At 40.7% G+C, this 72,089-nt stretch overlaps 2 protein-coding genes across 3 annotated transcripts in view; both read right to left on the bottom strand.

Moving 5' to 3' along the window:
• LOC141552150 (uncharacterized) overlaps window positions 1-12,062 on the bottom strand; it is a 16,654-nt gene extending 4,592 nt beyond the window's left edge. The window contains exons 1-4 of one of the 2 annotated variants that reach the window (XM_074284621.1): window positions 11,961-12,062; window positions 10,259-10,385; window positions 4,448-4,574; window positions 3,453-3,548 (exon numbers count right to left, since the gene is read on the bottom strand). In XM_074284621.1, the coding sequence (XP_074140722.1) occupies window positions 3,453-3,548; window positions 4,448-4,574; window positions 10,259-10,385; window positions 11,961-11,977 (367 nt within the window). In that variant the 5' untranslated portion in view covers window positions 11,978-12,062. The remainder of the gene's footprint in view (window positions 1-3,452; window positions 3,549-4,447; window positions 4,575-10,258; window positions 10,386-11,960) is intronic. The other variant, XM_074284622.1, reaches the window with a different exon arrangement.
• A 20,597-nt stretch (window positions 12,063-32,659) lies between these two features.
• LOC141552151 (uncharacterized) lies at window positions 32,660-54,155 on the bottom strand. Its single transcript, XM_074284623.1, has 5 exons — window positions 53,988-54,155; window positions 52,410-52,536; window positions 44,045-44,171; window positions 43,091-43,186; window positions 32,660-40,183 (listed from the first exon to the last, which is right to left on the bottom strand). The coding sequence occupies exons 2-5, from the start codon at window positions 52,440-52,442 to the stop codon at window positions 37,686-37,688; spliced, it is 2,754 nt and encodes a 917-aa protein (XP_074140724.1). The 5' UTR covers window positions 52,443-52,536; window positions 53,988-54,155; the 3' UTR covers window positions 32,660-37,685.
• Window positions 54,156-72,089: the final 17,934 nt, after the last annotated feature.

Below are 72,089 nucleotides of genomic sequence, written 5' to 3'. Positions count from 1 at the left end.
CACTAGAATTCACACCTTTGAATGGGCATGTTCTTCCTATAATATCTGACAAATTAACTCCACTCTCATTTTTCCCTTTCCAATTCATTATCAGCAATTTCAATCCTTTCTTCATAGACAGGTCATTGGCTGCATACTAAATACTCTGACAATAATTTCATGACAATCCTACCAGTAAGGGTAACCAATTTCCCTTGTGAGCATTTTCCTTTTTTTTTTTTTTTTTCTGTTACATGATTTGAGGTCACATTTAGAATGTTAACATGGTGCTTTTCCTTAACTGAGGGGGAAGTGATTTTCTTCTAACCCCCCTTTTTTTTTTTTTTTTTTTTTTTGAGATGTCTATTACTCATTTGGTTTAGAAAAAAATAATAATTAAATGCCCACTTCATATCTTTGTACCAAGCACAATTATAAGAAATGGAGGAAATTATTCCCATCTGAAAATGTGTCTAATATAGAAAATGAAGTTCATCATCTCGTAGTATGGAAGGGTAGGGCACGCTCCATTATTGCAACCCTTTCTCTTTTAGAAGTTCACAATCCCCTTGAAGGATTGAGACAATGATCCAAGGGATTTGACCTACAAGTTGGTTAGTGACACTTTAAGTGGTGAATTATTGTTGGATTTGATTATAAAGATAGTTGTCCTCTTAGACAACATGTATGTGCACATTTCCATCTCAAGAGCTCTCTTTCTGCAGTGATTTCAATCTATCATGATCAGAAATACACTGTTTTGGGGATTGTGCAGTGATTACATCAAACTCTGACCAGTTCTAAGTGCAACACATTCCTCTGCTTTCTTAACTTGACATGAAAATGTTTCCAACATTCCAGGAAGGTTGGACTTTTATGGACAAATGGCCATAGGAGTGCAAAGAACCTAGGGGACTGTCTCACAGTTGGCTAGAGTAATTCTCTGACTCCTGGGTTCCTTAGCAACCCCATCTAATCAAATCTCTAACAACCTGACCAAGATATTACCTGAGCTTTCATTCTCTCTTTTTTTAATTATTCTTTCTCTTTTATTTATTTTATTTTATTTTTAATAGGTATTTATTTACAAGATATATGCATGGGTAATTTTCCAGCATTGACAATTGCAAAACCTTTTGTTCGAACTTTTCACATTCTTTCCCCCACTCTTTCCCCCAGATGGCAGGTTGACCAATACATGTTAAATATGTTAAAGTATAAGTTAAATACAATATATGTATATATGTCCAAACAGTTGTTTTGCTGTACCAAAAAAAAAAAAAAAAAAAAAAATTGGACTTTGAAACAGTATACAATTAGCCTGTGAAGGAAACCAAAATGTAAGCAGAGAAAAATAGGGGTATAGGTAATTCTATACAGTGGTTCGTCTCCCAGAGTTTTTTTGATGGGTGTAGCTGGTTCAGTTCATTACTGCTCTATTGGAGCTGATTTAGTTCATCTCATTGTTGAAAAGGGCCACATCCTTCAGAACTGATCATCATATAGTATTGTTTTGTTTTGGTTTTTATTAATTTTATAATTATAAAAAATTTATAATAGATATTATTATAATAAATAAAATATAATTATAAAAAATTTATAATTATATCTTGTTTTTTTTTTGACAGTACATATGCATGGGTAATTTTTTACAACATTATCCCTTGCACTCACTTCTTTTCCGAATTTTCCCCTCCTTCTCTCCACCTCCCCCCCCCCCCCAGATGGCAGGCAGTTCCATACATGCTAAATGTGTTATAGTATAGCCTAGATCTGAGCTTTCATTCTTGAAGAGTGCTGTCAGGCTACTTGAAACCCGAGGTCAGGAGGAAGGGAAAGTAGAGATTATGAAAACATCATGAGAGACCATAAGCTTTCTATATTCTGCCCTTTTAAAGATTGTGAATGGGTCAGATTGGATAATCCCTATTCCCAGGCCCTGAAGCCTGGGATGAAGAAAGTTACATTAAGTTAGTGAAGTTACAAGAAATGATATGACCCACAGGAAGCAGATACTATCCAATGCAAATCTTGGGTCTTTTCCTCATTAACAGGCTGTGCTACTTCCTGCTGCTCAGGTCAAGCACATGGCAGGATTTGGAATACTTCTTGGTAATGTGGTGATTCTCCCTGCAGGGATTAAATAAATGCTTTCCTTTTCTACTTGAAGAAGTCTCTGACTAGTTAATTTGGAGGTCTTGCAGCCATGGCACATAGTTATGACTAAATAAATATTAAAAAACAACATAAAGCAATATTTATAATTGTCCCTCAAGTACATTTGTCAAATAATGACATATTTTTCATGCGCCATTAGAAATAGAAGCCTTTTTAATTGTAATCAGCAATTGCTTTTGACTGGTTAGAATTTAAAGAATGGGACCTTGTCCAGTTCTCATCTTATTTTTGACCTCATACATGTGTGAGCATTTTCCTCATATTTGGTTCAAAATCAGAATATAGTCAGGAGGACTTGAGTTCAAATCTGGTCTCTGACACTTAATACTTCCTAGCTGTGTGATCCTGGGCAAGTCACTTAACCCCAACTACAATAGAAATAAATAAATAATCAAATAAATAAATCAGAATGCACTTAGCAGTACAGTGGATAGAGCTTTGAATCAGGAAGACCTCAGTTTTAATCTCACCTCATAAATGGGCTAGTCAATTTATAGGACCCCTGTTTGTCTCAGTGTCTTATTCTGTAAAATAAGCATAAAAATCACACCTAATCCTAGGATTCTCATGAGGATAAAATGGTGCTTCCCTTTGGTTAAAATAAAAGATCACATTTTCTCTGGAAAGTGGAAGTCATGGGTATGGAAATCAGCGATGAAGATGGAGAAAAGTTTGTAATTTGATCCTCCATAGTGCATAACACACAGTAGATGCTGTAGAACTGCTATTCATTTGACTCCATTTTGACTATTCCCTCCCGAGTTGTTCTCTTCTTCATTAACCTTTATTATCTTCACTAATAAATGATTTAGTAAGGAACTAAATTTATGTAGCTCATGGTGGGTTTCTACATAATTGTTTGTATAGTGTCTTCCCTGCCAGTCTGTGGCTTCCAGGAGTGCAGGGGATGACCCTTGTATCTCTTGATGTTCCTAGTCCTTAACCCAAAGCCTAGCTTGCAGCAGGCAGGTAATTCTTTGCTGACTTGAAGAAGTTCTAGGAAATGGCTCACCTAGGAAAACCTAATCCCTTTTGGTCCTTTCAGTAGAATTCCCTTGCTCCAATTCTAAACGTTTTATAAGGTCATAAATGATCAGTGGAAGGAATCTACAGAGCTACTTATTTTGTAGATGGGGAAACCGAGGGTCAGTGACCCAGGAAGGCACTGTCTAAAAATATCTGAAAAAGAATTCCAAGACTGGTCTTTCTCCCCTAAACCTAGCAGTTATGTCTTAGTGCCTTCTAGAAGTCTCTTGTAACCACAACTCACATACACCTTCTTCCACCTCACTCACCTGGAGGGCAGCTCCTCAGGTCTTCTTGCTCTAGCATCCATGGTGCTTCCCTTTGGTTAAAATAAAAGATGACATCTTCTCTGGGAACTGGAAGTCCTGGATATGAAAATCAGTTATGGATGAAGATGGAGAAAAGTTTGTAATTTGCTTCTCCATTTTGAGATTCATCCCATCATGTTCACACATATGGGTCTGTACTTACCCACAAATGCTTATAAAGCAAGTAAACCCAATGAGATGTGTCACATTATCCTGTTGACCTATTTGTTCTGAAAAAGAGCCAAACTCTCCTCCCCCCTTTCTCTGGATACAAATAGAATCTTTCCTCATTTGTTCTTTATTGTTCATTTAGATGTTTAGAGTAGTCAAAGTAAGTTATCTGCAGGAAGTTTTTCTCAAACAATATTGTTGTTGCTGTATTTTAAAGAAATGACATGGCAAATAGTACTTGAAAAGAAATGCTTATTCCCTTCCACTTTTTTCCAACCAATTCTGCTGGAATTGCAGGGGAGATTGAAAAGAAATATCCTATACTAGAGATAATAAGGTGCTTTGGGCTACAAATTGATGACTGTTTAAAAGATGAATATTCCAAATACTAGAGCCATCCCATAGAGGAATGGGTTATAAAAAAAAAAAAAAAAAAAAAAAAAAGATGCCTGAGCAATTTTCAGAGCTTTGGAAGGCAAAATGTGCATCTACAAACAGGTTAAATTAGATCACCTCTGAGATTACTTCCAATGGTTGAGATTCTTCCATTCTGATTTGATGTTTGATTTGAAGCTGTTTAGATCTGGTAAGAGAGAACTTCAGGAGCAACAAAAGACATCCTCAAGCTCCTACCCAACAATGCAAAGACCAGCACTTTAACTTTTCTATTGATAACCTTCTCTCCCCACCCCCCCCAACACACCCATGCAAAAACCCTGCACACTGGGGATTGAAGATATTTCCTTTGATTGTAGACTTGGAATTATCAGAGGAAGTGCCCTTACCCAGGGAGAGCAGGTTCCTGGCATTCTCCAGCATAACCTCCTTGTACAACTCCTTCTGAGAATCGTCCAAGAGGCCCCACTCCTCCTGGGTGAAGTCCACAGCCACATCTTTGAATGTCACCACCTCCTAAACCATCAAAAGTCATAAGATGTAGAGCTGAAAAATACTTTAGAATTAAAATGTCCAGCCCTCTTCAATTTACAGAGGAAAACTGAAACACAGGGAACGGATTTGCCCAAAATTCATCTTAAGAGTTTTAAGCATTTTATAGGATCAGTTAGAAGAAAGCTGAGAAATGATGGAATTATTATTATGGAGAATGTATTATGATGAGAAGTGTCATAATGAAATGGCCTACTCAGGCCTCATAGCATGTTCCTTTAATAGAATCTTCCAAACTCTTTTCCTTGGTAACCATATTTCTCTCCCAAGTCTATTTCATATATTCCACTCCCTGTGGCTACTTCATCTCTGAATTTTAGCAATAACTTCTCCTAAATAAACTATTTTTTGCCAAAGGGAATGGCCACTGTGAATTTTTCACCTGTTTATGTTGAACTCGGAACTGATTTCCCTAACCTTGTTAAGGTCTATGTATAAGCCATACCTCACAGTTTATTTCCTTAATTCTATTATTTCACTTCTGAACAACTGAGGAATTTATTGCCTTTTTTACACTTTTGAGATTTCCAAGGAAACGACCACATGGATACTCAGGGAGGAGGGTAGAAATTTGAAAAAGGTGGAGTAAGGAAGGAGGCCTGACTTTGGATTCCACAGATGAATAGTCTTGTAAAAGACAAAGGACCATACCTAGAGGCATGGGGATTTAGGAGTTGTCACTCCAGGGAGGGAAGTAGCACTTAGAGAAGTAGGATAGCATGAGCATAATGCTGAGATTTCTAGAAAAAGCCTTGAAGTCAGAAGGATGAGTTCAAATATGATCTCAGATATTTAACAGTTCCTTAGTCATGTGACGCTGGACAAGTCACTTAATACAAATTGCTAGGGAGGAAGGGAGAAAGGATGGGAGGGAGGGAGGGAGTGAGGAGAGAAGGAAGGAAAGAAGAAAGGAAGGAAGGAAGGAAGGAATGGAGGGAAGAAAAGAAAAAGAAAAAAGAGAGATTTCTAGGAAAATATAGATTAAAAAAAACAAAAATACAACAACAGAGGATGAATATCTGGAGGGGATGATTCCTGCTAAGAAGCAGTGTTCACTCTGACACCTGCCCTGATACACAGTATTCTGAAAGAAAAGTGTCTTTGGGGTTGGCCTATGCCAGTAGGAGAAAGCACCTACAGCACAGAGCTCAGAATGGAAACCTGGGAGGCTTTGATTGTATGAAATGTACAGGGACAAAACACAGAGAGAGTGAGTAGAGGAGCTATGAAAGAGAAAACAAGAATCCAAGCAAAATAGAAAAAGAAAAGAGACAATGAGGTGTGGGAGAGAAATCTGTTAAAAGGGAAAGAAAAATGGTTGAAATTAGAAAACTAATCTAACAGGAATAGTCAAAGGGCAAGAGAGGAAGAGGAATCTACAAGAGAAATAAAAAGAATTAAGGAGGTGAAGAAATGTGGAATGGGATGAAAGCAGAAAAGATGACCACATATCTTCATAAAGTAGAGGTAAAAAGACTTATGGCATCTTCTTAATGGGATAAGAGAGGAATATGCATATTTCTTTACCACACATGGAACTTCTACAAAAATTCACTACTAGGATATAGAGATATTGCAGACAAATGTAGAAAGGCAGAAATAACCATTGTTTCCTTTCATCCCTTAGTGAAACAAGAAGGGAAACTGTTTTAGGGATCACCAACAAAAGATACAAATCTAAATGGAAATTTAACAGTATCATGTTAAATAATGGCTGAGTGAGACAACAGATTTTACAAAAGATAACTTTGCAAAAGAGAGTTAGAATGATTAATTAAATAATAAACCAGAATTTCCGGAATTCAGGCAAAGCAGTCTTTAGAGGAGAAACAAAGACTTACCATCACACATTAAAAATACAGAAAAAGAGAAGATTAATTGAATGTGAATTATAAAAATATTAGAAAAATAAATAGGCAAAAGGAAATGCAGAAGAACAGATATTGAAATTAGCAAGGAAAAAGATATACTGGAAGTAAAAAAATTAAAATGACAAAACTAAAATTGGCTTCTTTGAAATGACTAATAAAATAGAGAAAGCACTTAGCTAATCTGCTCAAAAGGAAAGCAGAAAAATTCAGTAAATAAAATAGCAAATGGCAAAAGTAATATCACAATAAAATTAGAAAAAATAAAAGGGATAATTAGAACATATACCATTTCATGCTAAAGAAACTGGGAAAGACAAGGAAAGAGAAATACTGCCAATGGCATGAAATATTCAAATTGTCAGAAGACTGGAAAATTCTATCCAATTTATAAAGAACAATTAGTGTGCACATTTTACAACTAATTCCCCCAAATAAGAAAATATCCTTTTAAGAGAATCCTTTGAAGAGTCTAACAGATCCAATACTGAAACCAAAAAAAGTCCAAACACAGAGAATACATTACAAATCAACAAATAAACTGTCTCCCCCCTCCAATTTTAAGCCTTATTCTTTCAAAACAGATATTTATCCAAGAAACCATTCTTTATGATCAAGTGGGAATGCTACTAGGGATGGAAGGATAGTTGGACATTGGGAAAACAATGAACACAATCTCATTCTAACCCAAAATATCCAAAGCCACACAGTCAATACAATAAAGAGTGTATAATAGTCCTTTGTGGGACCAGAATTCTTGGAAAAGTAAGAGCTAGAGTCGGACATGTTTATGACTGGAATAAGAATATTTGAGAACAACAACAACAACAACAAAAAAAAAAAAAAAAAAAGTTTTGTTAAAAAAAGATCAAGGAGCTCATAAAACCTTGCCCACACAGCAAACTGTGTACAAACAAGGAGTGAGTGGGGACCTCTGATGCCAGAACCTGACACATCTAGACAAAGGAAGGAGGGGCAAACACAACAGAGTTGAACACACAAATACAATTTACTCACAAGTGAAAAGGGGAGAGGGAGAAAAAGGAGAAGGGAAGTTAGAGGGAAGACAGATTAAGGGAGGGATTAGACCTAAGCAAAACAAATCCAAAGGCTGCACAAAATTATGTATTGCTCTTTTTGAGGGGGTAAAGGGAATCTGAGGGATTACCCATGAATATGAAATGCATGCATAAGGGCCATGAATCTAATGGAATACAAATCCTGAAGAACAATGTTGAAACATACTGCTCCCTACCACTTAAAGATGCAAGGCTCTGGTGCCCAAGAGAAATATGTTTTAGGACATAGGCAAGAAGATTTGGGTTTTGTTTTGTTTTTAATTTTTCAGACTGATTGAATGAAGTGTATTGGGTTTGCTTTTTATTTGTGTTTCCAATGGATATGGAACAGGTGAAAAAAAATGAGAAGATGGAACTTGGTGGATACAAATGCTTATATATATATACATACAGGAGAACACTCAATTAATTCCTGAGAACTCAAGATGACATATTGTCTACCCCTTGAGCTATAACATTACTTAGATGACCAAGAAGAAATTATATTTACCTTGCATTTGCACACATGAACATATAACCCCATATGTCTGCACATGTGGGCACATACCCACAATACACGTTTTTGTAAAGACACGTATCATCACGTGGCAACTCTGATCAATGCAATGATCACTGAATTCCTGAGGCCTCTTGATGACACCCTGCCTACTTCTTGATAGAGAAGTGACATTCAGAGCACACGTGGAGATAATATTCTTTCTACATGAACAATGAGAAATTTCCCTTAGCTGACTACATACATTTCTGTGAAAGGGGATTCGTTTTTCTGGCTTTCTCAATGGGAGAGCAAAGCATAAAGGAAAGGGACAGAAGGCTAATTTTTGTTTACAAAAAAAAAAAAAAAAAAAAACCCATAGAGCACCAATGCTGAAGTCAGGAGTAAAAGAATTCAAATCTGGTCTTAGACACTAAATATTTCCTAGCTGTGGGACCCTGGGCAAGTCACTTAACCTCAATCACCTCAGGACAAAAAAAAAAAAAAAAAAAAAGCCAAAATTTGTATTTAATAAAGTAAATCAATACCAGCCTGTCCCCACCCAATTTTCTGACTACTGAAGTAAAAGTAAAATGTGGATAAAAATTCCTCCCTTCCAGGGATTTTGTGAGGATCACAGGAGATATTGGTAAGGTGTTTAACTTGGGTCTGGCACTCAATAGGTCCCTCAAAATAATTGCCACTTTTCTTCTTTCAGGCAGTCTTGAAGTTAGGCTGACTACTCAGGAGAAGGCTAGAAAACGAAGCACCCTCCCCTGGAGGCTATCAGCTTTGGGGGAAGGGCCACCATCTCCTGGAGTTCTGTCTTTCCCATGCCTCATGGTGGGGTCAGTTCTGTTATTTACCCTGAAAGGTGACAAAGGTGCCCAGGAAAAGACTTACATAGTGGGCAATGGCTCCATGTGCCTCCCTTCCAGCTGTATTCTGAGGGCCTCTGGACAAATTAGTATGGCTGCCTGGAAACCTAAAGACCTAAAGATCTGCCATTGTGAATCCAGGGTCCTTCAGATATGATTTCCCAGGATGCCACATTGCCTCCCCCTGCTCTGCTGAACACAGGAGCTCCCACGTGGAGGCAAGAGGGGCCTTGTGTATTGAACCTAAGGAACTCTGTCCATATTGAATGCCCTTTCTAGGCTATACTCATTAATCTCCTTTGACCTGTAGATGAATAACAATGTCTGATGGTTGCTGAACATTTAAACTAAACATTGGCTAGAGTCAGTTCCCTCCATTTTACTCTTCCTGGAAACCCAGGGCCTGCTGCAGCCTATGGCACAGTCACAATTTTTAGGAACTGTCTCAGGTGTTATGGCACACTAATGTGGCTCTTTCAATGCTTCCTTTTCTCCCTGTTCTTCTCATCATTTCTACCAATTCCTGGCACTCTGCCTGGGAGAGCCCAAATTAAACCACCAGGAAACCCATTTGTATAGTACCAGGGCACACAGTCTTGGTGCCCAGGAACAACAGAGGCAAGGAGAATGCCAGCAGCCTCTTTTAGACAGGAGAGATTGGTCCTTGTGCCAGGGTGGGGCTTAGAAGCACCAGAGCAGCAGGATGGCCCCAGAGCTCTTTGCACCAGAACTGTTGGGGTTGTACCTAAAGTCTTTCTCAATGATTTTTGGCTAGACCAAGAACTGATCATGGAGAAGGATTCAGAGAGACCTGAACAGGGTCAGGGGACCCGAGGCAGAAGTACATGAGCAGCTCCAGGAGGACAGGCCCTGCTCTGATGAGCACACTGCCCAGGACATGAGCTGGGAAGACTCCCAGGCTGCTTCAAAAAGAGTCTGTGAAGGCTTTTCCAGGAGCTTCAGGGCCTGCAAGGAGAGCTTGGCCATAGCAAATCAAGAGGGGGAGGGACTTTGGGAGGTGGGAGGGGGGGGGATGTCGGTCCCAAAGAGAACAGACCTGATCCCAGTGGGATGGAGATTCACCATGAAGTGGTGGGCCCGGTCAGTGTTGTAATGGGAAGGGCACCAATTTAGGGGGGGTGAGGGGTGTGTCTCTGTGCCCAAGACACCAAGGGCCCAAGGAATCACCTGGAAACATAGAAGGGCAGGGCAGTGTGTTCCTACTGTGTTGCCCCATTCCCCTTTTTGTAAAGATATGACCCCCCCACAAGGTCCTGCTGGCTTCACAGCCCATCCTCTGTACTGATGGAAATGAGGGTGGGCTGGTCTGTGGACGGTCTGCACTCACCTGAGGAGGAGGTCTGAGGCTCCCAGGGCCCATTCCCTCTGGCTCCAGGCTCCCTGTGCAGGTAGCAAAGCAACCAAAGTGACTCCTTTTTGTCAAGTTTGTACCTCTAGTTCCTGTTGCTCTCACTCTGGAAGGACCCACAAAATAAAAAGTTCTTACTAAGAGAGGTTGCACCTAACAGTGGGAGAGCCTGTCCCTTTTCCTCTGCATGGAAAAGCCCAGCTTCCCCCCTCCATCTTCTTAGTCCCACACTGAGCGCCTTCATGTTCTTAGTCCCACACTGAGCGCCTTGGTGTTCTTAGTCTGGGCGACGGCTATTTGGGGCTCTCTCATTAAAACTCTTCTAATTTCACTCCACTTTGGGGGTCTGCCTTTGACCCTGTCCCTGATTGGGCCAGGCTCGGGTCCTCAGACGAAGAAGCTGGAGAGGGAGAAGCATCCCAGAGAGGAGAGGACTTTCCCCTCTTTCCCTATGTGGGAGGCCAGGCTGCAGGGATTCAGGGAGTGAGGTCCTCCAGGAGGTAGGAAGGCCCTGGGCCTGTCCTCAGGGGAGAGACTCTACCCTACAGAAGAATGCAGGGAGGGTCAGGATTGGAAAGGAAGCTGGGCTGAAGAGGAAGACTACTCCCCTCCCTTTTTTACTTCTTCTCTTCCCTCTCCTCTCCCAATCTTCCTACAGAGAGCCCAGAGGTACAAGGGGCTTTAAGACCCCAGACGGGAGGAGACCAGTCAGTGCCTCAGTGGCTCCTGAGTCAGCTCTCTCCCCCACACCTGGTCCTCTGCCCTCCCTGTGTCCCCTCTCCCCAACTACCCCACACATCATCCTTCAGAGGACAGACCGCTTGCTGTAGGAAGGAGGAGAGCCAGTGGACTGGGGCATGGGGTGGGCTCTGGCATGAAGCCAAAGATGACCCCTGGAAGCCTGAGCCCGAGGGACAAAATCCTGCCTGGGATTCAACTCTGAGAAGAAAGGGCTGGGGAAGTAGGATGTTTGGGGAGCAGGGGTAGGGTCTGGGAGGGAGGACAGACCTACATAGGTCATGGCAGGAGGTCAGGGCCATTTTGGTGAGAGAAGTGCTCGGGGGAAACAGCTGAGCCTGGGAAAACAGGAGGAATACCTAGGAGCTGCGGAGGACTGCTGGGACCCTCTCAGAGTTTAGGATTGGAGTCTCTAAAAGGAAAATGGAGACAGGGAGCCCCAAGATGGGGATCTGAAGGGGAACCAGCCAAAAAGCTAGAGGTTCAGAGAAGGGGGAACAGGAAAAGCTTTGGTAACTGTTTCAAGGTGAGGTCTTGGGGTAGGAAGGCAGGACTCTTGGATCCTTAAAGGGGGGTGGGTCTGAAGGCAAGACAGCTGAATTTCACACATGATTTTAGCCAAAAAGCTGAGAAACCAGGAAAGAGAATCTCTAATCATGAGGGGGACAGGGGGATGGGACCCCTGGGCCCTGATCAGAAGGCTGAAATCCGGACTCCTGGATTTCTCTGGGCAAAGTCTGAAGTCGGGAAACGTGTGAGCCAAATCTGGGAAGGGAGTGGGAGTCTGGAAAAGGTTTGGGGCGGGAGCTCCTGCATCAGGCAGGCTTGGTAGAGAGGTAGGCCTTGGTAGAGTCGCAGGACACTCACCAAGAGGTCAGGAAAGGAGACCCAAAGGCCAGGAAATATCAGGGGGAGAGGGGAGGGGCCGCTGCCTCAGACCTACCTGGGCCCTGCAATCATGGGTCTGGCTCCCAGAAGACAGAGGTTTCAGCTGCAGCAGAAGGCAGAGATCTCAGCTCAAAGGTTTCCTGCTTCCCAGCAGCTCTCACTCTGACGGGGTCTTCCTAGTCCCAAGAGCCCCGCCCTTTCCCTTCCCCAGGATAGATGGGCTCTTTCCTCCAATCACAGCCAGAACCGGACTTTAGGGCTCTCACAGTCTCTCCTACCTGAGCCCTGCCCTGCTCCTTTCAAACTCCTCCCCAGGACTCAAATTCCACCTGGCCACCACTCCCAGGCTGGTTATCTGGGAGAGCTCCTCCTCCCCACGGCCTCCCCCAGCTCCTTCCCTCTCAGACTCAGCCCCCATCCTCCAGAGCAGAGAGACCGCCCTGCTAAACCTGCCTCCCCAGACCGAGCCAAAGTGAGGGACCCCATTGCTTGTGCAGGCAGCAGCCAGGGGCTCTGGGGAAGCTGGGGATGCCCCATGCAGTTTGTCACTGTTAATCCGGATCGGATTGGACAGAGGTGGTAAATGGCTGGTCTTTAAGCTTCTACCAGGGCCCAGACCTTAAGGCAATGTGCCCTGAAACTCCATCATGAAAGCAAGAAGATGGGACTGCGAGAGGACAAATGAAAGGAACTGGATAAGAATGCCTCTATTCTGTTTTGAATGCGGTTTAGAGTAACATGGAGAGATGCAGGAAGTGAGCTTTCTCTGGAAGATAATTCCCAAAGGGACAGAACAGGATGGAGAGTGTTCAGCGCGTGCGTCTCACACTTTGAATCTCTAATGTTGTTTGGGATGTGCCGACTTCGATTTTGCTGCTATTGGGATGTTTGGGGAACCACTGCATGAGAAATACAAGAATTTTAAACATGGCTTCTAGATGGCGATACAATTGTATTCTTAGAAGTTTCCTTTTGGGATCTGGATACTATGAAACTAGGACTTCAACTGTAAGAGTGTATTCAAATGTTAAAACTTCTTACTTTTATTTGGATACATTTGGGAACTGCCCTCCAGTGAGTTTTATTCCATTCCAAACAGTCCAAACTACTTTCCAAATTATGAAATTATGAACTGTGAGAAATTGTCATTCCAATGTTCAAAAACTCTTCCACACGTAACTGGAGGAAATTTTGAGGAAAACCCCTCAATGATGCTGCCATGTTATTCCGGTCAAGTGGCATTAGTAATGGGTGTTATGATGGGGAAATTTCACTGGCATGTGTGTTTAAGAACATTAAAGCTTGACCAATCAATAATCCAGCCTGTGGCAGTCCCAATTTCTAAGAAACTGTCTCAAGGGCTGTGACACACGAATGTGGCTCTTTCAATGCTTCCTTTTCTCCCTGTTCTTCTCATGGTCTCTGGCAGTTCCTGGCCCTCTGCCTGGGGGAGCCCAAATTAAACCACCAGGAAACCAGTTTGCATAGCACCAGGGTACAGTCTTGGTGCCCAGGAACAACAGAGGCAAGGAGAATGCCAGCAGCCTCTTTGGAATGGTAGAGATCCTTGGAAGCACCAGAGCAACAGGATGTTTAAACGAGGGTTTAGACCTAGCGTCTTCTTAAATGCTTGTTGGCCTGGGCCAAGAAGGGGCCAAGGGGAGGGATTAGGGAGCTGTGCGAAGGCCTGTGGGACCTGAGGCAGAAGAACAGGAGCAGCCACAGGAAGACATTTACTGCTCTGATGAGCACACTGCCCAGGACAACAGCTGGGGAAAGCCTTTTAGGCTCTGGTCCCAGGTAGCTAAGACAAGAGGGTGGGAAGGGTTTTCCAGGAGCTTCAACAGCTACAAGGAGCATTTGGCCATAGGCAATCAAGAGGAGGGGAGAGATTTGGGGAGGTAGGGGGGCAATGGTGGGCCCGAGAGCAGATCCCATCCCAGTGGGACGGAGATTCCCCACAAAGTGGTGGACCCGGACAGTCTGTTGTAATCCAAAGGACACCAATGGGGGGGGGGGTGTCCAAGATACCAAGGGCCCAAGGAATCACTTGAAAACATAGAAGTGGGGGGGGGGGCAATATTGGTCCTACTGTGTTCCTTCTGATGCCTCTTTTTGTACAGAAATAACCCGTTCCCAAGGTCCTGTCAGCTTCACAGCCCATCGTCCATATGGACTGAAATGGCTGGGACCTGCTGATGTTGGTCAGGTCTGAGGATGGACTGCACTGGCCTGAGGAGGAGGTCCGAGGGCTCCCAGGGCCCATTCCCTCTGGCTCCAGGCTCTCTGTACAGGCAGCAAAGCAACCAAAGTGACTCCATTTTGTCAAATTTCTCCCTCTAGTCCCAGGCTTTCATCTCTGGGCCCTGCTGCTCCCACTCTTGAAGGACCTACAGAATAGCAACAACCAAAGCTTTTTTTAAGAGGGGTCACACCGAACCATGGGGGGCTTTAATTCTAGGTCTCTCAGAAAACCAAGGGAAAGCCAGGAGCCCACAGGAGAATTCCTCCCTTTACATGTGCGTGGAAAAGCCCAACTTCCCCCCTCCATCTTCTTAGTCCCAGGCTGAGTGCCTTAGTGTTCTTAGTCTGGGCGACAGCTATTTGGGGCTCTCACATTAAAACTCTTCTAATTTCACTCCACTTTGGGTGTCTGCCTTTGACCCAATCCCTGCTTGGGCCAGGCTCGGGTCCTCAGACGATGAAGCTGGAGAGGGAGAAGCATCCCAGAGGAGGAGAGGACTTTCCCCTCCTTCCCTATGTGGGAGGCCAGGCTACAGGGATTCAGCGAGTGAGGTACAAAGGCTCTGGGCCTGTCCTCAGGGGAGAGACTCTCTACCCTACAGAACAATGCAGGGAGAGTCAGGATTGGAAATGAAGGTGGGCTGAAGATTACTTCCCTCTTTAATACAGAGTCAAAGGTATATATAGAGAGAATGAGTCAACATGAGCCAGAGAGAGGGAGAGGGAGAGGGAGAGGGAGAGGGAGAGAGAGAGAAAGAGAGGGAGAGAGAGAGAGAGAGGGAGAGAGAGAGAGAGAGAGGAGAGAGAGAGAGAGAGAGAGAGAGAGAGAGAGAGAGAGAGAGAGAGAGAGAGAGAGAGAGAGAGAGAGAGAGAGAGAGAGAAATTGTGAAGAGAGATACAGAGACAGAAAGACAGGAACCAAATGGAGAGTAGAAGCTGGACAGTGAGAGAAAAAGAGTGAGAAAGATAGAAACAGAGAGTCAAGAAAAAGAGAGAGGGACAGAGACAGAGAAAAAGACAAACAGAGTAAGTCTGAGAGTGAGAAAGAGATAAAGAAAAGATACGATTTAAAGAGATTGCGTGAAAAAGAGACAGAGACAGACAGTAAGAGACAACAAAGAAGATCTAGTCAGAGAGAGGAAGTGGGAAGAAAAGAAAAAGAATGTCAGAAAGATGTAAAGAGACAGTGAGGGAGGGAAAAGGAATGAGAAAGAGAGAAGGAAACAGAGAGCGAGAGAGACAAAGAGAGAATCTCAAAGGTACATCTATAGAGAGGGAGAGAGAATGAGCCAGCATAAGCCAGAGGGAGGAGACAGTGAATGTGCCTGAAGGAGAAAGAGTCAATGAGTGAAATAGAGAGTGAGAAAGAGAAAAGGAAACTGCAAGAGAGAGAGATACAAAGAGAGACAGAATGACAGACAGACAGAAACACAGAGAGACAGACATAAAGCAATGCAGAGATTAAGTCAGAGAGTGAAAGATAGTGAGAAGGAGAGAAGGAAAAAGAACAAGTAAAAGAGATTGAGTGGAAAAAAGACAGGGAGAGCCAGAGCCAGGGAGAGTAAGACAGTGAAGCAGAGAGCGAGGAGAAAAAGGAAATGCCAGACTGAGAGAATTAGCCTGACAGTGAGACAGAGAGAGAATATTAAAAAAATAAAGAAGAAACAGAATCAGAGAAATAGTCAGTCAGAGAAATTAAGCAAAAGAGAAAGAATGAAAAAGAAAAACAGTCAAAGAAAGAGAAACAGACAGGAGAGAGAGAGAGAACAGTCACAGAACGCCAGGTATTGGGGAAAAGAGTGAGAAACACAAAAAGAAAACAGAAGCAGAAATCAATATTAAAAAGAAAGAAATTTTATTCCGCTTCTCCATGTGTGACTTAATTAGATGTATGTTTTAGCAATTTCATTTAGCTGCTCTTACAGATTGCTACCACTGGAGGGAGACAGTCACTTTTGGACATTCAGCACAATCCACAGACCTCTATCTTAAACTATCAAGGAGAAACCTGTGGTTTTACTTTTTTTTTTTTTTTTTTAATTTGATTTCTGGCATCAGAGATTGCGTCAGAGACAAGTTATTGTTGATGTGAAGGATTCTTTGAAAAAGAGAAAGAAATGACAGAGCTAGAGACAGAAAAAAACGGATGGAGAGAAAAATGAGAAAAGAGTCAGAGAGAAAGAGAAAGACAAATAGAAAAAAACCAAGAGAGAAAAGCCAGAGAGTGAGAGAGAGAAAAAATAAAGTAAAAGAGTCTGAGAAACAGATATAAACAGAAAAGGAGAGTAACAGATAAAAGGAAAACAAAGAGAAAGAGGAAAAGAGACAGTGAGGAGAATGAGAAAGGAAGAGAGAGAGTTGAAGACAGAGACAGACAGACAGACATAACCAGAAAGAAAGCAGGAGACAGAAGTTGAGAGAGTGAAAAAGAGAGAGACAAAAAAAAAAAAGATTAAAAGAGGTAGAGAGAAAAGAAACAGCTAGAAATAGAGGTAGGGCAAGACACTGCAAGCCAGAGAGAAAGTAAGGGGGAGGGGGGAGAGAGAAAGTACAACAGATGGAGAGATACCAAGACAGAAAGAAAAATACAGAGGGGAAGCCAGAGAGTGAGAGAGAAAGAGAAAGAATGATTAAAAAACATAAACAGAAAATAGCCAAAGAGGGACAGATCCAGAGCCAGAGGGAACAAGACAGAGCAAATAAGAGGAAGAAAAAAAGGAGAAACTGGAAGTACCAGTTGCAGAGAGAAAGCCAGGGAGTGATAGAGAATTTAAAAATGAAAAAGAAACAGAAAAAGTAAAAGAAGTGGAGAAAAAGAAAGAAAGAAAGAAAACAGAAACAGAGTATCAGAGAGAAAGACAAATGGAGAAAGTGATAGAGTAAGAACGAGAGAGAAACAGAATTAGAGAGAAAGAAAAAAGCAAATGTCAGGCAGGAACAGTGATTGAGAAAACCAGATAGAGCAAACATAGAGAAAGAGAGAATAGGAGAGAAAGTGCCAGAGGGAAAGAGAGAGACTGAGAGTGAGAGAAACAGGAAAACAAAACAAAACAAAACAAAACAAAACAAAAAACAAACAAACAAAAAAAAAAAACAAAGAGAGACAGAAAGAGAAAGACAGTGGCTGATACAAAGAGGGAGGGAGGAAGAGACAGAGAGAGACAGAGAGAAAGAAACAGAGAGGGAGGGAAAAGACAGAAGCAGACATGAGAAAGAAAGAGACAGATGAGAGAAAGACAAACAAAGAGTGATGGAAGCCAGATAATAAGAGAGTGAGAAAAAGAAATAAAAAGAGCAATTTAAAAAGGCAGAAAGAAAAAGGAAATACAGACAAACAGAGACAAAGATTTGGCCAGAGTAAGTAGGTCAGAAAGAACAGAGCAAGAGATTAGGAGACAAAGAAAATGCCAGAGAGAGAGGAAGAAAGCCAGTGTGAAAAAGAGAAAGTAATATAGAGAACCAGAAAAAAACTAATATAAACAGAAAAGGGGGGGGGAAGGAACAGAATAAGAAAGAGACAGACAGAGACAGTGAAAGAGAGAGAGACAGACAGACAGAGAGCCAGGAAAAGAGTCACAGAAACAGAAAAAGTGAGAGAGAGGATCAGAGTCAGAGAGAAATATGTACAGAGACAGGAGAGAGAGAGAGAGAGAGAGAGAGAGAGAGAGAGAGAGAGAGCAAAGACAAAGAGATAGATGTTAGATCATTACAGAGAGAGACAGAGACAGAGACAGACAGACAGACAGACAGACAGAACCAAAAAGAGAACTGGAGCCAGAGGCTGAGAGAGTGAAAAAGAGAGAAAACAAATGATTAATAGAGTGATAGAGAGAGAAAGAGGCAGAGAAAGAAACTGCAAGCCAGAGTGAGTCAGAGAGCAAAAAAAAAAAAAAAAGGAAAAAAGGAAATGCCAGATGGAGAGACAGAGACACAGATTCAGACACAAAGACACAGAGACATAGACAGAAAGCAAGACAGAAGAAAGACAGAGAAAGAGAACAACACAGAGAGCGAGAGTAATATAGAGAGCGAGAGTAAGAGCACAGAAAAAGCCAGAGTGAAAGAGTAAGAAAAAGGCAAGGAAAACTGGGTATTAATCTTAGCTCTACCACTTGATGTTTATGGATGTTCAGCAAGACATTTGAGGTTAAATGACATATGAGACCTTTCATCTTTAAAAGGAGTCCAGTGGACAAGGTGATGTCTAAGTCCCCTTCCAGCTGTAATTCCATGATTTGATATTAAGCAAATGCAGTTTGCCTGCAATTTTTATTTTGTGACTTTGGAGGTATATCAAAAGCCGTGTTCTATTTGCAGAGACATGTTTTAAAATGGAAATATTTTAAAATTTAATTGGCTATTTCTAAGGGGAGGGATATACTTTTATATATTTTACCCTTTAAAAATATCTCAGTTGGGTTATTCACCAAACACCAACTCGAACAGACACAGAAAAAACAAAGTTTCCATAGTCCTCAATTTCTTCCTCTGAAATAAAAGGTTTTACCTAAGAGGGCCCAAAACAGAAGCTCAGATCCAAGGTGGAGCCAAGTACTGATAGCAGTATCTGTGCCAGCAAAGGACGAGGAACAATAACAGCAGAGTGTTTGAAAAAATCATGATATATGAATGCAATGGAATCTTCTTATTTAGTGACAAATGATATGTACATGAGAGAAATATAAGAAAGACCTAGGGATATAGTTCTAAATATACATATATGGTGAAACATGCATATACATATCTAAATGTACATCATATGTACATTATACACATATAATGTATATGTATACATTACAACAATGGGAAACACACATATGGAAGTACCTAAATATATACATACATATTTGTATATATATATTTTTGTATATATATATATATATATATATACATAGGTGTGGCTGTATATATATAGGAATATACAATAGAATATATATGTACGAACACATACATCCATGTGGAAAATTTGTATGAACTCATTTAGAATGAAAAGGGGACCAAATGAACATTATGCACAGTGAATATAACAGAAAGGAAATCAAACATTGAGTCATCAGCCTCAGACACTAATTAGCCATGTGATCCTGGCAAGTCACTTAACCAAACCAAGCACTGAGTAATCAAAATCCAAAATTTCCTAGGAAAAAATGATAGAGCCCAACTATCTCCTCACTTAGGAGAAATAGGGATCCTATCTATATTTTCGGCATCAGAACACTACTTATACAACACTAATTACACTGTCAGATGCAGATATTATATCCAATGTTTTTGATTAACTGTATTTGTTTTCTATTAGAGAATTTAGCCTGGGGGAAAGATTGGAAGAGGAGAATATGATATAAAGACAAACAACTTCAGTAAATATATATATATTTAGAATAAATAACTGAAATTGGTAGGGTTATACTACATTGATCCTGTGGTCTCTTCTAGGCTCTTAAATTTCCAAGTTTTTACTTAAACAACAAATACAAACCCTCAGGGAATTTTATGTGCTATGGTGAATAGTGCGAAGTTCTCTGTCAGAACATTATATCAGAAATCTGAAAGAGGAATGCAGCAGACCAAATAGAGAATCATAAATACAGAGCCTGCCCCATGCTGCCTTCCTTCCTGTGGATGCTCTACAATTTATTCACATCTTGTGGTCACAGAGGTTGACACAAGTTTCAGATCTGGTATTGATGTAATATTATTTTGTGGCCCCCTGATTTGGGGGAAGGGGAAACTTTTGTTCTAAGTCAGTGATATTAGATTTTCTGCCTCAGGAAAATCCAACACCCAACCAGATTCTGACCCCTCCTTAGTCAGGCAGCTTCTGGTCTCAGAAACTCCCACAGATCAAACTCCTGAGACAATAGTGAATAAGATCCCTCCTCAATTCTTTGCTGAATGATAATCTCCTCAGTAATAATCTGATCAATCAAGAACCACTCCATCCTACCTATGAACCATAGAATTAGCACATCTTTGACATGAAGCTGACCAATTCTAAGTGCAACATATTCCTCTGGTTTCTCAACTAGACATGAAATTGGTTCCAACACTCCAGGAAGGTTGGACTTTCAAGGACAAATGACCACAGGAATGCAAAGACTCTCAGGGACTTGTCTCTCACTGGGCCAGAATAATTCTCTGACTCCTGGGTTCCCTAGGAACCCCATCTTATCAAACCTCTGATCACCTGAGCAAGATGTTTCCTGAGCTTTCATTCTTGCAGCAGAGCTGGCAGGCTACCTGAAACCCAGGGCCAGGAGAGAGGGACAGTAGAAATTATGAAATCATCATGCGACACTGTAATATTCTTCTCTAAAATGTAATGTTCTCTGGGATCAGGTTCTTGGGGGACTTCTGGGAGCAGCCTTCCTTTCAGTTTCTTAGAGGTCTTCTGTAGTCTTGGTTCTGACAGCTTGAGCTCTAGCTTCTGAATCTCCCCAACTGAATCCTGGTTGAGGCTCCTAGCTTATATATGCCCTCTTAAAGGTGTGAATCTTGTGGAACTATAGTAAGTAGTAAGTACATGTCCTGAACTAGGGAACTGTTAAGCACCCTGCTAAACAACCATTGTCTCTATCAATTACACTGACTTAGCACCTTGTTTCAAGTTCTGGTCCATAACATCTCCCACTTTCTTTTATGTTTAGAACATGACCTCCCTAACTTCTCAAGGAGCTGAGAACCCCAAAAAAGAGGTGATCACGCCTCTGACTTCTCAAAAAAGGGGTGAAAAAACCATAAAAGGAGGTGATCACACCCTCCCTGTCATCTCAGGAAGGGAGATGAAAACATCAAAGGAAATGGTAAATCAAATCTGATTAGTGGGTTTCTGAAAGGGCTCACTCTTAAAACAGGTATACATAAATCCATCAATATGGGAGGTATTACACATAATTATATAAATTACATAAGCACATAATAACAACACTGGCTAGTAGTGATGTAACAAATAACATGAATTGATAGGAGGATTTATACATATCCATAGGTCCTAGAAATAGTCTAAAAGGAATCCATTGCCCATTAGTTCATGTGCCAGGAATACAATAATTCCCACAAGGTTTGAAGTCCTGCAATAGCCTCACCTTGTATTAGGGAATGCAATGATTCCTGCAGATTTTCTTCTTAGGTCTTCTTCTTTGTTTCGAGGTTTTTCTCTTTTTCTATCTCTCTCCAGGTGCTCATTGTCACCCTTTGTTTCCTTCTTCATCAGTAGGAATACAAGCAAACCTTTTCTCCCAAGCAGTTAATCTATCTAGTCCCTTCTATTTATCACTTTCTAAATCTCTCATCACCTAATGATTACATTGGAGCTGCTCATTATGTTGGAACTGTTCACACTAGATACTGCCCTTCTGTTGGGTTAAAAAGCCTGAATTCTCCCCAATTGTAATCCCTTTCTGCCATCTGATTGCCTTTTGTGCCCACTGTGATACAGAGTCTTATAATCTCTTCCTTTTTTTTTTTTCCCCCTGAGGCTGGGGTTAAGTGACTTGCCCAGGGTCACACAGCTAGGAAGTGTTAAGTGTCTGAGACCACATTTGAACTCAGGTCCTCCTGAATTCAGGGCTAATGCTCTATCCACTGGGCCACCTAGCTGCCCGTAATCTCTTCCAAAAGAGCATCTTTGTGAGGTCCCATATAATTCTTCTGCAGACCTCACTGGCATTTTCCTTAGCCAGTTGTCTGATCATTATTTCTATAGCTGCTCCAATTGTTCTTGTTACAGCTGTTTGCAAACATCCCACAAAATCCGCAAAGGGTTCATTGGGACCTTGCTCTATTTTTGTGAAGGCTTCACCTGAATCTTTTCCTGGGGGGGGGGTACTCCAATCTTTTGTTGCAGCAGTAGCAATTTGTTCCTATGCTCCTATGGGGTAATTAATCTGTGCTGAATTCTCTGCATACTGGCCTTCACCTGCTAGTTGGTCAAAGATGATTTATATGTTAACTCCAGCTTGCTTATTGCATAGGCCTCGAATCCTAAATAATGCATGATACTCTGAAAGCCACAAGTTTTGTCCAGGTTCTAAGCATGACCTTGCTATGGATTTCCATTCACTGGGAGTTAAGATTTCATAAGCCAAACTATCTAATAACATCTTAATATAAGAAGATATAGGCCTATAAAAAGTGCAACCTTTTTTCAAATCTTTGATTTTTTGCAAATCAAAAGGAGTGCATGTTCTCCATTCTCCTTTGTTGATATGAAGAGTCAAGCCCTTCAATCACAGGATATATGTTTACTAAATCAGATATATCCTGTCCTTTTTTTTTTTTTTCTTAACTAATACCTTTTGTAATCTTATCATAGGCTGCTTCATAGATGGTGCTGATTGTGTCACTGCCTCTCCCCCTCCTCCTTCTCCCTCCACCCATGAAGAGTTAATTGAGGAGGGAGGGTCATGAGATGGGGAATGACCATCAGAATTGTACTTAACTCCTTTCTTGTCTAATTCTTCATCCTTTTCACCTAGGTGATTTGGCTTCTCCTCCTCCTGCTCTTTCTTCTATTTCCTTATTCTATAACTTATATAATTTCCTAAAGCCAGTTCTATATAAAGTGTATCTTTTGAAATTGAATCAGGTCGATTTTCATTGTACAATTGACATAGTTGCTTTCCTACTAATTTCCACTCCTCTAGATCCAATTCTTTTTCCTTAGAGAACCAAGGAGATATGTACTACACAGTTTCAAAAAGGTTAGTGATCTGCTCCCAAATTATAACCAAACCTTAGCTTTTCATAAGTCTGACAATGTTCTCTACACATTTTCCTTGAATTGGAAAAGAAGGCTGTTTTCTAAACATCTGTCCCATTTTAGCTCAAGTACTACTTTAGCCCTTTAACAAAGTTTCCTTCCCCAGAGATTCTACTAAAAAGCTATTAGAAATAATTCACAACTTTAACAAAGTTGCAGGATACAAAATAAATCTACATAAATCCTCAGCATTTTTATACACCATCAACAAAATCCAACAGCAAGAGACACAAAGAGAAATACCATTCAAAATAACTCTCAATAGTATAAAATATTTGGGAATCTATCTACCAAAGGAAAAACAGGAATTATATGAGCAAAATTATAAAACACTTTCCACAAAAATAAAGTCAGATTTAAGTAATTGGAAAAACATTAAGTGCTCTTGGATAGGCCAAGCCAATATAATAAGGATGACAATACTCCCTAAACTAATCTATTTATTTAGTGGTATACCAGACTCCCAAAAAACTATTTTAATGACCTAGAAAAAATAACAACATAATTCATATGGAAGAACAAAAGGTTGAGAATTTCAAGGGAATTAATGAAAAATAAAAATAAAAAATCAAATGAAGGTGGCCTAGCTGTACTGATCTAAAACTATATTATATTATAAAGTAGCAGTCACGAAAACCATTTGGTATTGGCTAAGAAGTAGACTAGTTGATCAGTAGAATAGGTTAGGTTTACAGGACAAAATAGGCAATAACTATAGCAATCTAATGTTTGATGAACCAAAAGATCCCAACTTTTGGGATAAGGATTCATTCTTTGACAAAAACTGCTGGGAAAACTGGAAATTAGTATGGCAGAAATTAGGCAGGACCCACACTTAACACCACATACCAAGACAATATCAAAATGGGTCCATTCTTTAGGCATAAAGAATGAGCTCATAAATAGATTATAGGAACAGAGAATAGTCTACCTCTCAGACCTGTGGAGGAGGAAGGAATTTGTGACTAAAGGAGAACTAGAGATCATTATTGATCACAAAATAGAAGATTTTGATTACATCAAATTAAAAAGCTTTTGTACAAACAAAACTAATGCAAACAAGATTAGAAGGGAAGTAACAACCTGGGGAAACATTTTTACAGTTAAAGGTTCTGATAAAGGCCTCATTTCCAAAATATATAGAGAATTGAGTCTAATTTATAAGAAATCAAGCCATTCTCCAATTGATAAGTGGTCAAAGGATACAGACAGAAAATTTTCAGATGATGAAATTGAAACTATTTCCACTCATATGAAAGAATATTACAAATTACTATTTATCAGAGAAATGCAAATTAAGACAATTCTGAGATTGACAGGAAAAAATAATGATGAAGGTTGGAGAGACTGTGGGAAAACTGGGACACTGATACATTGTTGGTGGAGTTGTGAAAGAATCCAACCATTCTATACCATCCAACCAAATCTATAACATTAATTTTCTAATTTTTGACAAAGATGCACTGGCTCCGGCAGACAGGTTTTATAACCCACCAGAAGGGCAGTGTCCAGTGCAAGCAGCTCCACTGTCCTTAGATAATCGCCAGGTGATGTGGAGAGATCCAGAAAGTGGTGAATGGAAGGGACCAGATAGGTTAACTGCCTGGGGGAGAGGGTTTGCTTGTATTTCTTCAGCAGGAGAGGGAATCAGATGGGTGCCAACGAGTCATATTCGCCTTGTCCATCAGAGAGAGACAGAAAAAAAGACCTCAAAATAAAGGAGAAGATCTAAGAACCATCTCACACAGAAAGAGCATGGCTAATAAAAAGACTGTTAAAGAACTTTAAAACCAGCAGGAATCATTGGAATTCCTAACACAAGATGAGACTAATGGACAATGGACTTATGGACATGTATAAATTTCAATTTATGATAATTTGATCATGTTATTTGTTACATACTTCTAGCATGTATTATGGTACTATGTTACTATGTGCTTATGTAATTTATGTAATTATGTGTAATACCTCCCATATTGATGGATTTATGTTTCAAGGTCATGACTATCCTATGTTCTAAATCAAACTAAAGGGGGAGATGTTAGGATTACTAGGTGAGAACTCAGGTTGTCTGGACAATGACAAGGTGAGAATTCAGGTTGTTTGGACAATTACAAGGTGAGAACTCAGGTTGACTTGATAGTTCTCTGGCTCAGATTCTTAAGAGGAGCAAGCTCATTGGTTAGAGTATTTCTTCCCAGAAGCCCTTGCATTATCCCACACCCATTCTCTGGGAGGATAAAAGAGGCAACATTGGGCCTGGACAAGCAGTCTGGACTGGGGAAGGACAAGAGCTGGAGGAAATTCAGAGCCAGGATTCAGGAAGAAGAAGAGGCTGGCTGGAGGCTCCAGAAGCCTCCCAAGAAACCTGCTCATAGAGGAAAAGATTATACAGAAAAGAAACCTCCTCCCAAAGAAGGATCACAACTGAGAGACGATCAGAACTTTACAGAGCAATCTGGAATTATGCCCCAAAAGTCATCAAACTGTGCATACCCTTTGATCCAGCAGTACTACTACTGGGCTTATATCCCAAAGAAGTACTAAAGAAGGGAAAGGGACTTGTATGTGCCAAGATGTTTGTGGCAGCCCTTTTTGTAGTGACTAGAAACTGGAAAATGAATGGGTGCCCATCAATTGGAGAATGGTTGGGTAAATTGTGGTATATGAATGTTATGGAATATTATTGTTCTGTAAGAAATGACCAGCATCATGAATACAAAGAGGCTTGGAGAGTCTTACATGAGCTGATGCTGAGTGAAATGAGCAGAATCAGGAGATCATTATACACTTCAACAATGATATTGTATGAGGATGTAATATAATGAAAGTGGATATTTTCAACAAAGAGAAGATCTAATTCAGTTCCAATTGATGGACAGAATCAACTATACCCAGAGAAGGAACATTGGGGTAAAAGTGTAAACTGTTTGCATTTTTGTTTTTCTTTCCAGGTTATCTTTACTTTCTGAATCCAATTCTTCCTCTGCAAAAAGAAATTTGGTTCTGCACACATATATTGTATCTAGGATATACTATAACATATTTAACATTTACGGGACTACTTGCCATCTGGGAGAGGGGGTAGAGGGAAAGAAGGGAAAATTCGAAGCAGAAGTGACTGCAAGAGATAATGTTGCAAAAAATCATCCATGCATATGTACTGTCAAAAAAAAAAAAGTTATAATTATAAAATTAATTTTAAAAATTTAACAAATAAAATAAAATACAATAAATAAATAAAAAGAAAAGTTTCCTTGACTATATTTGTACTCACCCTAATTTCTGGGTGACAGATGAAGGTTCTTGGCCTCACATTCTGGCACCAAAATATAATATTCTTCTCTAAAATGTAATGTTCTCTGGGATCAGGTTCTTGGGGGACTTCTGGGAGCAGCCTTCCTTTTAGTTTCTTAGAGGTCTTCTATAGTCTTGGTTCTGACAGTTTGAGCTCTGGCTTCTGAATATCCCCGACTGAATCCTAGTTGAGGTTCCTAGCTTATATTTGCTCTCTTAAAGATGTGAATCTTGTGGAACTATAGTAAATAGTAAGTACATTACTGAACTGGAGAATTGTTAAGCACCCTGCTAAACAACCATTGTCTATCAATTCCACTGACTAAGCACCTTCTTTCAAGTTATGGCCCATAATAGGAGACAACAACCTTTCCAGAAAAACAGACTTTCATGTGCCTCTCATTGAAATGTGTAACGTTGGGTCAGCTAGGTGGCGCAGTGGATAGAGCATCAGCCTTGAATTCAGGAGGATCTGAATTCAAATCTGGTCTCAGACACTAAACACTTCCTAGCTGTGTAACCCTGGGCAAGTCACTTAACCCCAGCCTCAGGGGGGAAAAAATGTATAACATTGTTTGCTAATTTGAACTTATCTTCTGTTTATGTTACACTTCTTTTGTCTGGTAGTTTCTCAAAGGAATTGATTAGCATTCAGTATGGTTTCAATGAAAGTATAGAAAGTTACCAGTGGTAGAAAAAACAAAATTAAATATGAAGACATTTTATCCCTTCAAAGGTTGTGAAGGGGTGTCATTAGATGAAGTTTTCTCAGTTTGAGCCTAAGTCACATGATATCCTGGATCTTAAATCCTGGGATGCAGGAAATCACATTGAGTTAGTGAGTTACAGGAATTGACATGACCCTCAGGAAGCAGATGCTATCCAGTGAAGAAGCTTGGGTCTTTTCCTATTTAATAGGGTGTCCTACTTCCTGCTGCTCAGGTAGAGCACATAGCAGGAGCTAGGATGTCTCCTGGGTTTGCTGGACTTCTAGTTGCAGGGACTAAATAAATGGGACCTTGTTAGGATTACTAAGTGAGAACTCAGGTTGTCTGGATGGTGACAAGGTGAGAATTCAGGTTTTCTGGACAATTACAAGGTGAGAACTCAGGTTGACTTGATAGAGGGGGCAAGCTCATTGGCTGGGTGGTTCTTCCCAGAAGCCCTTGCATTATCCCACGCCCATTCTCTGGGAGGATAAAAAGAGACAGCATTGGGCGCAAAGGGCAGATCGGCCTGGAGAAGGATAAGAGCTGGAGGAGATTCAGAGCCAGAATTCAAGAAGGAAGACTCTGAATTGCATCAGGCTTGACGGGGCTCTCTGCAGGAAGGGAAGTCACTTCTTTGGACAAGAGTTAACAGCAACTGCCTGGAGACAACGGTTCATTACAGGAAGAAGAATCTGTCGGAGAGATTTGAGTAGAAGACACAGCAGATCTCTTCCCAGAGAGCGATCCAGCAGCTTCTAGAGACGACAGCTCACTACAATTGGCGCCCAACGTGGGGCAAGGACTTTTGCTTATCCTGACAAGAGGAGCTAGACCAGACCTTCGCAATTTGGCGCCCGAACAGGGACAGACACAGTCCTAATTCCAGTGGAAAAGCTTCTGATCTAGATCTCAGTCTCTCTGACCCAGAACCGTGAGTAACGAGGAAACTTTGTTAAAGATTAAGTGAGCGTGCTAATAGATAAATAAGGAACTTAACTTGTTAAGGGCTAAACCAGGAATCTCTTATAGCTGAAATGGGGCAGATGTTAGCTATATTCAATCCCTGGACCTCAGCCGACTCATCCCCAGCCCCAGAAACAACTTCAGCTCCACCCCCATTCAGGAGTGGTACTATAGAGAGTATAATCAACATAATTGAGGAGCAGAGTTTACTTGTAACCTGGGTACAGATTGCTAAACTCTTGGCTGCATTAAGATGCACATCTCCTTGGTTCTTAGAGGAAGAAAAGATAGATGTAGATAAATGGAAGCTAGTGGGATATGAAATGAAAAAATTTCAAGCAAAAAATGGGCCTCGTTCAATTTCTGCAGAAGTATTTTATATCTACAACATAGTTCAATTAGCCTTAAACTATCAAGCAAGTTGTAGGAGAAGGAAAAGTTCTAAAAATGGACAGAGGAGGAAGTGTGAGGAAAAAAGGAAAGATCAAGATCTTTCCCTAGAGCAAGAGGATTTAAATGAGGAATTATGGTATGATTCTCTTGAAGAAGCTTCAACCCTGCCTAGAGAACAGATTATTGACAGGCCCACATCAACCCCACCTTCAGAGATGGAGGAAGAAAGAGGGGAAGAGGCAGAAACACAAACAGAATTGCCTGTGAAGAAGCCTAAGCCTATGACAAGATTAGAAAAAGCATTGGTTAAAGCTAAGAGAGAAGGACAGGATATAAGTGATTTTATACATGCATATCCTGTGATTGAAAATATTGATTCTGTAGGTCATAAAATGAGAAGATATGCACCTTTAGATTTGAATAAAATTAAGGATTTGAAAAAAGGTTGTACCCTTTATGGGACTACATCAGCTTATGTCAAAATGTTACTAGATGGTTTGTCTTATGAAGTCCTAACCCCGAATGATTGGAAATCCATAGCAAGGATATGCCTGGAACCTGGAGAAAATTTATTATGGCTTTCGGAATTTCATGAATTATGTAAAATTCAAGTCAGATGCAATTTGGAAATAGGAGTTAACACACAATTCACTTTTGAGCACTTGGCTGGTGAAGGTCGGTATGGAGAGAATTCGGAACAGATTCATTATACCATGACAATATATGAACAAATTGCCAAGGCTGCAATAAAAGCTTGGGGTGTCCTCCCTGGACAGAAAGATCGTGGAGAGGCTTTCACTAAAATACAGCAAGGTCCCAATGAACCTTTTGCAGATTTTGTGGGACGTTTGCAAACTGCTGTCAAAAGAACTATTGGAGAAAATGCAGCTACAGAAATAATGACCAGACATCTGGCTAAGGAAAATGCCAATGAGATTTGCAAAAGAATTATATGGGGATTAGACAAAGATGCTCCTTTAGAGGAGATCATAAGACGCTGTGCTACAGTGGGAACAAATGCTTTTTACACCCGGACAATGATGAATGTGGAAAGGCAGGGTCCCTCCTGGCAAGGGACTTCTAGAGAAACTCGGCGATGTTTTCAATGTGGAAAAATTGGGCATCTAAGAGCTCAGTGTAGATATGGAGATACAGTGAGAAGACAGGGTGAGAGAAGACCTAAAACTCCATGTCCAAAATGTCACAAGGGCCTCCACTGGGCCTCCGAATGTAGATTGACACAGGGAAATGACAGGTGGGGCCCAGCTTCAGCCCCCCAAGTGGGGCATGATGGCAGCCGAGGTTACATCCAGAGAATTTTAAGACACGATCAATCAGCCAAAAGGCAATCAGATGGAAGAAAGGGATTGAAATTAGGAAAAATAGAGTTGTGTGCAGTAGAGACTACCGAGATACTCCCTGGAGAAGTGAAATCTGTTCCTGTTGAGCCTATGGATCCTTTGCCTCCAGGCACAGTAGGCTTGACCATTTCACCTTCTGAGAGTGCCTACAAAACAGTGTCCATCCATACACTGATGTGGGAGACTGGAGAACGTGTATCTAATATCCCAGTCACTAACACAGGCAGACGTGTGATTTATCAACCAGGAGAAGTAGTAGCATCAGGCTTATTGTTACGGACCCCTAATAAGCAACCTAGTGATAGTCGCCTAGATTTTGACTCCAATGAACAAAATCCAGGAATATATTGGACAGCAGCTGTGACAGCTGACCGACCTATGCTTACTATTTATATAAACGGAATACCATTTGAAGGATTGGTAGACACGGGTGCAGATCGTACAGTTATTAGAGGTGCCAATTGGCCCGGTCACTGGCCAAAGATTAAAGCAGACACCTATATGTCTGGGGTGGGAGGATCAATAGCAGCAGAAGTTAGTGCTAGGCCTTTGAGATGGGTATTTGAAGGAGAAACAGGAGCTTTTACTCCTTTTGTGGTTGAAAAAATCCCCATCAATCTGTGGGGAAGAGACATTTTACAGCAGATAGGATTACAAATAAGCACTTCGGCTTTTTAGGCAGGGCTGCTGTTGAAGGCCTACCTGCACTTTCACCAGTTCCTATTCAGTGGAAGACTGATTCACCAGTGTGGGTAGAACAGTGGCCCTTAAGAAGTGATAAAATTCAGGCCTTATTAGACATAGTGCAAGAACAACTTGACCAAGGACACTTGCGGCCTTCTCTAAGTCCTTGGAATTCCCCAGTATTTGTGGTGAAAAAGAAATCTGGAAAATGGAGGATGATAACTGATCTAAGAAGAGTAAATGAACAGATGGAAACTATGGGAACTCTTCAGCCTGGACTTCCATCTCCTACTCAGTTGCCAAGAGAATGGCCTCTATGGGTTATAGACATTAAGGATTGTTTCTATTCTATTCCTCTAGATAAGGAGGATATGAAAAGATTTGCTTTTTCAGTGCCTAGTGTTAATTTGGCTGAGCCTTATAAAAGATATGAATGGACAGTTTTGCCACAGGGAATGAAAAACAGCCCTACTATGTGCCAAATGTATGTTGCAGCTGCTCTTGCTCCAGTAAGAAAAGCCTTTCCAAAAGTAATATTGTTACATTATATGGATGATATTTTGGGATGTGCACCTGAGGAACAAATGTTAGAGGCATGTCTACAAAGGACCATGGAAACATTAAAGTACTACAAACTGCATATAGCTACAGAAAAAATTCAAAGACATGCTCCTTTTCAATATTTAGGATATGAAGTATATCCTAAGGTGCTTACAGTACAAAAGCTTTCTTTAAGAACAGAGAAGTTGAACACCTTAAATGACTTTCAAAAATTAATAGGAGATATCCAATGGATGCGTCCAGTGTTAGGCTTAACTACCAATCAACTACAACCTCTATATGATATTTTAAGGGGAGATAGTGCTTTAAATTCACCACGCCAGCTTACAAAAGAAGCACAAAAGGCTTTGAGAGAAGTTGAACTGGCTTTATCCAACGTGGTTGAAAGAGTCACTCAAAAACCCTTGGAAATATCAGTTTTTGCTACAAAAGAGGCACCCACAGCAGTCCTTCACCAAGGAGACAGAGTGATTGAGTGGGTGAACCTCCCAGCACAACCAGAACAAAGCCTTACACCTTACCCAGTGCTTGTGGCTAGGATTTTATTAAAGGCTATTAAGAGAGTAACACAATTATCTGGGATAAGTCCTGAAAAAATATACACATTCTATACTAACGCACAGATTAATGTATGCTGTGAGACCATCCCAGAATGGCAAATTTTATTAGCCACCGCTCCAAATTTTGCACATGGATCTCCATTAAAGATTACCCGGCTACTACATAATTGGCGATGGATTTTTGAAGAAAAGGTTTCTAAGGTTCCTCTTAAAGGACCAACAATCTTTACAGATGCCTCCAAAGAAAATATTTGTGCCATATACTCTCATGATTTAACCATAAAGAGAGTAATCAGGACTCCTTTTCAATCCACTCAACAGAATGAATTATTTGCTATCATGCTAGCTCTCACTTATTACCCAGGAGACGTAAATATAATTACTGATTCAGCCTATTCAGTAGGTGTAGTACAAAGAATTGCCACAGCCCAAATAAAATTTGCAGCCTCCAATATTTATCAGCTCTTTAAGGAACTTCAAGAGCAAGTGAGAAAACATCCAGGCAAGATTTATATCTTGCATGTCCACTCACATAGTGGACTTCCAGGTCCCATTTTTGATGGAAATTCAAAGGCAGATAGCCTTCTAACCATGTTAGCCAGTAGTCCTTTATTTCAGGAAGCACAAGAATCTCATTCTAAATATCATCAGGCTGCTCGAGCTTTACGTTTACAATTTGGAATCACAAGAGAGGAAGCTAGGAGCATAGTAAAAAGCTGTACAGCTTGTCTTCCTTTCCATGCTCCTACACTCCCTCCAGGGAAGAATCCTCGTGGTTTGAGACCCAATGAAATCTGGCAAATGGATGTGACCCATTATAAATCTTTTGGTCGTCTATCTTTTATTCATGTCGTGGTAGACACCTTTTCAGGATTCACATTTGCAATGCCAGCAGCAAAAGAGACAGCCCGAGTGGTCACTGAATTCCTTATACAGGCTTTTGCAATTATGGGTGTGCCACAAGCAATAAAAACAGACAATGGACCTGCATATACGTCCAAACATTTTACACACTTTTGTGCACAGTATAAGATTTTACATACCACGGGCATACCCTTTAATCCTCAAGGGCAGGCAATAATAAAGGAGAAGATCTAAGAAACATCTGACACTGAAAGAGCATGGATAATAAGAAGACTGTTAAAGAACTTTAAAAACCAGCAGGAATCATTGGACTTCCTCACACAAGATGAGACTAATGGACAATGGACTTATGGACATTTATAAATTTTCAATTTATGATTATGTTATATACTTCTAGCATGTGTTACGTTACTATGTTACTATGTGCTTATGTAATTTATGTAATTATCTGTAATACTTCCCATATTGATGGATTTATGTTTCAAGGTCATGACTGTCCTATGTTCTAAATCAAAAGAAAGGGGGAGATGTTAGGATTACTAAGTGAGAACTCAGGTTGTCTGGATGGTGACAAGGTGAGAATTCACGTTTTCTGGACAATTACAAGGTGAGAACTCAGGTTGACTTGATAGAGGGGGCAAGCTCATTGGCTGGGGTGGTTCTTCCCAGAAGCCCTTGCATTATCCCACGCCCATTCTCTGGGAGGATAAAAAGAGACAGCATTGGGCGCAAAGGGCAGATCGGCCTGGAGAAGGATAAGAGCTGGAGGAGATTCAGAGCCAGAATTCAAGAAGGAAGACTCTGAATTGCATCAGGCTTGACGGGGCTCTCTGCAGGAAGGGAAGTCACTTCTTTGGACAAGAGTTAACAGCAACTGCCTGGAGACAACGGTTCATTACAGGAAGAAGAATCTGTCGGAGAGATTTGAGTAGAAGACACAGCAGATCTCTTCCCAGAGAGCGATCCAGCAGCTTCTAGAGACGACAGCTCACTACAGGACCTTGTCCAATCCTCCTCGGATTTTCGACCTCATACATGTGTGAGCATTTTCCTCATATTTATTTCAGAATCAGAAAGTAGTCAAGAGGACTGGAGTTCAAATCCGGCCTCAGACATTTAACACTTCCCATCTTTGTGACCCTGGGCAAGTTATTTAACTCCAATCACCCCATCAAAAAAACAAACAAACAAATAAATAAATCAGAATGCAGTTAATGGTGGATACAGTGGATACAGCTTTTAATCATGAGAACCTGAGCTTTAATCCCACCTCATAAACTGACTAGTCAATTTCCAGAACTCCGGTTTGTCTCAGTGTCTTAGATTGTAAAATGAGCATAACAAAGTCACTTAATTCTACAGTTCTCATGAGGATAAAATGAGAGAGCATAATGCATGGCACACACTAGATCCTATAGAAATGATAGTCATTTGATTCCATTTTGAGTATTTCCTCACCAGTTGTTCTCTCCTTCATTAACCATTATTCTCCTCACTAACAAATGATTTAGTGAGGCACTAAATTTATCCATTTCATCTGGCTTGTGGTGGTTTTCTACATAGTTTTTTTGAAGTAGTGTCTGCTCTGCCAGTCTATGACCTCCAGGAGAGCAGGAGATGACCCTTTAGTTTGTCCACACTACTTACATTCCTAAGGTTTCCCTCCAGTGTGGATTCTCTGATGTACAATAAGAGTTCCCTTTTCCCTAAAAGTCTTTCCACATTGGTTACATTCATAAAGTTTCTCTCCAATGTGGATTCTCTGATGTACAGTAAGAGCTCCTATTTCCCTAAAGGCCTTTCCATATGGGTTACATTCCTAAGGTTTCTCTCCAATGTGGATTCTCTGATGTACAGTAAGATAAGTCTTTTATCTAAAGACCTTTGCACATTAGTTACAGTCTTAAAGTTTCTCTCCAGTGTGGATTCTCTGATTTATAGTAAGATTTCCTTTAAAACTAAAAGCCTTTCTGTAATGTCCTGTTGTCTCTCAATTGTAATCCTTCTCTGGAAGCGGTTGCTTTAATGTAAAGTCTTTTCCTCTCTGAGCCGGTTTCTTGGGAGACTTCTGGAGCCTCTAGCCAGAGCGAAGGTAGAATCTTGAATCCTCTTCTTCCTGAATCCTACCTCTGAATCAGCTCGAGCTTCCCTGAAGTTCTCTCAGGAAGTCTTGCCCTGTCCCCAATGCAGACTCTTTCTTCCAAACTCAATGTTCCTCTTTTTATCCTCCCAGAGAATGGGCTTGTGGGTACTCCCAGGGGCTGGTGGGAACTCCTACAACCCATGAACTTGCTTCTTTGAAGGTGTAAACTCCTCTAAAGGTTTAAATTAAAGGTGTAAACCCTGAGGAGAGATTTGTTAAGTACCAGGCTAAATTAAACAACCAAGTTAGCACCTAGAAATCCTAACATCTCCCCCTTTCTTTTGATTTAGAACATAGGGTGGTCATGACCTTGAAACATAAATCCATCTTTTTTTCTGTCTCTCTCTGATGGACAAGGCGAATGCCACCCGTTGGCACCCATCTGATTCCTTCTCCATCTGAAGAAATACAAGCAAACTCTCTCCCCCAAGCAGTTAACCTATCTAATTTCCTTCTATTTACCACTTTCTAAATCTCATAATCTGGCAATTACATTGGTGCTGTTTGCACTGGACACTGCCCTGTTGCTTTAAAAGGCCTGTATTTTCCCCAAGTGTAATCCATTTTTGCTATCTGATTGCTTTTTTTGGCTGACTGATCAGGTAATCCCTTTCTGCCAAGTAATTGCTTTTCTGCTGGTGGATTAAATCAGAGTCCTGACCTTCTAAAGGTTCTTTGGGTGTAACCTCAGTTGCCATCATGCCCACCTTTTGATTGATATTTTGGAGCTAGGCTCTCTTTTCCCTGAGTCAATCTACCTTTGGAGGCCCAAGGAAGCCCTTGCGACATTTTGGACAAGACTTTTAGGTGTTCTCTCACCCTGTCTTTTCACTCTATCTCCATATGTACACTGGGCTCTTAGATGTTCAACTTTTTCACATTGAAAACATTGACGAGTTTCTCTAGAAGTCCTTTGCCAAGGGCGATCCTGTCTTTCCACGTTCATCATAGTCTTGATGTAAAAAGTATTTGTTTGCACTGTAGCACAGTGTCTTATGATCTCCTCTAAAGAAGCATCTTTGTCTAGTCCCCATATAATTCTTTTGCAAATCTCATTGGTATTCTCCATAGCCAGATGTCTGGTCATTATTTCTGTAGCTGCATTTTCTCCAATAGTTCTTTTGATAGCAGTTTGCAGACATCCTACAAAATCCACAAAAGGTTCATTGGGACCTTGTTCTATTTTATTGAATGCCTCTGCACACACACACACACACACACACACACACACACACACACACCCCTGGATCTTTCTGTTCAGGGCGGGACACCCAAGCTTTTATTGCAGCCTTAGAAATTTGCTCATACACTGTCATGGGATAATTAATCTGTTCTGAATTCTCTCCATACTGACCTTTACCTGCTAGTTGGTCAAAAGTGAATTGTGTGTTAACTCCTGTTTCCATATTGCATCTGACTGGAAGCTTACATAATTCATGATACTCCAAAAGCAACAATAAGTTTTGTCCAGGTTCTAGACATGTCCTTGCTATGGATTTCCAGTCATTTGAGGTTAGGACTTCATAAGACAAACCATCTAGTAACATTTTAACATAAGCTGATGTAGCTCCATAAAGGGTACAACCTTTTTTCAAATCCTTTATTTTATTCAAATCTAAAGGTGTATATCTTCTCCTTTTTTTACCTAAAGAGTCAACTTCTTCAATCACAGGATATGCATGTATAAAATCACTTATATCCTGTCCTTCTCTCTTAGCCTTAACCCATGCTTTTTCTAATCTTGTCATAGGCGATTCTGTTTGTGTCACTGCCTCTTCCCCTCCTCCTTCTTCCTCCACCCCAGAAGGGTTAATTGAGGGAGGAGATGGGAAATACTCCTGTTGCTCACAATTGTACTTAACTTCATTGTTATGTGATTCATCCTTTTCACCTAGTTTAGTTGACACCTCCCCATTTTGCTCCTTTTTTCCTTATTCTATAACTTATATAATTTCCTAAAGCCAGTTGAATTATATTGTATGTTTGAAGTGTGTTTTTGGAAATTCAGTTAGATCCATTTTTGTTATAGTATTGACAAAATTCCTCTCCTATTAATTTCCATTCCTTTAGATCCAATTATTTTTCCAGAAAAAAACAAGGAAATATGACCTGCAGTTTTTAAAAGTCCAGTGACTTCCTCCAAAATTATAATCAATCCTTGGCTTTTCATAAACTTGACAATGCTCTCTAAACATTTTCCTTGAATATAAACAGAAGGCTGTTTTCTAAAAATTTGCCCCATTTCACTGAAATTCTACTTTAGCTCTTTGACAAAGTTTCCTTATTACTCACACTTATTTCATGGTCAGAGAGACTTTTCCACGGAGATCGGGATCAGAGGATTTTCCACTGGAATCAAGATCTTGTCTGTCCCTGTTCGTGCGCTAAAATGTTAAAGTCTGGTCTAGCTTCTCTAAACGGCTCAGAACATGTCCTTGCCACACGTTTGGCACCAAAATGTAAGGTTTTGTTGTCTCTCACTTGTAATCCTTCTCTGGGAGGAGGTTTCCTTTCTGTAAAATCTTTTCCTCTCTGAGCAGGTTTCTTGGGAGACTTCTGGAGCCTGCAGCCAGAGCGAAGGTAGAATCTCAAATCCTCTTCTTCCTTAATCCTGCCTCTCAATCTCAAGCTTCCCTGAAGTTCTCTCAGGAAGTCTTGTCCTTCCCCCAATGCAGACTCTATCTTCCAGATTCAATGTTCCTCTTTTTATCCTCCCAGAGAATGGGCTTATGGGTACTCCCAGGGGCTTGTGGGAACTCCTACAACCCATGAACTTGCTTCTTTAAAGGTGTAAACTCCTCTAAAGGTTTGAACTAAAGCTGTGAATTCAGAGCTAGAGAATTGTTAAGTACCAGGCTAAATTATACAACCGAGTAAGCACCTAGTAATCCTAACACGGCTTACATTCATAAGGTTTCTCTCCAGTGTGGACTCTCTGGTGTATAACAAGAGCTCCTATTTGCCTAAAAGCCTTTCCACATTGGTTATGTTCATAAGGTTTCTCTCGTGTGTGAATTTTCTGAAGTGCAATAAGACTTATATAGAAAGCCTTTTCAACATTGATTATATTCATAAAGTTTCTCTCCTTTGTGCATTTTCTGATGTGCAATAAGACTTTTCTTATACCCAAAACTCTCTCCACATTGCTTACATTCCTAAGGTTTCTCTCCAATGTGGATTCTCTGATGTATAGTAAGAGCTCCTATTTTCCTAAAGGCCTTTCCACATTGGTTACATTCCTAAGGTTTCTCTCCAGTGTGGATTCTCTGATGTACAATAAGAGTTCCCTTTTCTCTAAAAGTCTTTCCACAATGATTACATTCATAGGGTTTCTCACCAATGTGGATTCTCTGATGTATAGTAAGATATGTCTTATATCTAAAGGCCTTTCCACACTGGTTACATTCATAAGGTTTTTCTCCAATGTGGATTCTCTGATGTCCAATAAGAGTTCTCTTTTCTCTAAAAGTCTTTCCACATTGATTACATTCATAAGGTTTCTCTCCAGTGTGGATTCTCTGATGTAGAGTAAGATTTCTCTTACTTCTCCAGGCCTTTCCACACTGGTTACATTCATAAGGTTTTTCTCCAGTGTGGATTCTCTGATGTACAATAAGATTTCCCTTTTCTCTAAAAGTCTTTCCACATTCATTACATTTATAAGGTTTCTCTCCAGTGTGGATTCTCTGATGTACAGTAAGATTTCTCTTACTTCTACAGGCCTTTCCACATTGGTTACATTCATAAGGTCTCTCCCCAATGTGGATTCTCTGATGTGCAGTAAGACTTTGCTTATATATAAAGGCCTTTCCACATTTGTTACATTCATAAGGTTTTTCTCCAGTGTGGATTCTCTGATGTCCAATAAGAGTCCCCTTTACTCTAAAAGTCTTTCCACATAGATTACATTCATAAGGTTTCTCCCCAATGTGGATTCTCTGATGTGCAGTAAGACTTTGCTTATATATAAAGGCCTTTCCACATTGGTTACATTCATAAGGTTTTTCTCCAGTGTGGATTCTCTGATGTCCAATAAGAGTTCCCTTTTCTCTAAAAGTCTTTCTACATAGATTACATTCATAAGGTTTCTCTCCAGTGTGAATTCTCTGATGTATAGTAAGAGATGACCTTTGCCTAAAGGCCTTTCCACATTGGTTACATTCATAAGGTTTCTCTCCAATGTGGATTCTCTGATGTGAAGTAAGAGCTCCTATTTGCCGAAAGGCCTTTCCACATTGATTACATTCATAAGGTTTCTCTCCAGTGTGGATTCTCTGATGTACAATAAGAGCTCCTATTTGCCGAAAGGCCTTTCCACATTGATTACATTCATAAAGTTTCTCTCCAGTGTGGATTCTCTGATGTAGAGTAAGAGCTCCTCTTTGCCTAAAAGCCTTTCCACATTGGTTACATTCATATGGTTTCTCTCCTGTGTGAATTTTCTGATGTGTAATAAGATTATTCTTATATAGAAAGCCTTTCCCACATTGGTTACATTTATAAGGTTTCTCTCCTGTGTGAATTATCTGATGTGCAATAAGACTTTCCTTATACCCAAAACTCTCTTCACACTGCTTACATTCATAAGGTTTCTCTCCAGTGTGGATTCTCTGATGTACAGTAAGAGCTCCCATTTGCCTAAAGGCCTGTCCACATTGGTTACATTCATAAAATTTCTCTCCAGTGTGGATTCTCTGATGTATAGTAAGATGTCCCATTTGTGTAAAGGACTTTCCACATTGGTTACATTCATAAGGTTTCTTGCCAATGTGGATTCTCTGATGTGAAGTAAGACCATTCTTATATACAAAGGCTTTTCCACATTGGTTACATTGATAAGGTTTCTCTCCAGTGTGAATTCTCTGATGTGCAGTAAGACTATTCTTATATAGAAAGGCCTTTCCACATTGGTTACATTCATAAGGTTTCTCTCCTGTGTGTATTTTCTGATGTCCAATAAGACTGTTCTTGTACCCAAAACTCTTTCCACACTGCTTACATTCATAAGGTTTTTCTCCAGTGTGGATTCTCTGATGTGAAGTAAGAGTCCAACTTCTTGCAAAAGTCTTTCCACATTGGTTACATTCATAAAGTTTCTCTCCAGTGTGGATTCTCTGATGTGCAGTAAGATTTCCCATTTGTGTAAAGGCCTTTCCACATTGGTTACATTCATAAGGTTTCTTGCCAATGTGGATTCTCTGATGTGCAGTAAGACTTTGCTTATATATAAAGTCCTTTCCACATTGGTTACATACATAAGGTTTTTCTCCAGTGTGGATTCTATGATGTGCAGTAAGACTTTTCTTTTTTGGAAAGGCCTTTCCACATTGGTTACATTCATAAGGTTTCGCTCCAGTATGGATTCTCTGATGTTCAGTAAGACTTTGCTTATATGTAAAGGCCTTTCCACATTGGTTACATTCATAAGGTTTCTCTCCAGTGTGGATTCTCTGATTTACAATAACATTGCCCTTTTTTGTAAAAGCTTTTCCACACTGCTTACTTTCATAGAGTTTCTCTCCAATGTGGAATCCACGATGTCTAGCAAGAGCTCTCCTTTCTGTAAAAGCTCTTCCATCTTCCTTCTCTCCAGAGTCCATGATCTCATTTGTCACACAGAGTTCTTTCCAGGGCAAGTCACAAGCATCATCACTCATGAAGCTTTGCTTGTGACTTTCCATCACAGAAAGGCTTCGGTTTGCAATAGTTTCCTTCATTTGAAATCCCATTGCATCTTCTGAAACATAACAACAAAGAATAAAACAAATACAGGCATGGTTAGGAAGATATATACATAAATATCCTCTTCCCTCCATCAGCAGAACAGAAACTCAGCTATTTCTAATTTCCCAGGCAAAGAGAAACACTTAAATTGGGCATAACCAATCATTTTAAAATCCCATTAGTTTCATTCCAAGGAGGACTGAATTTCTAAAGAGCTCCATACACAATAACATTGGATTCCCAGAACCTCGGGGATTGTCTCTCACGGGGTGAGAATAATTGTCATCAAATCTCTAATAACCTGAGCAAGACATTACCTGAGCTTTCATTCTTTTTTTTTTTTTAATTGTTCTTTTTCTTTTATTTTTAAAATTTGTGTTGTTTTTTTAAAATGGGTTTTTATTTAGAAGATATATGCATGGGTAATTTTCCCACGTTGACAATTGCAAAAACCTTTTGTTGCAACTTTTCACCTCCTTTCCCCCACTCTTTCCCTGAGATGGCAGGTTGACTAATATATATTAAATATGTTAAACTATAAGTTAAATGCAATATATGTATACATGTCCAAATAGTTTGTTTTGCTGTACCAAAAGAATTGGACTTTGCAATAGTGTACAATTATCCTGTGAAGGAAATAAAAAAATGGAGGTGGACAAAAAATACAGGGATTGGGAATTCTATGTAGTGGTTCATAGTCATCTCCCAGAATTCTTTTGCTGGGTGTAGCTGCTTCAGTTCATTACTGCTCTATTGGAGCTGATTTAGTTCATCTCATTGTTGAAAAGGGACATGACCATCAGAATTGATCATCATATAGTATTGGGTTTTTTAATATTTTATTAATTTATAACGATAACTTTTTTTTTGACAGTACATATGCATGGGTAATTTTTTACAACATTATCCCTTGCACTCACTTCTTTTCTGAATTTTCCCCTCCTTTCCTCCACCCCCCTCCCCTAGATGGCAGGCAGTTCTGTACATGCTAAATGTGTTATAGTATAACCTAGATCTGAGCTTTCATTCTTGAAGAGTGCTGGCAGGCTACTTGAAACCCAAGGTCAGGAGGAAGGGACAGTAGAGATTATGAAAACATCATGAGAGACCATAAGCTTTCTTTCTATATTCTGTCCTTTGAAAGGTTGTGAATGGGTCAGATTGGATAAGATTAAGTCACATAATCCCTATTCCCAGGCCCTGAACCCTGGGATGAAGAAAGTCACACTAAGTTAGTGAAGTTACAAGAAGTGATATGACCCTCAGGAAGCAGATACTATCCAATGCAAAATTTGGGTCTTTTCCTCATTAACAGGCTGTCCTACTTCCTACTTCTCAGGACAAGCACATGGCAGGATTTGAAATAACTCTTGGGAATGTGGTGACTCTCCTTGCAGGGACTAAATAAGTGCTTTCCCTTTCTACTTGAAGAAGTATCTGACTAGTTGATTTGGGAAAGGAGGTCTTGCAACAATGGCACATAGTTATGACTAAATAAATATTAAAAAAACAACATAAAGCAATATTTATAATTGTCCCTCAAGTACATTTGTCAAATAATGACATATTTTTTCATGCGCCATTAGAAATAGAAGCCTTTTTAACTGTAATCAGCAATTCCTTTTGACTGGCCAGAAGTTAAAGAATGGGACCTTGTCCAGGTCATGTCCTATTTTTTTTTTTTTTTTTTTTTTTTTTTTTTTACTGAGGCAATTGGAGTTAAGTGACTTGACCAGAGTCACACAGCTAGGAAGTGTTTAGTGTCTGAGACCAAATTTGAACTCAGGTCTTCCTGACTTCAGGGCTGGTGCTCTATCCACTGTGCCACTTAGCTGACCTTCTCGTCCTGTTTTTGACATCAGACATGTGTGAGCATTTTCCTCATATTTGGTTCAAAATCAGAATATAGTCAGGAGGACTTGAGTTCAAATCTGGTCTCTGACACTTAATACTTCCTAGATATGTGATCCTGGGCAAGTCACTTAACCCCAACCATAACAGAAATAAATAAATAATCAAATAAATGAATCAGAATGCACTTAGCAGTATGGATAGAGCTTTGAATGAGGAAGACCTTAGTTTTAATCCCACCTCATGAATGGGCTAGTCAATTTATAGGACTCCTGTTTGTCTCAGTGTCTTATTCTGTAAAATAAGCATAAAAATCACACCTAATCCTAGGATTCTCATGAGGATAAAATGGTGCTTCCCTTTGGTTAAAATAAAAGATCACATTTTCTCTGGAAAGTGGAAGTCATGGGTATGGAAATCAGTTAGCGATGAAGATGGAGAAAAGTTTGTAATTTGATTCTCCATAGTGCATAACATACAGTAGACACTGTAGAACTGCTATTCATTTGATTCCATTTTGACTATTCCCTCCCAAGTTGTTCTCTTCTTCATTAACCTTTATTATCTTCACTAATAAATGATTTAGTAAGGAACTAAATTTATGTAGCTCATGGTGGGTTTCTACATAATTGTTTGTATAGTGTCTTCCCTGCCAGTCTGTGGCTTCCAGGAGTGCAGGGGATGACCCTTGTATCTCTTGATGTTCCTAGTCCTTAACCCAAAGCCTAGCTTGCAGCAGGCAGGTAATTCTTTGCTGACTTGAAGAAGTTCTAGGAAATGGCTCACCTAGGAAAACCTAATCCCTTTTGGTCCTTTCAGTAGAATTCCCTTGATCCAATTCCAAACGTTTTATAAGGTCATAAATGATCAGTGGAAGGAATCTACAGAGCTACTTATTTTGTAGATGGGGAAACTGAGAGTCAGTGACCCAGGAAGGCACTGTCTAAAAATATCTGAAAAAGAATTCCAAGACTGGTCTTTCTCCCCTAAACCTAGCAGTTATGTCTCAGTGACTTCTAGAAGTCTCTTGTAACCACAACTCACATACGCCTTCTTCCACCTCACTCACCTGGAGGGCAGCTCCTCAGGCCTTCTTGCTCCAGCATCCATGGTGCTTCCCTTTGGTTAAAATAAAAGATGACATCTTCTCTGGGAACTGGAAGTCCTGGATATGAAAATCAGTTATGGATGAAGATGGAGAAAAATTTGTAATTTGCTTCTCCATTTTGAGATTCGTCCCATCATGTTCACACATATGGGTCTGTACTTACCCACAACTGCTTATAAAGCAAATAAACCCAATGAGATGTGTCACATTATCCTGTTGACCTATTTGTTCTGAAAAAGAGCCAAACTCTCCTCCCCCCTTTCTCTGGATACAAATAGAATCTTTCCTCATTTGTTCTTTATTGTTCATTTAGATGTTTAGAGTAGTCAAAGTAAGTTATCTGCAGGAAGTTTTTCTCAAACAATATTGTTGTTGCTGTATTTTAAAGAAATGACATGGCAAATAGTACTTGAAAAGAAATGCTTATTCCCTTCCATTTTTTTCCCACCAGTTGTGCTGGAATTACAGGGGACATTGAAAAGAAATATCCTATACTAGAGATAATAAGGTACTTTGGGCTACAAATTGATGACTGTTTAAAAGATGAATATTCCAAATACTAGAACTATCCCATAGAGGAATGGGTTGTAAAGAAAAGATGCCTGAGCAATTTTCAGAGCTTTGGAAGGCAAAAGGTGCATCTACAAACAGGTTAAATTAGATCACCTCTGAGATTACTTCCATGGTTAAGATTCTTCCATTCTGATTTGATCTTTTGACATGAAGATGTTTAGATCTTGTAAGAGAAAGCTTCAGGCAGGGTCCTACTCAACAATGCAAAGAGCAGCACTTTCACTTTTCTAATTGATAACCTTCTTCTCCCCCCAAACACATCCAAGCAAAAACCCTGCAAAGTGGGAATTGAAGATATTCCCTTTGATTATAGACTTGGAATTATCAGAGAAAGGCCCTTACCAAGGGAGAGCAGGTTCCTGCCATTCTCCAGCATGACCTTCTTGTACAGCTCCTTCTGCGAATGGTCCAAGAGGTCCCACTCCTCCTGGGTGAAGTCCACAGCCACATCTTTGAATGTCACCACCTCCTAAACCATCAAAAGTCATAAGATGTAGAGCTGAAAACTACTTTAGAATTAAAAAGCCCAGCCCTCTTCAATTTATAGGAGGAAACTGAAACACAGGGAAGGGATTTGCCCAACGGTCATCCTTTTTATGAGTGTTAGAGTCAGCTCTTAAATCCTTGGTCACTAAGAGTCTTACTGAGTATTGAGGAAAGCATTTTATGTAATCAGTTAGAAGAAAGCTGAGAAATGATGATGTTAGGTTCTTACTAAGTGCTAAGTCGGTACTTAACAATTCTCTAGTTCTGCCCTTTACTGCTAGTTTTACCCCTTAGAACTTTTGGGGAGGAGCTTGCATGCTTAGGAGGAGCAAGTTCATTGGTTGAAGTATTTTTTCCCAGAAGCCCCTGAGTTATTCCACACTCATTCTCTGGGAGTATAAAAGAAGCAACATTGAGCAAGTTAAGAAGGGTCTCTACTCTAGGTCAGAGTTGGTGGCCGAGAGATTGAATTGAGACAGCAGATCTCCTCCCAGAAAGCGATTGGCAGTCTCTGGAGACAACAGAACATTACATATTGCCGACCACAACACGGGGCAAGGACTTTTGCTTATCCTGACAAGGACTTATTCTGAGCCCTTCAGAGGAACTAGCCCATACCTTTGCATTTAAGGACTTATTCTGAGCCCTTCAGAGGAGCTAGACCGGACCAACACAATTTGGCGCCCAAACAGGGACAGACACGATCCTGATTCCAGTGGAAAAACCTCCTATTCAGATTCCAGTGGAAAAGACTTTCTGACACAGAAATAACGGTGAGTAACAAGGAAAATTTGTTAAAAGATTAAGTGAGTGTTCTAATAGACAAATAAGGAACTTAACTTGTTAAGGGCTAAACCAGCAATCTCTTATAGCTGAAATGGGGCAGATATTAGCTAAAGACAATCCCTCAACCTCAGCCGACTCAGCCCCAGCCCCAGGGGCAGCCTCAGCTCCACCCCCATTCAGGAGTGGTACTATAGAGAGTATAATTAAGATAATTGAGGAGCAGAGTTTACTTGTAATCTGGGTACAGATTGCTAAACGCTTGGCTGCATTAAGACGCACATCTTAGAGGTCTTAGAGGAAGAAAAAATAGATGTAGATAACTGGAAGCTAGTGGGATTTTAAATGAAAGAATGTCACACAAAAAATGGGCTTCGTTCAATTTCTGCAGAGGTATTTTATCAGCTCTTTAAGGAACTTCAAGAGCAAGTGAAAAAGCATCCAGGCAAGATTTATACCTTGTATGTCCACTCACATAGTGGACTTCCAGGTCCTATTTTTGATGGAAATTCAAAGGCAGATAGCCTTCTAACCTTGTTAGCCAGTACTCCTTTATTTCAGGAAGCACAAGAATCTCATTCTAAATATCATCAGGCTGCTCGAGCTTTACGTTTACAATTTGGAATAACAAGAGAGGAAGCTAGGAGCATAGTAAAAAGCTGTACAGCTTGTCTTCCTTTCCACGCTCCTACACTCCCTCCAGGGAAGAATCCTTGTGGTTTGAGACCCAATAAAATATGGCAAAGGGATGTGACCCATTATAAGTCTTTTGGTCGTCTGTGTTTCATCCACATGGTAGTAGATACCTTTTCAGGATTCACTTTTGCAGTGCCAAGAGCAAAAGAGACAGCCCAAGTGGTCACTGAATGCCTTATCCAAGCATTTGCAATTATGGGTGTGCCACAAGAAATAAAAACAGATAATGGACCTGCATATAGTTCTAAACATTTTGTGCACTTTTGTGTACAGTATAAGATTTTGCACACTACTGGAATACCTTTTAATCCACAAGGTCAGGCAATAGTAGAGAGAAGAAACAGAGACATTAAGACAGTACTTCAAAAGCAAAAGAAAGGGGGAGCCACAGGTAACCCTAGAGAACTTCTAAATTTAGTTCTCTATACCATTAATTTTCTAATTTTTGACAAAGATGCACTGGCTCCGGCAGACAGGTTTTATAACCCACCAGAAGGGCAGTGTCCAGTGCAAGCAGCAACACTGTCCTTAGATAATTGCCAGGTGATTTGGAGAGATCCAGAAAGTGGTGAATGGAAGGGACCAGATAGGTTAACTGCTTGGGAGAGAGGGTTTGCTTGTATTTCTTCAGAAGAAGAAGGAATCAGATGGGTGCTAAGGAGTCATATTCGCCTAGTCCATCAGAGAGAGACAGAAAAAGAGAAAGAACTCAAAACAAAGGAGAAAATCTAAGAAACATCTGACACTAAAAGAGCATGGCTAATAAGAAGACTGTTAAAGAACTTTAAAACCAGCAGGAATCATTGGATTTCCTAACACAAGATGAGACTAATGGACAATGGACTTATGGACATGTATACATTCTCAATTTATGATAATTTGATCATGTTATTTGTTACATACTTCTAGTGTATTATGTTACTATGTGTTTATGTAATCTATGTAATTAGGTGTAATACCATACTGATGGATTTATGTTTCAAGGTCATAACCACCCTATGTTCTATATCAAAAGAAAGGGAGAGATGTTAGGTTCTTACTAGGTCCTAATGAGATAATGAGATATTAGGTTCTTACTAAGTGCTACATTGGTACTTAACAATTCTCTAGTTCTGGCCTTTATTGGGAGTTTTACCCCTTCCAGCTTCTGGGGAGGAGCTTGCATGCTTAGGAGGAATAAGTTCACTGGTTGAAGTATTTTTTCCCAGAAGCCCCCGAGTTATTTTACGCCCATTCTCTGGGAGGATAAAAGAAGTAACATTGAGCAATTGATTGAACATTGATTTGAGACAGCAGATATCCTCCCAGAGAGCAATTGGCAGTCTCTGGAAACAACAGAACATTACATTTATTATTATGGAGAATGAGAAGTGTTATAATGGAATGGCCTATTCAGGTCTCATAGCATGCTCCTTCAATGGAGTCTTCCCAACCCTTTTTCTTGGTAACCATATTGCTCTCCCAACTCCATTTCATATTTCTCACTCCCTGTAGCTACTTCATCTCTGAATTTTAGCAATAACTTCTCCTAAATAAACATTTGACATTTTTTGTCAAAGGGAATGGCCATTGTGAATTTTTCACCTGTTTATGTTGAACTAGGAACTAGTTTCCCTGACTTTGTTAAGGTCTATGTATGAGCCATATCTCACAATTTATTTCCTTTATTCTATTATTTTACTTCTGAACAACTGAGGAATTTATTGCCTTTTTTACACTTTTGAGATTTCCAAGGAAAGGACCACATGGATACTCAGGGAGGAGGGTAGAAATTTGAAAAAGGTGGAGCAAGGAAGGAGGCCTGACTTTGGATTCTACTGATGAATAGTCTTGTAAAAGACAAAGGACCATACCTAGAGGCATGGGGATTTAGGAGTTGTCACTCCAGGGAGGAAAGTAGCACTTAGAGAAGTAGGATAGCATTGTATAAAGTTGAGATTTCTAGAAAAAGCCCTGAAGTCAGAAGGATGAGTTCAAATGTTATCTCAGATACTTAACATTTCCTAAGCTATGTGATGCTGGGCAAGTCACTTAATCCAAATTGCCAGGGGAGGGGGAGAGGGAGAAATAGAGGGAGGGGAGGAGGAGAAAGGAATGGAGGAAGGAAAGAAAAAGAAAAAAAGAGAGATTCTAGGAAAATATAGATGAAAAACAAAAGGACAGCAAGACAAGATGAATACGTGGAGGGGATGGTTTCTACTAAGAAGCAGTGTTCACTCTGACACCTGCCCTGATACACAGTATTCTGAAAGAAAAGTGTCTTTGGGGTTGGCCTATGCCAGTGGGAGAAAGCACCTACAGCACAGAGCTCAGAATGGAAAGCTGGGAGGCTTTGATTGTATGAAATGTACAGGGATAAAACAGAGAGAGTGAGTAGAGGAACTATGAAAGAGAAAACAAGAATCCAAGCAAAATAGAAAAAGTAAAGAGACAATGAGGTGTGGGAGAGAAATCTGTTAAAAGGAAAAGAAAAATGGTTGAAATTAGAAAACTAATTTAACAGGAATAGTCAAAGGGCAAGAGAGGAAGAGGAATCTACAAGAGAAGTAAAAAGAATAAAGGAGGTGAAGAAATGTAGAATGGTATGAAAGCAGAAAAGATGACCACATATCTTCATAAAGTAGAGGTAAAAAGATTATGGCATCTTCTTAATGGGATAAGAGAGGAATATGCATATTTCTTTGCCACACATGGAACTTCTGTAAAAATTCACTATTAGAATACAGAGATATTGCAGACAAATGTAGAAAGACAGAAATAATCATTGTTTCCTTTCATCCCTTAGTGAAACAAGAAGGGAAACTTTTAGGGATCACCAACAAAAGATACAAACCTAAATGGAAATTTAACAGTATCATGTTAAATAATAGCCGAGTCAGAGAACAGATTTTACAAAAGATAACTTTGCAAAAGAGAGTTAGAATGATTAATTAAATAATAAACCAGAATTTCCGGAATTCAGGCAAAGCAGTCTTTAGAGGAGAAACAAAGACTTACCATCACACATTAAAAATACAGAAAAAGAGAAGATTAATTGAATGTGAATTATAAAAATATTAGAAAAATAAATAGGCAAAAGGAAATGCAGAAGAACAGATATTGAAATTAGCAGGGAAAAAGATATACTGGAAGTAAAAAAATTAAAATGACAAAACTAAAATTGGCTTCTTTGAAATGACTAATAAAATAGAGAAAGCACTTAGCTAATCTGCTCAAAAGGAAAGCAGAAAAATTCAGTAAATAAAATAGCAAATGGCAAAAGTAATATCACAATAAAATTAGAAAAAATAAAAGGGATAATTAGAACATATACCATTTCATGCTAAAGAAACTGGGAAAGACAAGGAAAGAGAAATACTGCCAATGGCATGAAATATTCAAATTGTCAGAAGACTGGAAAATTCTATCCAATTTATAAAGAACAATTAGTGTGCACATTTTGCCACTAATTCCCCCAAATAAGAAAATATCCTTTTAAGAGAATCCTTTGAAGAGTCTAACAGATCCAATACTGAAGCCAAAAAAAGTCCAAACACAGAGAATACATTACAAATCAACAAATAAACTGTCTCCCCCCTCCAATTTTAAGCCTTATTCTTTCAAAACAGATATTTATCCAAGAAACCATTCTTTATGATCAAGTGGGAATGCTACTAGGGATGGAAGGATAGTTGGACATTGGGAAAACAATGAACACAATCTAATTCTAACCCAAAATATCCAAAGCCACACAGTCAATACAATAAAGAGTGTATAATAGTCCTTTGTGGGACCAGAATTCTTGGAAAAGTAAGAGCTAAAGTCGGACATGTTTATGACTGGAATAAGAATACTTGAGAAGAACTAACTGAAAAAAAAAAAAAAAAAAAAAAAAAAGTTTTGTTAAAAAAAGATCAAGGAGCTCATAAAACCTTGCCCACACAGCAAATTGTGTACAAACAAGGAGTGAGTGAGGACCTCTGAAGCCTGAACCTGACACATCTAGACAAAGGAAGGAGGGGCAAACACAACAGAGCTGAATACACAAATACAATTTACTCACAAGTGAAAAGGGGAGAGGGAGAAAAAGGAGAAGGGAAGTTAGAGGGAAGACAGATTAAGGGAGGGATTAGACCTAAGCAAAACAAATCCAAAGGCTGCACAAAATTATGTATTGCTCTTTTTGAGGGGGTAAAGGGAATCTGAGGGATTACCCATGAATATGAAATGCATGCATAAGGGCCATGAATCTAATGGAATACAAATCCTGAAGAACAATGTTGAAACATACTGCTCCCTACCACTTAAAGATGCAAGACTCTGGTGCCCAAGAGAAATATGTTTTAGGACATAGGCAAGAAGATTTGGGTTTTGTTTTGTTTTTTTTTTAAGACTGATTGAATGAAGGGTATTGGGTTTGCTTTTTATTTGTGTTTCCAATGGATATGGAACAGGTGAGAAAAAATGAGAAGATGGAACTTGGTGGATACAAATGCTTATATATATATACATACAGGAGAACACTCAATTAATTCCTGAGAACTCAAGATGACATATTGTCTACCCCTTGAGCTATAACATTACTTAGATGACCAAGAAGAAATTATATTTACCTTGCATTTGCACACATGAACATATAACCCCATATGTCTGCACATGTGGGCACATACCCACAATACACGTTTTTGTAGAGACATGTATCATCACGTGGCAACTCTGATCAATGCAATGATCACTGGATTCCTGAGGCCTCTTGATGACACCCTGCCTACTTCTTGATAGAGAAGTGACATTCAGAGCACACGTGGAGATAATATTCTTTCTACATGAACAATGAGAAATTTCCCTTAGCTGACTACATACATTTCTGTGAAAGGGGATTCGTTTTTCTGGCTTTCTCAATGGGAGAGCAAAGCATAAAGGAAAGGGACAGAAGGCTAATTTTGTTTACAAAAAAAAAACAAAAAACAAACCATAGAGCACCAATGCTGAAGTCAGGAGTAAAAGAATTCAAATCTGGTCTTAGACACTAAATATTTCCTAGCTGTGGGACCCTGGGCAAGTCACTTAACCTCAATCACCTCAGGACAAAAAAAAAAAAAAAAAAAAAAGCCAAAATTTGTATTTAATAAAGTAAATCAATACCAGCCTGTCCCCACCCAATTTTCTGACTACTGAAGTAAAAGTAAAACGTGGATAAAAATTCCTCCCTTCCAGGGATTTTGTGAGGATCACAGGAAATATTGGTAAGGTGTTTAACTTGGGTCTGGCACTCAATAGGTCCCTCAAAATAATTGCCACTTTTCTTCTTTCAGGTAGTCTTGAAATTAGGCTGACTACTCAGGAGAAGGCTAGAAAACGAAGCACCCTCCCCTGGAGGCTATCAGCTTTGGGGGAAGGGCCACCATCTCCTGGAGTTCTGTCTTTCCCATGCCTCATGATTGGGTTAATTTTGTTACTGACCCTAAAAGGTGACAAAGCTGCCCAGGAAAACTTACATAGTGGGCAATGGCTACATTTACCTCCTTTCCATCAGTATTCTGAGGGCCTCTGGACAAATTAGTATGGCTGCCTGGAAACCTAAAGACCTAAAGATCTGCCATTGTGAATCCAGGGTCCTTCAGATATGATTTCCCAGGATGCCACATTGCCTCCCCCTGCTCTGCTGAACACAGGAGCTCCCACGTGGAGGCAAGAGGGGCCTTGTGTATTGAACCTAAGGAACTCTGTCCATACTGAATGCCCTTTCTAGGCTATACTCATTAATCTCCTTTGACCTGTGGATGAATAAGAATGCCTGATGTATGCTGAACATTTAAACTAAACATTGGCTAGAGTCAGTTCCCTCCATTTTACTCTTCCTGGAAACCCAGGGCCTGCTAATGTAGCTCTTTCAATGCTTCCTTTTCTCCCTGTTCTTCTCATCATTTCTGCCAATTCCTGGCACTCTGCCTGGGGGAGCCCAAATTAAACCACCAGGAATCCAGTTTCCATAGCACCAGGGTACAGTCTTGGTGCCCAGGAACAACAGAGGCAAGGAGAATGCCAGCAGCCTCTTTTAGACAGGAGAGATTGGTCCTTGTGCCAGGGTGGGGCTTAGAAGCACCAGAGCAGCAGGATGGCCCCAGAGCTCTTTGCACCAGAACTGTTGGGGTTGTACCTAAAGTCTTTCTCAATGATTTTTGGCTAGACCAAGAACTGATCATGGAGAAGGATTCAGAGAGACCTGAACAGGGTCAGGGGACCTGAGGCAGAAGTACATGAGCAGCTCCAGGAGGACAGGCCCTGCTCTGATGAGCACACTGCCCAGGACATGAGCTGGGAAGACTCCCAGGCTGCTTCAAAAAGAGTCTGTGAAGGCTTTTCCAGGAGCTTCAGGGGCTGTAAGGAGAGCTTGGCCATAGCAAATCAAGAGGGGGAGGGACTTTGGGAGGTGGGGGGGGGGCGATGTCGGTCCCAAAGAGAACAGACCTGATCCCAGTGGGATGGAGATTCACCATGAAGTGGTGGGCCCAGTCAGTGTTGTAATGGGAAGGGCACCAATTTAGGGGGGGGTGTGGGGTGTGTCTCTGTGCCCAAGACACCAAGGGCCCAAGGAATCACCTGGAAACATAGAAGGGCAGGGCAGTGTGTTCCTACTGTGTTCCCCCATTCCCTTTTTTGTAAAGATATGACCCCCCCACAAGGTCCTGCTGGCTTCACAGCCCATCCTCTGTACTGATGGAAATGAGGGTGGGCTGGTCTGTGGACGGTCTGCACTCACCTGAGGAGGAGGTCCGAGGCTCCCAGGGCCCATTCCCTCTGGCTCCAGGCTCCCTGTGCAGGTAGCAAAGCAACCAAAGTGACTCCTTTTTGTCAAGTTTCTACCTCTAGTTCCTGTTGCTCTCACTCTGGAAGGACCCACAAAATAAAAAGTTCTTACTAAGAGAGGTTGCACCTAACAGTGGGAGAGCCTGTCCCTTTTCCTCTGCATGGAAAAGCCCAGCTTCCCCCCTCCATCTTCTTAGTCCCACACTGAGCGCCTTCATGTTCTTAGTCCCACACTGAGCGCCTTGGTGTGCTTAGTCTGGGCGATGGCTATTTGGGGCTCTCACATTAAAACTCTTCTAATTTCACTCCACTTTGGGGGTCTGCCTTTGACCCTGTCCCTGATTGGGCCAGGCTCGGGTCCTCAGACGATGGCCTGTCCTCAGGGGAGAGACTCTACCCTACAGAAGAATGCAGGGAGGGTCAGGATTGGAAAGGAAGCTGGGCTGAAGAGGAAGACTACTCCCCTCCCTTTTTTACTTCTTCTCTTTCCTCTCCTCTCCCAATCTTCCTACAGAGAGCCCAGAGGTACAAGGGGCTTTGAGACCCCACATGGGAGGAGACCAGTCAGTGCCTCAGTGGCTCCTGAGTCAGAGCTCTCTCCCCCGCACCTGGTCCTCTGCCCTCCCTGTGTCCCCTCTCCCCAACTACCCCACACATCATCCTTCAGAGGACAGACCGCTTGCTGTAGGAAGGAGGAGAGCCAGGGGACTGGGGCATGGGGTGGGCTCTGGCATGAAGCCAATGATGACCCCTGGAAGCCTGAGCCCGAGGGACAAAATCCTGCCTGGGATTCAACTCTGAGAAGAAAGGGCTGGGGAAGTAGGAGGTTTGGGGAGCAGGGGTAGGGTCTGGGAGGGAGGACAGACCTAAGTAGGTCATGGCAGGAGGTCAGGGCCACTCAAGTGCTCCAGGGAAACAGCTGAGCCTGGGAAAACAGGAGGAGTACCTAGGAGCTGCGGAGGACTGCTGGGACCCTCTCAGAGTTTAGGATTGGAGTCTCTAAAAGGAAAATGGAGACAGGGAGCCCCAAGACGGGGATCTGAAGGGGAACCAGCCAAAAAGCTAGAGGTTCAGAGAAGGGGGAACAGGAAAAGCTTTGGTAACTGTGTTTAAGGTGAGGTCTTGGGGTAGGAAGGCAGGACTCTTGGATCCTTAAAGGGGGGGTGGGTCTGAAGGCAAGACAGCTGAATTTCACACATGATTTTAGCCAAAATCTGAGAAACCAGGAAAGGGAATCTCTAATCATGAGGGGGGCAGGCGGATGGGACCCCTGGGCCCTGATCAGAAGGCTGAAATCCGGACTCCTGGATTTCTCTGGGCAAAGTCTGAAGTCGGGAAACGTGTGACCCAAATCTGGGAAGGGAGTAGGAGTCTGGAAAAGGGTTGGGGCGGGAGCTCCTGCAGCAGGCAGGCCTGGTAGAGAGGTAGGCCTTGGTAGAGTCGCAGGACACTCACCACGAGGTCAGGAGGAGACCCAAAGGCCAGGAAATACTGGGGGGAGGGGAGGGGCAGCTGCCTACCAGGGACCTACCTGGGACCTGCAAGCACGGGTCTGGCTCCCAGAAGACAAAGCGGTTTCAGCTGCAGCAGAAGGAAGAGATCTCAGCTCAAAGGTTTCCTGCTTCCCAGCAGCTCTCACTCTGACGGGGTCTTCCTAGTCCCAAGAGCCCCGCCCTGTCCTTTCCCCAGGATAGATGGGCTCTTTCCTCCAATCACACCCAGAACTGGACTTTAGGGCTCTCACAGTCTCTCCTGCCTAAGCCCTGCCCTGCTCCTTTCAAACTCCTCCCCAGGACTCAAATTCCACCTGGCCACCACTCCCAGGCTGGTTATCTGGGAGAGCTCCTCCTCCCCTCGGCCTCCCCCAGCTCCTTCCCTCTCAGACTCAGCCCCCATCCTCCAGAGCAGAGAGACCGCCCTGCTAAACCTGCCTCCCCAGACCGAGCCAAAGTGAGGGACCCCATTGCTTGTGCAGGCAGCAGCCAGGGGCTCTGGGGAAGCTGGGGATGCTCCGCGCAGTTTGTCACTGTTAATCCGGATCGGATTGGACAGAGGTGGTAAATGGCTGGTCTTTAAGCTTCTACCAGGGCCCAGACCTTAAGGCAATGTGCCCTGAAACTCCATCATGAAAGCAAGAAGATGGGACTGCGAGAGGACAAATGAAAGGAACTGGATAAGAATGCCTCTATTCTGTTTTGAATGCGGTTTAGAGTAACATGGAGAGATGCAGGAAGTGAGCTTTCTCTGGAAGATAATTCCGAAACGGACAGAACAGGATGGAGAGTGTTTAACGAATGAGTTTCATGCTTTGAATCCGCAATGTTGTTTATGATATACTGACTTGAATTTGTGCTGTTATTGGAATGTTTGGGGAAGGACTGCATGAGAAATACAAGAATTTTAAACATGGCTTCTAGATGGCGATACAATTGTATTCTTAGAAGTTTCCTTTTGGGATCTGGATACTATGAAACTAGGAATTAAATTGTAAGTGTGTTATTAAAATGTTTAAAACTTCTTATATGCTTTTATTTGGATACATTTGGGAACTCCACTCCAGTAATAGTTATTCTATTCCAAAAATTCCAAAATATTATTCAATTCAACTTCGGAAATTATGAACTCTTGAGAAAGTATCATTACAATGTTTAAAAACTCTTCCACACTTAACTAGATATTTTTTGAGGAAAATCCCTCAATAGTATTACCATGTTATTCCAGTCAAGAGGCATTAATAATGTGTATTATAATGGGGAAATATCACTAATATGTATGTTCAATGAGACGATTCAGGGCAGTTCCAATGATATTGTGATGAACAGAGCCATCTACAGCTAGAGAGAGAACTGTGGGAATTGAATGTGGATCACAATATAGCATTTTCACTCTATTTGTTATTGTTTGCTTGCATTTTGTTTTCTTTCTCATTTTTTTTTCCTTTTTGATATAACTTTTCACGTGCAGATATATGTGGGAAAATGTACAAAAGATTTGCACATGTATAACATATATTGGATTACTTGCCGTCTAGGGGAGAGCGAGGGGAGAAGGGAGGGAACAATTTTGTTACAGAAGGTTTTGCAAGAGTAAATGTTTAAAATTATCCCTGCAAATATTTTGAAAATAAAAAGCTGTAATTAAAAAAAACGGAAGAGCAATGGAAAAAAAAGAGAGAAAGAGAGGAAACTATAGAGAGCAAGAGAGAGAAAGAGAAAGAGAAAGTGTCAGAGACATAGAAGAGACAGAGACAAAGAAAAAGACAGACAGACAGAAAGAATATGCCAGAAGAATAGAGAGGGAGGGAACAAAGGAGAGACATCAAGGAAGAGAGTCAGAGAAAGTTAGAGGGGCAAAGAAAGATAGAGACAGAGATAAAGACAGCAAAGAAGTGAGAGAGAGAATAAGAAAAAAAAGGTGAGAGACAAAGATACAGAGACAAAAAAAACAAACAAACGAAAAACAAAACAGAGAGGAAGTCAAAAAGTGAGAAAGAAAGCAATTAAAAGAGACAGAGTGAAAAAGCAACAAAAAGAGGCAGATCCAGAGGAAGTAGGAGAGAGTACAAGTGCCAGACACAGAGTGAGAGCCAGAATGAGACAGAGAATTTAAAACTGAAACAAAAATAGTAAGAGTAAGAGAAAGAGAGAGAAAAAAGACAATAAGAGACACATAAAGAGACAGATAGTAACAGAGTAAGAAATAGAGAAAGTAAGAGAAACAGTCAGATAGAAAGAGAAAAACAAACTGACAGCAGAGACAGTGACAGAGAGAGCCAGATAGAGCAAGCAGAGAGAGGAGAGAAAGTTTCAGAGGGAAAGAAAGAGAATGACAGAAAGACAGGTGAAAGAGTGGGCGAAAAAGAAAAAAAAAAACTGTTAGAGAAACAGAAAAAAAGAGACAGAGTCAAAAAGAAAGAATGAAAGGGAAAGACAGAAAGACAGTGGGGGGAGGGGGGAGGCAGGAAGGGAGGCAGAGAGAGAGAGAAAGAGAGAGAGAGAGAGAGAGAGAGAGAGAGAGAGAGAGAATATGTCAGTCAAAGGTATATACAGAGAGAGGCAGAGAGAATGAGCCAGCATAAGCCAGAGATAGAGAGAATGAATGAATGTGTCAGAAGGAGCAATGGAGAGAGAGAGAGAGAGAGAAAAAAAAAAACTGTGAAGAGAGATACAAAGAGAGATAGAAAAACAGATGGAAACACATGGAGAGGGGAAGCCAGACAGTGAGAGAAAGGAAGTGAGAGAAATGGAGAAATAGAAACAGAGAGTCAAAGAAAAAGAGGGAGAGACAGGCAGAGAAAGACACACAGACAGAAAGAATAAGTCTGAGAGTGAGTGAGAAAGAAACAAAGAAAAGAAGCAATTAAAAGAGATTGAGGGGAAAAGAGACAGAGAGAGACAAAAATAGTAAAAGAGAGCAAAGCAGACCTAGCCAGAGAGAGAGAAAGGGAAAAAAAGAAAAAGAGTATCAGAAACCTATGAAGAGACAGAGTGAGGGAGAGAAAAATGAAAACAAGAAAAAGAAACAGGGTAAGAGAAACAGAAAAAGAGAGGAACAGAGATGGAGGGGAAGATGGAGGGAAAAACTGTGAAGAAAGATAGGGACAGAAAGACACAAAGAGAAACACATGGAGAGGGGAAAACAGAGAATGAGAGAAAAGGAGTGAGAAAGACAGAAACAGAGATTAAAAGAAACAGGGGGAGGGGAAAGAAACAGAAAGCCAAAGACAGAGAAAGACAGACAGTCAGAATAAGTAAGAGAGAGACTGAGAAAGAAAGGAAGGGAAAGATTAATAGAGATGATTGAGAAAAGGGACAGAGTCAGAGATAGCAAAACAGACCTAGCTAGAGAGAGAGAGAAGGAAGGAGAGAAAAAGGACCAGAAACATGTAGAGAGAGACAGAGTGAGAGAGAGGGGAAAAGTAAAAAAGAGAACCAGGATGAGTGAAACAGAGAAAAAGGAAGGAACAGAGTCAGAAAGAGATAGACAGAAAAAGAGAGGGAAAGAGAAAGACAGAGTCAAAGGTATATAGAGAGAGAAGCAGAGAGAATGAGTCAACATGAGCCAGAGAGAGAGAGAGAGAATGTTAGAAGGAGCAATAGAGAGAGAAAACTAGCAAGAGAGAGAGAGAGAGAAACTGTGAAGAGAGATACAGAGACAGACAGGAAACAAATGGAGAGGAGAAGCCTGACAGTGAGAGAAAAAGAGTGAGAAAGATAGAAAAAGAGTCAAGAAAAAGGAGAGAGGGACAGACAGAAAAGTCTGAGAGTGAGAAAGAGATAATGAAAAGGAATGATTTAAAGAGATTGAGTGAAAAAGAGAGAGACAGACAGTAAGAGATAACAAACCAGACCTAGCCAGAGAGAGGGAGTGGGAAGAAGAGAAAAAGAATGTTAGAAAGATGTAAAGAGACAGTGAAGGAGGGAAAAAGAATGAGAGAGAAGGAAACAGAAAGCCAGAGAGACATTATATGACATTTTTTGACATTATATATGCATGAGTATTTTTTTTTTATAACATTATCCCTCGTATTCACTTTTCCAAATTTTCCCCTCCCTCCCTCTACTCCCTCCCCTAGATGACAGGCAATCCCATATATTTTACATGTGTTACAGTATTACCTAGACACAATATATGTGTGTAAATACCATTTCCTTGTTGCACATTAAGTATTAGATTCCGAAGGTATATAAGTAACCTGGGTAGATAGACAGTAGTGCTAACAATTTACATTCGCTTCCCAGTGTTCCTTCTCTGAGTGTAGTTATCTCTGTCCATCATTGATCAACTGGAAGTGAGTTGGATCTTCTTTATGTTGAAGATTTCCACTTCCATCAGAATACATCCTCATACAGTATTGTTGTTGAAGTGTATAGTGATCTTCTGGTTCTGTTCATTTCACTCAGCAAAACTAAATGTTTTGCAAGGGTCATTATTGAAAATGAAAAATTGAGGAAGAAAGAGGTACGGTCAACAGCCATGGTCAGGGGTTAGCCCACACTACATTGTTAGTGCAAGTCTTGAAAAATCCTGTCTGAGACCACTGCTATTGTACATGTGAATGGGCATCAACCTGGCCAGTCCTGTGACTCAAGAGAAGACTGTCTTGCATATGAGGATGCAAGAAATGGGAGTTTATACTTCTTGGCACCCTTCTTCCTCAGGTAAGATGGAAAGAATGAATCAGAAAATCAAGAGACAACTCCATAAATTAGTATTAAAATCATGATCCAGAGAGAATAAGATACAACAAACCAGAGAGAAAAAGTAGGAGAGAATGCAAGTGCCAGATAGAAAATGAGAGCCAAGGTGAGAGAAAGAGAATATTAAAAAAAGAAAGAGAAACAGAGGCAGAGAGTGACAGAATAAGAGATAGTGAAAAAGAGAGAAAAACAGTCAGTCTTAGAGAAAGAGAAAGATAGGCAGGCAGTAATGGCGAGAGAGACAGTCAGATAGAGCAAGCAGAGAGAAGCAGAGAAATAAGGTATCAGAGGGAGAGAAAGAGATTGTCAGAAAGATATAAAGAGAGACACAGAAAGAGAGAGAGTAAAAAAGAAACTACTGTGAGACAGAGAAAAAAGAGAAAAGTCAGAGAGAGAGAGAGGTTGTCATAGGTATAAATAGAGAGGGGCAGAGAGACTGACCCACCATAAGTCAGAGATAAAAGGGGAGGGGGGGGGAGGGAGAGAGAGGAGGAGAAAGAGGGAGAAGGGCTGGGGTTAAGTGACTTGCCCAGGGTCACACAGCTAGGAAGTGTTAAGTGTCTGAGACCAGATTTGAACTCGGGTCCTCCTGAATTCAGGGCTGGTGCTCTATCCACTGCACCACCTAGCTGCCCACAAGCTGTTACAGAACAAATTAACATAGACAGTGAGTTAAAAAAAGAACTAAACTTAGTGTAAAAATCATTAATATGTTTAGGAGATCATGTAAACAATTTGGAAACTCAATTACAGCTAGCTTGTGATTAGATTCACTCATATGTGTAACTCCATATAGATATAATAATGATACTATCAATGTGACATGGCTTCAAATAAGAAATAGAATAAATGGAGAAAAATGATTCCAACTGATGAGGAGTAAACTGAGGTCTAAACCGAGATGGGTCAGTTCCTTTTCTCTCTCTCCTTCCTTCCCCAAAGTAACCAAGGGCGGGGTCGGCAGCAAAGGAATTTGCTACTTAATGCAGTATGGAAACATAGTCTTTATTGATTAGAATGGAAACACCGGAGAGCCGGTGGGCAAAATGGCTGCATGGTACAAGGCCAATTTTGCAAAAAGTAGATTTTTGAGGACTCTGTTTTATACAAGAGCACAGTCATTCAGATGCAGTGATGTAAGGAGGTCCCGGAGAGTGATGTAAATAAGATAAGGATTCTCTTGTTATCTTTTGGGGACACACAGAAATCTCTTCCCAAAAAGGAATTTCCTGCTGCCATTTGGTCTGAGCAGATTAGAATGGGGGCTGTAAAACCCCGGCCAGCTCAGAGAGCCCAAACTAGTTTGACCAGATCTTGTATCAAAGGTCCAAGTCCCAAAGGAAGTTGGAGATCAAACAAAGAATACCAAGGGGCGTCCGCCCTCAACATAACCCCCCTCAAGCAGTTAACTCTTAAATTCTTTTAAGAAAAAATTTTGGGGCAGAGTCTCTTATTTGAGGAAGATTTTCTCCAAGAATCTTCAGAGTAGCAGGGTCCCCTCTTGTTCCCCCCTCAAGCAAGTTACCTCCACATGCATGTGGGAATAGGGGCGATGAACTCCTCTTTAACTGCTTCGACCTGACAAGGGTCGTAGAGATTTGGGGTTCATGCCAGGAGGTGAGGTGTGAGGTATGGGGGATGGCAACAGGGCATCTAGGGGTGTCTCAGTCAATTGTCCCCTCAATTTTCTCCAGCTGAAAATCCAAAACTTGAAGCCTAGAGAAAATAGATCTCAGGAACAGATTAAAAGTGGGGTGTCATCCAGGGTAGAGATGGTGACACCTGGAAATGGGGAAATATCTCAGATCCCCTCTGTGGGCTGTTGGTAGAATGCTAATGGCCCATCTATTAAAGAGAAGTAGGAGAAAATGCTGAGAAAATCAAAGCTAATCTCCCATACTGTCTTAGAATAACAGCAATAGTTACAGTTTTAACCACTCCCAAGTCAAATTTTAACACAATAATAAATAACCCAGACAAGGTTTGAAAGTCATTCATCAACCATTCCCAAAGTCCTCCACATCAGCCCAAAGTTCCCTAGAAGCAGGGTTTAGTCCATTGTCTCTTCTAAAGCTGCTGCAGGCTGAGAAATGGTTGGAGGCTCTCGTTCCGTGGGATGGGTCTGCTGTGCTGACAATCAAAGCTGATCTAGGTCCCAGAAGCAAGTCAATATTTGTAATTTGACCCAAAATCTAACATAATCTAACATAAATCTAACAAATAAGGTTAGAACAGTCTATGATAGAAAGACTGGTGCACACAACTGCTGCAAAAATGTGAAGAGGCCAAAATAGATTGAAAAAAATGATTAAAAACCTTAAAACAAAACATTAGTGTTTTCTAATAGTAGCAGACAGATGACCAGACTAAATGCTTATTTGCCCAAGCATTCAGGATAGAATGATTGCATATAAAAGGGTGGAGCTTTACAACTCCCCAACAAAGCATTAACTAATTAACTTTAAGCTCAAGAAAATTTTTATCTCCAATAATAAATTCCATTCATCAGATTTCTGATAAATTTTAAACAAACATTTATCATAACCTTATATTGATAATAATAAGGAATTTGTCTCAATAATTTCACAACTTAAACAATTATCATATTCAAATAGATGTTTCATAAATGAGCACTATACATGCAATTCAATTTGCTTTTAAAATACTCAATACATGGAAAAATACTCCAAATTGCATATTGTCTTTAACAGAAACACTTTCAAAAGGACAAAGAAGAAAAAAACTTATTTTTGAGGTTCTTTAATAATCTCAGAATGACCCAATATAATCTTTAAACTTATACAAAATGTCCAAATACCACATACAAGAATTCAAGAACTTCTTAAAATAGCAATTAAACTTTCAATATGGATCACATTTATGACCATATTGCACAAACATTAAAACCCATTTTGTATCAAGAAACAAATATTCAATCAATTAACCTAAACTTGATCCAGTCTCTTTAAATCACTCTTTTGTTGCTACAGCAGCAACTTGAAGGAAAAAAAAAAAAAAAAAAAAAAAAACGGCAGGAAACACCTGGGGGGAGAAAAGTATTCCATGTGCTCACCCTTCCCCTATTCAAAAAAAACATTTTTTTTTCCTTTCATCCTTCCATTAAAAACTTTTCTTCTTGTAACATACCTTCTAATACCTTGCAAATCTTTAATTGCTCAATCTTTTTTTCCTTCAAAACCTGTAAAATTCACACTGTATAGCTTATAAACCGAATCAAACCAATTTTTTCCTTTCTGAGAGTTTGCCTAACTGCAATTAGCAAATCTCTCTTTTAGCAGTAAATGCATCAATATTCAAACAAATTCCAAGATCTTATACTCAGAATAAACAATCTAATATGCAAAGACAACAGCCAAATTTTATTTCCCATAATCAAATTTTTTCTACTGCTAGAGTTTCGACCAGATAAGGGTTTATAGCCTTTACTCTAGCAAGCTCTAAAGTCTGCTTTAAAGGAAAAAACTTTCCAGTCAGTTCAAAATTGCCAAGTTCCATTCACATACAAATTAGTACAACAGGTTAAAATTTTAAACCACAAATAACCAATTCCCAAATTTCTTAATCCTTGTTCTTAAAACTCCTATTTCCTCCCAGATTTCACAGAGAATGTGAGAGGGGGTGGCGATTATTTGGAGATTTTAATCAGAGAGAACTGAGCTCCTAGTTTTCCTTTATCAAATTCCTACCCATCAATAGGGCTAAGATAGGAAGGGATAGTTGGAAACATGAGGTCCTCAAGCCGTCAAGGCAGGGCGGGGGTTCCAAACAATTTTTTTCCTTCAATTCCAGCACCTTGGGGAGATGGGTGAGTAGGATCTGAATGGAGGAGTAGAACCACAGAGGCTTCCCCTATGAAAAAAACGAGCTTGGCGTACCTGCTAAGTCCAAATTTACCCCGGGCTTTGCTGATAGAAGAAGGTGGGCCTGGTCCAGGGGCACGCCACCTCAAGTCTGGAGAGGCCTGGGGGTGAGGCTGGAGTCCGTGGTCCTTTCCTTCTCTGGGCAGTCGCTCTTCCAGTGTCCTTCCCGTTCGTACTCAGGGTAAGGGCTAGAGCCTGTGGGCAATTCCTTGCCCAGTGGCTGACGGAATCTGAAGCACAAACTTTGGGGCCCTTGGAAAATAGCGGTAGCCAGAATCTGTGCCTGCTCTTTACTCCGAGCCTTCCGTCCTCCTCCCAATCCCTCTATGCCCCAAAGGCAACTTCTGATAATTGAGTCGTGGAACTTTGGGATTCTAGAGCCAGTTTCTGCCAATTTAGTCTTATATCTGGGGAAGACTGATTGAAAAAATGCATGGAAATGACAGCAATCCCCTCTAGAAAAGTGGGGTGCAGTTAGTGAATTCTCTAATAGGATTCTTATCAGCTGCTTGCACAAACTTCTCATAATCTACCTGCTTTGTATTCCCCTTTTCCATCCCTTCAGTGGGACGGGTTAGGAGATGATCCTTCATCTCTGTATCACCACTCCTCTCCTCTCTGTTCCCACTCCCCTCTTCTATGTCCCCACTCCCCTCTTCAGAGTCCCCCCGGAATCTGCGAAGGGAATAATAGCAAGGACCCCCATCTGGTACCTCCCAGTCTAGTTAGCCACAAACCTTGGCGTCAGCTCCGGAATCATTCTTATCTCCTGTATTGTGGGATAAGAAGAGATAACATCTCCCCAGGACAGATCGCTCAGAAAAGGAACCGCTGTAAACCCCCAGTTGAGGGCGGTAGCCCCTTGGTATTCCTTGTTTGATCTACAACTTCCTTTGGGACTTGGACCTTTGATACAAGAGCTGGTCAAACTAGTCTGGGCTCGTACCCAGCCCCCCACTGGATCCGAGCTGGCTTGGATAAAGCCCTACAAAGATCTGGCCTTCTAGGAATTAACCTGAGCTCCGCCCATCACTTCTTCAAGCAGATAAAAAGAGCAAAGCTAGAACCATCTTTGGTTCAGAGAGTTGAAAGATGCCAGCCAAGATGCTCGCAGCAGAGATTCTCTGTCCCCGCCGCTTTCGGCGTTTATCTTCCTCTATCTAATGCCTTTCACTCACCAGACCTTAACCTTGCTTCCAAACCCTGCAATAAACATCTTTTACCCATCTAGGTTTTCGGGCCTGTAAATTCATTTACAGGGGACTCTCGCCGCCACTACACCTGATTTAACTTTGTATCCTGGCGCCGAATCCTAAGGGGGCTGCAGGGGAGCTCTGTGTGACTCCCTGAACCCCGAATCCTGCCACTAGACCTCACTTAATCCTATTGAGGTATATACCTCCTCATTAGGTATTTATCTCATGATTTGGTTCAAGTTACCTCATCATTTTGAGGTTCCCTATTACCTCATCACCCCTCAATAAGTTCGATTATGTGGGAAAAATCCCAAGAAGGGAGGGACCTTTGCCCTCTCAGCGTTTCCCCCAAAGAGCTGGCCATTTCTCTGGGGAGGCAAGGCTTAGAGATAGCTAAATCAGAGTCCTGGGCCGCAGCTGTAGTAGAGTCAGGCTGCGTGGGAGGGGTAGGAGGCTCTGGGGCAGGGAAACCTGATTAGGAGAGCGGAGGGAGCTGGGTGAGGAGGAAGGGTCGCTGCTTCTCAGCCGAGAAGGGCAAAGCATCAGAGTATTCCCGGAGTCCAGCTCTGGGATTAAGTTCTGCTGGAGATCAGCGTCTCTTCCCAGTTACACCTCAGTAAACTTAGGCAGAAACATCCTGCAAGTTAACCGCGATTTGGGATCCCTGTAGAGGGCCCAGAAAGCTTGCACGTATGCAACTTCTGACCATTTACCATGTCTTCTGCAATATAGATCTAATTCCCTAATAGTAGAGAAAATAATAGATCCGTTAACAGGCCAGGCCACACTGTCCAGTTGATAAAGGGGCCATACTTCATTGCAGAAGTGAATAAGACTTTTTAATTTGAAATCCTTGAGGCCTAATTTTTTTCTGTTTCTCAAGAGATATCTCAGAGGTGAATCTTTAGGGATGGAAGAGAAGAGTTGACCCATTTTTACCACTACACAAGCCCGAAAATTTCCACTTTTATAGCGCAGCCTGATCAGACATCTCTGTCAGGTCCCACAAATATTCCCCTTTTCTATATAGAGGAAATATCTGCCCAAAAAACAGAATCCATTTGCATCTAGAGTCCCAGATCAAACGATTCCCAGAGCTCTTTCAGCTCCCCGCAGTTTAAAACCACTATTTTTCCCGGGATTTTGGTTTTAATCTGCCCACGCTTATAAAAAGGAGAATTTCCAACTTACCTCAGTAAAATTACCTCGAAAGATCGGGCCACCAAATGATGAGGAGTAAACTGAGGTCTAAACCGAGGTGGGTCAGTTCCTTTTCTCTCTCTCCTTCCTTCCCCAAAGTAACCAAGGGCGGGGTCGGCAGCAAAGGAATTTGCTACTTAATGCAGTATGGAAACATAGTCTTTATTGATTAGAATGGAAACATGCCGGTGGGCAAAATGGCTGCATGGTACAAGGCCAATTTTGCAAAGAGAAGATTTTTGAGGACTCTGTTTTATACAAGAGCACAGTCATTCAGATGCAGTGATGTAAGGAGATCCGGGAGAGTGATGTAAATAAGATAAGGATTCTCCTGTTATCTTTTGGGGACACACAGAAGTCTCTTCCCAAAAAGGAATTTCCTGATGGCATTTGGTCTATCTGAGCAGATTAGAATGGGGGGGGGGGGGCTGTAAAACCCCGGCCAGCTCAGAGAGCCCAAACTAGTTTGACCACATCTTGTATCAAAGGTCCAAGTCCCAAAGGAAGCTGGAGATCAAACAAGGAATATCAAGGGGCTACCGCCCTCAACATAACCTCACTTGGGATATATCTCAGCTAGCTGTTTCAGCAGAAAATACGGCAAAAAGTAGTGTCCCTGGAATTGATCCTGACAGCGTAATTCGAGTGGTTACAAAAGATAAATCCTGCAAACAATCTGACTTCTCTTCCCTCCCATTTTGTTTCTCTCACATGTTTTATTTTTATACTCATTAGCTTAGCCCCTTGTGCTTTCAAGTATGTCTTGCAATCACTATCAATTATGGGAACTGAAGTTCATCACCTTTGGTATGGGCCAGACCTCTGAACTTGAAACAAGATCAGTGGAATTGATAAAGGCAATGGTAGTTCAGTACATGTACTTAGTCCTTACTAGAGTTCTACAAGATTCACACCTATGATAAGAGAGCATATAAGTTGGGACGAACTCAGCCAGAATCAGAACTAGGGAAGACAGAGACCTTGGTGGCAGTTCTCCTGCCTCCCCCACAGAAACCAAGACACATTCAGGAGGAGCTCAAGAAAGAGGGCTGGGCTCCAGGCAAGGAGACAAGAAAGGATTTGGATTTTTACCCTGAAACTGAACTGAAAGGAAGGCTGCTCCCAGAGACCCCAAGAAAACAAACAGAATATTACAGATTGTCGAAAAGTGGGCAAATTTCTGGAATTATCCCCAATGTTTCAGGAATTTTTCTTGCAATCTTAAAATCACTTATTGCCAAACTTTTTAATCATTGCCTTCAAAAGTTGGAGAATTTGCTAAGATGTTTCACTCTCAAAATTTAGAGAATCTGTAAAGATGTTATTTTAATTTTAATTAGCTAACTTTTTGGTCTAGCCCTCAACTTGGCCAGAGCTGAAGATCACAGAAAAAATAGACTTTTATTTTTTTTGGCTGAGGCAATTGAGGTTAAATGACTTGCCCAGGATCACACAGCTAGGAAATGTTAATGTCTGAGGTCCCAAAATAATGCTTTTTAAGGAATTTCCCAAGCATTCTAACTACAGCATACAGGGTTTTGTTTTTGCTGATTGCATTTTAGATCTTTCCAGGTAACAAAATCTAACTCACAGAACAAACATGACACAGATATTCTGCACAGAGACATAGACAGAATGACTATCCCATCTTACCAAAAAGCTATCCCATAGCACATCTGCCTTCTCTGGCATCCCAGAGAAGGGAAATGGTGGCAAAGGTTCCCTAGGAACTTTGCTGAAAATTGCAAGAATTTCCCATTCTGGGCATCCCCAGTCAAGGAAAATGTGCTGAGATGGAGCTCATGATAACCCAGACAAGCCAGGGATTTGAAGTGTCCCACTATAGGAATGTGGCAGAAATAAAATGGGGGGGGGGGAATTTCCTTGACAACTTTCCCCCAAAACTTTGGGGTCCCAGACCAGTGTCAGGAGAATTTGCAGGCTTGAACCCATTTCCTAGTCTAGGGGCAAAGTTCATTATAATTGTAAAGTCATCACAAAACAGGCTGCATTGCAACAGAAATTAGCAAAGTTCTGATAGAGGAGACCCCTTTATCCAGCTTTCTATCACTGACATGCTAATGCCATGGCTCAGAGGAGGGGTCTCCCAGAATTTGGTTAGCACTAACCAGCAGATTATCCATCTCTCAGTCAGCAATGAATCCTCAGATTGGTTTATTCATTATTGCCTCAGGAGTGTGATCTCTGAGTCTATCCTGAGGCCAGAAGCTATCTGGCTGAGGAGAGGTCTCTTCAGAATCAGACAGATTGGGCCTGAGATTCTCCTGAGGCACACTCCAAAGCCAGAAGATTTAGGATTTACTGACTTATTGTTATAACAAAGTCCTCCCCCCCCCAAAAAAAAAGTCAGGGGACCACAAAATCATGCTACATCATAAGCAGGTATTGGGTCAAAGGCATTCACCAAAAGTGAAATAGAACAAATATTGTGAAGGACCCACATGACAGTCTCTCAAGCAATAACTCTGGGACTAAGATGATGGAGTGGGGAACCAGCCTTTTCTTATACAGAGGGAAACAAGGAGGGAATCTCCTAGGGGCTTGTTGGCTTTCTCTTGGTTTTCAGAAAGCCTTAGAATTAAAGCCTCCCATGGTTAGGAGTGATCTCAGTTAGTAAGAGCTTTGGCTGTTGCTCCTTTGGGGGTCCATCAGTGGTAGGAGTAGCGGGACCCTGAGATACATAGACCAATTTCTTTGAGAAACTGTCAGACAGAAGAAGAGTAAGAAAAACAGACAATAAGTTCAAATGCAAAAACAACCTTACACATTTCAGTAAATGGCAATTGAACGTCTATAGCTTGTGATCTTCCATGAGGATTTCATGATGGAGTCTACTGTGCCTGCCTCCTTGATGAGGGGAGCCCCGAAACTCTCTTCCTCTCTCTGAATTTGGGGGTGAGCCATGAGGTAAAGCACTTGAGAAGCTTCTTGAAGGAGATTCCTCAAACCCTGCCTCTGCAGAGCTGCCCCAGAGAATCAAGATAAAATGGTTTCTCTTGGTGGGACTAATTAAAGTAATCTCATTTACCTGGCTCAAAATCACTCCTAGTAAATGGTCTCATCTAGGCTCAGGGACAGTGAGAGCTTTGAGGGAATCTCGTTAGATTGAAACTTCTATCTCATATTTCTTCATATAAATGGCAATTTTAAACTCATTTCTTTGCAGAGGACCTTGCCATGCCAAGGAAGCTCTCTCCCTTTGGCATAAGCTGCAACCTTCTGTCCGCTGAAATGGTATTCTGAACTGGAAATCTGAACTTGAAACAAAGGATTCTTACAAGGTACTAAGTGGAATTGATGAGACAATGTTTATCTAATTTTTAATAGTTCTATAAATTCAGTATGATTGATTTAATCTTACAACAAATAATGGTTTCCTACTGATATAATGATTTAGTGTAGAGCATATAAGCTAGGAACCTCAGGTAGGTTCATACAGAGGAGAGAAGACAAAAGACTGGGGGCAGGAGCTCAGGCTCTCAGAACTAAGGAGAGAGATACCTTTGGTCAGGCTCCTGGTGACAAGCTCTCCATTTCTTATCATTTTCTCCACTGAAACCAAGCCTCCGGAAGGCCTGTAAGAAAGCTGCCCAGCCCCAGGCAAGGACACAATAAAGGATTTGGATTTTTGGCTGTTCTTGTGGTGATTATTCTGACTTCCCAATGTCAGTCTAGCTTTTCGGGTTCATAAATTCTTTTATGATGGACTTCTGCATAATTTAATAAAAATGAGCATAATACCTAAAGTAGTCTACTTATTCTGTGCCATACTAATCAAACTCTGAAGAAATTACTTTATAGAGTTAAAAAAATAATAACAAAATTCATCTGAAAGAACAAAAGGTCAAGAATTTCAAGGGATTAATAGATAAAAATGTAAGAAAGTGGCTCAGCTGTACCAGATCTAATACTATGTTATAAAGCAGTGGTCATCAAAACCATTTGGTATTGGCTAAGAAAATGAGTAGCCAATCAGTAGAATAGGCTAGGTACACATGTTAGGTTCTTACTAGGTGCTAAGTCGGTACTTAACAATTCTCTAGCTCAGGGTTCACACCTTTAGTTCACACCTTTAAAAGGAGCAAGTTCATTGGTTGTAAGTAGTTTCCACAAGCCTCTGGAGTACCCACAAGCCCATTCTCTGGGAGGATAAAAGAGGAGGGCAGTTGGGAAGGAAGTAGTCTGGATTGGGTTAAGGACAAGACTTCCCAGGAGAACTTCAAGGAAGCTGGAAGAGATTCAGAGCCAGGATTCAGGAAGAAGAGGATTTGAGATTCTACCTTCACTCTGGCTGGAGGCTCCAGAAGCCTCCCAAGAAACCTGCTCCCAGAGAAAAGGATTTACAGAAAAGAAACCTCCTCCCAGAGGATTACAATTGAGAGACAACAGGGACATTACATACAATGACAAAATAGTCAAAGTATTAAGTTATCCAGTGTTTCATAACTTATCTAACTATTTAACAAAAACTTCAGGGAAAACTGAAAATTAGTGTACGGAAACTATGCATTGACCCACACCTAACACCCAGTACCAAGATAAGGTCGAAATGGATTAAGGATTTAAACATAATATTATAACAAATTAGAAGAACAAAGGGTAGTTTACCTCTCAGATCTGTGGAGAAGGAAAGAATTTATGGCCAAAAAAACTCGAGTATTTTATTAAACATAAAAAGGAAATTTTTCATTATATTCAGTTAAAAAGTTTTTGTATAAAGAAAACCAATGCAGACGAACATTAGAAGGGAAGCAATAAACTGGGGGAGGGGGGGAAACTTTTTACATCAAAGGATTCTGGTAAAGTCCTCATTTCTAAATATTTTTAGAGAATTGAATCAAATTTATAAGAATTCAAGCCATTCTCCAAATGATAAATGATCAACACAGAGTTTTCTGATGAAGAAATCGAAAATTTCTACTAGAGATATAGTCATGTGAAAAGTGCTCTAAATTACTCTTGATCAGAGAAATGCAAATTAAGACAACTCTCAGGTACCTGTAGATGCCTCTCACATTGGCTAAGATGACAGGAAAAGATAATGATGAACATTGGAGGGGATGAAGGAAAACTGGGACACTAATACATTGCTGATGGATTTGTGAACTGATTTAACCATTATGGAGAGCAATCTGGAACTATGCCCAAAGGCTATCACAATGGACATGCCTTTTGATCCAGTAGTGTTTCTACTGGGCTAATATCCCAAAGAGATCTTAAAGGTGGGAAAAGGACTCAAATGTGCAAAAATATTTGTGGCAGCCCTTTTTATAGTGCCCAGAAATAGAAAATCTAGAATCACTAATTTTTTGCTAGAACAAAAGCCCATATCAGGGGATCAGGGGACTGCAAAATCATATAATATTACTTGGTCCTCAGAAGTTGCACCTGGAGAGGGAGAAGCATCCCAGAGGAAGAGAGGACTTTCCCCCTCTTTCCCCATGGAGGAAACAAGCCTATAGGGATTCAAGGAGTGAAGACCCCCATTAGTTAGAAAGGTCTGGCTCCATCCTCAGAGGATAGATATAAAAAGAATGATGTAAAAGATATAAAAGAATACTGGAAGGGTCAGGATTAGAAAGGAAAGTGGTCTGAACAGGAAGACTACTTTTTTTGTTTTTGTTTTTTTTTTTTTTACTCCTCTTCTCTCTCCTCTCCCCATTCTCCTACTAACTATAGGAAGAGATACAAGAAGTTTTGGGGATCCCAAATGGGAGGAGACCACTCAGTGCCACAATGGTCTTCAGTCAGAGCTCTCTCTCCCCACCTAGTCCTCTAACCTCCCTGCATCCTCTCTCCCCAACTAACATCATCATTCAGACAATAGACTGGGAAGGTGGAGGTTGGGGAGATCTCTGGAATGAAGTCCCTAGGTGATGACCAGTATCCAAGATGGTGGCCAAGTTTAGAAGTTTATGTCTCATACAGAAAAGAGTTTTGACAGACTGACCACTGATGGTAAAAATTATAAAACTGAATCTTGAAGTCCTTGTACGAAAGTAAGAATTAGAAAATTAGAAAACTAATTAGGAGGACTAGACAAAGGGCAGAGAGGAAGGGAAATCTACAAGAGAACTAAAAGGAATAAAAGGGGATGAAGAAATGTAGAAGGAGATGAAAGCAGAAGACATGAACAAATATCTTGAGAAAGTAGAGGTAGAAAGACTTATGGCATCTTTTAAATGGGATAAGAAAGAAATATGCATATTTCTTTGCAACACCTGGAACTTCTACAAAAAGTAACTACTAGGATACAAAGATATTGTAGACAAATGTAACAAGGCAGAAATAATCATTGTTTTGATTTCATTGGATGAAATTAGAAAACTAATCAACAAGAGTAGTCAAAGGGGGATGAAGAAATATAGAATGAGATGAAAACAAAAGATATGACTAAATATCTCAAAAGACTAGAGGTAAAAAGACTTATGGAATCTTCTTCATTGGATAAGAGAGGAATATGCATATTTCTTTGCAACACATGGAACTTCTACAAAATTAACTACTAGGCAGCTCTTTTCGTAGTGGCTAGAACCTGGAAGATGAATGGATGTCCATCAATTGGAGAATGGTTGGGTAAATTATGGTATATGAAGGTTATGGAATATTATTGCTCTGTAAGAAATGACCAGCAGGATGAATATAGAGAGGTTTGGAGAGACTTATATGAACTGATGCTGAGTGAAATGAATAGAACCAGAAGATCTCTGTACACTTCAACAACAATGATACTGTATGAGGATGTATTCTGATGGAAGTGGATATCTTCAAAATAAAGAAGATCCAACTCACTTCCAGTTGATCAATGATGGACAGAAATAACTACACCCAGAGAAGGAACACTGGGAAGTGAATGTAAACTGTTAGCTCTACTGTCTATCTACCCAGATTACTTATACCTTCAGAATCCAATTCTTATTGTTCAACAAGAAAATTGGATTTACACACATATATTGTATCTAGGTTATACTGTAACACATGTAATATGTATGGGATTGCCTGTCATCTAGGGGAGGGAGTAGAGGGAGGGAGGGGAAAATTTGGAAAAATGAATACAAGGGATAATATTATTTAAAAAATTATTCATGCATATGTACTGTCAAAAAATTATAATTATAAAATTAATTTAAAAAAT

Source organism: Sminthopsis crassicaudata, chromosome 1, assembly GCF_048593235.1.
Source record: "Sminthopsis crassicaudata isolate SCR6 chromosome 1, ASM4859323v1, whole genome shotgun sequence".
NCBI lineage: Eukaryota > Metazoa > Chordata > Mammalia > Dasyuromorphia > Dasyuridae > Sminthopsis > Sminthopsis crassicaudata.
The sequence above is the reverse complement of the archived record's forward strand: the minus strand, read 5'-3'. Positions and strand labels throughout refer to the sequence as shown.

Excerpts from the sequence above, each read along its gene's own strand:
- LOC141552151 (XM_074284623.1), bottom strand. The coding sequence starts at position 52,442 with ATGGGCCCTGGGAGCCTCGGACCTCCTCCTCAG. Across the intron at positions 43,187-44,044 it reads CAGGAACCTGCTCTCCCTTG|GACTTCCAGTTCCCAGAGAA; the intron begins GTAAGGGCCTTT and ends TTTCATATCCAG. Across the intron at positions 40,184-43,090 it reads CCTGAGGAGCTGCCCTCCAG|AAGATGCAATGGGATTTCAA; the intron begins GTGAGTGAGGTG and ends GTTATGTTTCAG.